This window comes from Colletotrichum chrysophilum, assembly GCF_026319265.1.
Source record: "Colletotrichum chrysophilum strain AFK26 chromosome Unknown scaffold_35, whole genome shotgun sequence".
Classification (NCBI taxonomy): domain Eukaryota; kingdom Fungi; phylum Ascomycota; class Sordariomycetes; order Glomerellales; family Glomerellaceae; genus Colletotrichum; species Colletotrichum chrysophilum.
Window position 1 is genome coordinate 1 of NW_026517322.1, and position 54,285 is coordinate 54,285.

Genomic DNA, 54,285 nt, shown 5'->3' on the forward strand with positions numbered 1-54,285 from the left:
CTAGGAAGAGGCGTGTACTACAGAGTATATAGCTAGAGCCTGCGGCCCTCCACGCCACATACCCTTCGGGAGGTCTGCCGCAAGGGCGGCCGCGCCCTTGCCGCCATGGCGTTAAATATTAAACAAACAAACAAACAAACATTGTGGTGCAGTTTCAGCGACCAGAGACACAGACCCCGTTGTTGAGGCTTCGAAACCAATGTTCTAGCGCAGCCAAGTGTTTGCGAGAACAAGCTAGCATTCCGTGATTAGTCCGCATATCTTTGTCTTGCTAAAGCTATATACGCGGTCCAAATGATTTCCCAGGCAAGCTTGCCGGTCAGAGCAACCTCGCTTTGAACAGAGATATGCGTAACATCAGGATACTCTGAAGCTCCATGCTCAACTTTTATTTAAATAGCAAGGGCAGTTTTAAGAATCAATCAAAAACATACCTGGGAGCCGAGCCGCAGCAAATTCAACGCCCCGTCCTATAGGTGGGGCTGTGCATCCAAGACAGTTAGAGTTGCTCAGCCTCCCACATACACTGATGGGTATGATGGGGCTGTGATGTGTCAATTGAGCCCTACTTTTCATCAGGACTAGCCACATCAAGGGCCTTGGAAGTTCCTCTTGTCATTGTATCTGGGGCCTCGTGATCCTTGCACCGGATAGCCCCTGTCCAGCTGTCTAGTGGTCCAAGCTGCACTACGGAGCTAAAACTCATGTCAACTCGTCTGTCTACCAAGCGCTCGTATCGTTTGGCCAATCAGGTGTCTAGACGATAACGAATACGGTGACCTCTACACAACTCCTATTGTCAACAAGCGGAATTCTCCGAATGGCATCCAGATGAGAGTTTGTGGGCTGATGTCAAACTTCGGTTATCTGATGCGGGCAAGTTCTCAATTGCTATTTAACTTGGAGTGTTTCCTGGTGATAATGCAGTTGCTGTTTCATACGCCATTCGTTTTGCAAATCATAACCCTCGTTCCATTCATCTAGTCATTCCATATGTTGCACTCAGTCGCTATTATTCTGCTATACGCCGCTACTGCGCGTGCCCAAGTCAAGATTCCGGAGGAAAATCCCATTGTACGAATCGACCTCAACGCCACCGCGGATCTGGAGCCCGACTCATCTGCAACTATCATCAACGTTGATGATGCTGTGGACGGAACTCTGGAGGCAACTGCTTGGTCTTTGATCGTAAGACACGACACGCCTCTAACATGTGGGCTTAGCTAACGCATCAATAAGTTCACTGCCGCCCCGGTTTCCCAGACTGCCATTCTCGGGATCCTTTCGCAATCATCACCAGCTAATCAGTACTTGCACACGCGAGAGTTTCCAACCCCTGAGACAAACTCTATCGTGGCAGTCAATGTCGATGTTCTTTACTCGTTTGGAGTGCTCGATCTATCTGAAGCAGACGTTCTTCTGGGTGTACCCGAGTTTGATGACCGTTACTGGAGCTATCTCATCTGGGACTTGTAAGTCTGCTGGGAAGGTTTGGTTTCCTGAATCGGGTGGTTGCTAACGGGTTCACTTCAGCTATGGAAACGCAATCGCAGAAATAAGCAATGTAAATGGAAACACCGCCGGAACTTATCGTCTCAAGCGCGACGCCGTAAGTGAAGTAGGCCTTGCGAATGGTAACCTTATCAATATTTCGACCGCATACGCCTCTGTCGCTATCCGCATTGGCATCAATTCCAACACGACGGAAGAATTAGACCGGCTCCATTCACTTCAAGATGCTTCCACGGTCGGAACGACTGATCTCTCGGCGGAGACCACTGTGCCGTCTTTTGCAAAACTCATCACACCTAACATCACCAATCCCCAGAGTGTGCTTCAGTTTGCCGCCAGCTTGTTGCCTTACAACCCTCCCCAGACTGTCTCAGACCGAGAACGTGTGAACACCATTCTCGCACAAGCAGGCATTGGAAACGGAACTTATACTGCCAACCCAGACGTCGATATTTTAAACGCTGCGTCCATCGCACGCTACTCCATCGAAGCGGACTTGGCCGACCCAGCGCACATCGTACAGTTGGGTAATAACTGGACAGTACCCATTCCCTCCTACCAAGGCAATTACGGAACACATTATGCTGCACAAGCTGCCTCTGGTATTGGGTATCTCCAGACCCAGAAGCTTGCACTCCTGCCTAATCACCCGATGCTTAGCGGAACCATTGATTTCTCTACTCAGTCCATGATTATCACCTTCTTTGGAAAGCCAGGCGTGACGAGTCCGGGCTTTTGGAACATTGGCTCTTACGATGCGTTGCTCAGACTTGTACCGAATGGCATCAGTCGGTACAGCATCGGATCCAAGACCTCGACTTTGCAGTACCTTGAAGGTGGTCAGGTATATGGGCCGACTGCGGCGGGCGGCCAAGATGAAACATTTCAAGTTCTCTTGCAGAGTGCGGACATTCCACCCCCGGCCAATTGGACTGGAAATTGGTTACCTGTTGCCAACAACGCATCTCTCACTGGTAAGACTTCATATCCCATCGATTATGATTCCTTGTTTGACCGTATTCTAGTCCGCATGTACTGGCCGGAAATTTCATTGACTGATGGATCTTACGTCTGGCCTGAGATTGAAAGCTTGAATCCTATCATGGCTTGACCCTCAGACCTTGTTCGAGATCTTACCTAATTTACGGGAAATGCCACATGAACATCACCTAGATGAAGCCCTAGGTTCACTGGGATCGACGTCAGCTGTGTTTCCTTTTTTTTCCTTTTTTTCGTTCCTTTACCCGCTGGAGTTGAGGCCTGCATGGGACTTGATTATTAAAATCAAGCCTGATGTCACTCCAAACACGTTTCGTCGCAAACGACATTTTCAATATCTCAACCTAGGGTAGACAAGCCGGCCGATATTTCCTGCCAAGAAGTCGTGGTGTCGTTGAGACATTGCCTGTTTTCTATGTAGTACAAATGGCCATGAGCCCAGACATTCGCAGTCTTGCTCCAGTACTCGAGGCGTGAAACTTGATATCCACAACCAGTGTCCAGCTATTTGGCCCAACACAACTAGCAACACATTCTGCGGAATTAGAGTAGTAATACACCCCCTCTTAGCAAATTCGCCCTTGATCAAGGCCCCAGCTATCATTGGGATATTGAATACAACACTACGTGACGGCTTGGCGTGTTCACCAAGGGCAGCTGAAGCAAGGGTACCGCAGGGTCCTCGACAATCATATTCAGATCTGACAATGGAACGCATCCGTAATGTTTCGACGCCAGAACGTCACATTGACCCAAAGTTCGGGGCAAGAAACAAAACGACGTGCGATGCGACGCTGGGTGTAATTTTAGTCTGTTGGTTTCAACTACCTGGAGGACTCCATTGCCAAGGATGGTCATGTCGGGGCATGGGTGCAATGTGGGCCGGGAAGCTCGCCGAAATGATGCAGCACGTGGGTGACTAGGTCTGCGATGGATCTCATTCAAACGAAACATCTCATTGGACCGTGAAAAGCCTCAAAATCGGTTCCTTCATAGTCATTCTGGGCCAAATACGTGTTTGGCAGTGTATTGGGACTTATACCATGAGACCAGGTGGTGTCCAAAATAGACGTGTGTTCGCAGTTGTCACAAAATCTACACATTGGCAAGATATCGAAACCTGGTTTCAAGACAATCATGATGTGGTATCATTCGTACCATACTCGGTACTTCTCATTCCATTCGCTAAAATCACTTCCGCTCGCTTATGCTAGATAACTTTTCCTGGGGTGACCTGCACAAACCCCAACCCATAGATTACATCATTATGTACGGTTATGCAGAATCCTCAAGAGGCTTCTGGTCGACGTGGTCTGCCTTGTCGTTGGGCTTCTCGCTCTCGAACTCCTGGGGCATCGCGACAGGGCGGTTCTTGGCGAAGCGAACGGTAGCGAAGACGGAAGGAGACTCGCGGAAGAGCAGGTCGATCTCCTCCAAGTTGCGGCCCATGGTCTCGGGGTACAGGAAGTAAACGGAGACGGGGATGCAAGCAGAGATGACAGCGTAAACGATGTAGTACTGGTAGCCGATGGTGTTGAGGGCGACAGGGGTAACCATGACGACGATGAAGTTCCTGAGACAACGCGTTAGTTGATGGATCTTTTGTGATCGATTTGAGTCGGGTGCAACTTACCAGAGCCAGTGGTTGGCGGTGGAGATGGATGACATGGCCATGCGGAGACGGATGGGAGCAACCTCAGTGCAGTACAGGAAGTTGGCACCCAAGAAACCGATAGGCACGAAAGTGTTGAACAGGTAGATGAAGCAGCCGGCGGCAATCTGAGCGGCGGTGTTGTCCTTGGGGAAAGAAGTGGTGATGGCCAGAGACATCATGCAGAGCGCCATACCAACACCGCTGAGAATGAAGACGACACGGCGACCGAAGCGATCGATGGTGAAGAAGGCAACGAAGGAAGACAGGAACTTCCAGGTGAGGGCACCACCGGCCAAAGCGCGCGAAGCCTCGCTCTTCATGCCAAGGTTCTGCTGGAACAGGATAGGCGCGTAGACGGAGACCAAGTTGGAGCCAGACATCTGCTGATAGAACTGGAGGAGGATGCAGAGACCGAAGCGGTAGAGGAGCTTATCATCACCCATCTTGAGCATGTCGGTAAGCTTGGCAGCGTTCTGGGTGGTCTCCTCGAGGGAGTGCTCAATGCCAGCAACCTCGGCCTGGACTTCGAGGGAGTCCTCCTCAAGTCCACGGAGGGCAGCGATGATGGTACGGGCCTCCGCGGACTTCTGCTTCATGACGAGCCAACGAGGCGACTCAGGCAGGAAGTAGATGCTGCCCATCAGGATCAGGGAGAACAGAATGGCAATGGCGATAGGGGCGCGCCAGGTAATGGGGCCAGTCTTGAACTCCCAGAAACCGAGGTTGATCCAGCTCTCCAGGACGTAGCCAACACAGGTGAAGAGACCAGTAAGGACGACATGGCGACCACGGTTCTTGGCGCCAGAAGTCTCAGACTGCCAGACAGGAACGATGGAGGACAGCTGACCGATAGCGAGACCAACGATAATACGGCCGACGATGAGCTGGGCGAGGGAGAAGGCGGAGCACTCGAGAACCTCGCCGATGAGAGAGCAGAGACCTGCAAAGAAGATGACGTTGCGGCGGCCAAACTTGTCGCCAGACCAAGAGCAGGACAGGGAGCCAATAAGAGCGCCAATAGTGAAGGTAGCGACAACGAAGCCCTGAAGGGTGGAGTTCTTGTTCTTGGTTGCGCCAGTGGTGTTAACGGTGTCGATCTCGGGGAACGTCTTGACCCAATCCTCGGTAGTGAGCAGACCACCAAGGCCGGCCTGGTTGTAACCGAAGAGGATGAAAGACGGGCACACAATCAGCGCGAGCTGAAGTATGGTCAGGCCATTGCCTGTGAGGCCGAAGAATGATGCGCCCATTGTCGACGGCTGGTGTTGTGTATGCACGGAGGTTGCCCGAACTCTAGTGAAAGGGAAAGGGAAGTACAGCCGGTGTATAGACGAGAGGGCAACAGACGGTCGTCGAGGGTTGGATAGAGAGCCGATGAACAGACCGCGTCGAGGGCGAGAGACGGGCGTCTCTCTTAAAGAATTTCAGCGAGAGCGAGCGCGTTCATCTCATACCGACCCTTGTGGGGTGAGTTGCGGAGACCCCGCGGGATTCTGGCCGCAAAGCCAGATTCATAATCCAAAGCAGCTTACTTCTCCGTGTGTAAGGGAACCCGCCCCAAGGGCTGGCCAGTGCCCGGTGTGGAGGGCCGAAAGATGGAGAAACGTTGAGGAGGAGAAGCCTGAGGTAGAAGGTCCGGAGGCTGGAGGGCTGGAAGGGGCTGCCAGAGGAGAGAGAGGCTCCTGGGAGCGGGCCAGTGTCGTCAATGCCGAACGCGCGCCGTTCCCAAGTGTTGTGTGTGACCGGGTGAGTCGGCCAGGGCTAAGGGCGGAAGTCGACCGAGAGAGGGCGGAGAGGGCCACACCCTTCCCGTCTGCGTAACGGCGATAGCTTCATCAGGTCTCCTTCGTGGAGACGCTCAGACGATTTGTCGTTCCACCCATTCGTCGCCTCGTTCGCAATTGCTCCTCCTGGGTTCCGCCCGCTTGCGTTTAATCCCTCTCGCCGTTACTCACAGCTGCGGAGTCGGCAATTGGGGCGGGCGGGATAAGGGGTCGCAGCCGCGGGCGGTCGGTGGCCAAACTACCTTACCTTTACCTACGGATAGATCCAATCGTACGAGCCTCAATGCAGGCTTTCATGTTTATTCGGATGCACTGGATGATTCGGTGAAGGAAACACAGTCGCAGTCGTCCCCACAGCGCGGCATACCGCGCTTCCGCATCAGATGAAATGTCGTTGAAAGCTGTCACTCAGCACAGAGACAACGCCATGGAATGCGGCGAAAAACAAGCACAGCCAAGACGGCAGGTAGCGGTCGCCAAGGCCCGAAGGTAGGCCAAGAGGCGCCCTAAGGTCCGATATCACTCATATCAGTGGATTGTCGAATTGTGCACGACCGGGCAGAGAACCCCCACGTCACGAACACATGGCTGACTCGCGAAGCACGCCAACGGGGATAACGGCGTAAGCCAAATGACGACTGCTATCCCGTCTGGAACAGCGACAATGACAGCGGCATAACGTATAAAAGAGATGGCACGTCCCCTTCCTTGGAAAACTCTGAGCAGTGACCTCATTCCGTTTGGGCGGTAGCCAAAAGCATTTAAGTCTCAGAGGCGCCCTCGTGTTCATCCGCCCAAAGGGACACCCCTGGTGGGTTGCAACAGGCGCGACGAAAGAGCCGATCGGCTTCGTTTTCAGGTTTGACCGTTCGCCCCTTTCGCGGCTGGCATTCCCCGATGTAGCTTGTGCCTTTAGCAAAGCGGCACTTGGGATTGGACTGGCCCTGCATGCGAGATTCGGGATTCCACCCGCCCCAGCCTGAGGACTTTGCAGCCTTCGGAGGATTACCGAGCCCACCCTGGCATACGGTGATGATCCATCCAAAGCAAAAATCTTCATGTTCACGCTGCCTCAACAAGGAGCAGCCAAGAATGAAAACCTTGAAACGCGGAATCCTTCTCATTCTTCTGAGAAATTCGACGTGACAATAAACGATGTGTCAATTTCCAACCAAGGTCCCACCTTGTGCTCAATGTTTCTAAGAGTTATGACCAAGACTTTTCGAGGGAGGCTTGGGGGAAAACCCGCAACGCGCCCAGAAACTTTCTTCAATCTTCGTGTGCCAACTTCGCGACTTCTTCAGCATCTACTCCAACTTTGCGCCCGTCTTCTCCTCACTCTCCGCAATCCCCAGCTTCTCGACGTCGCGATGCTTCTTCTCCACGGTCACAAACCCGCAATGCGCAAGAGCGCGGGGGATGGGTCCTGGTCTTGTAACGAAAAGGTCAGCGAATCATCGGATGGCGTGCGGTTCGGGATGGTTTTCTAGTGCAACTCACTTTCCGTCTAGTTTTCGTGCTGCCCACTTGTCCACGGCCAGGAACGCGAACAACATGGCGACATACACAGGCATCCCCGCGGGGTAATCGCCCTCCCACATGCAGAGCGGGTGAGAAATCACAGTCGAAGCCGTAAACCGAGCCCCGTACGTTCTGAAACCTTGGAAAACGGTCCCGTACTCGTTGAACCATCGCACCCAAACGAAAGCGTTCATCACTTTGATGCCAGCGCGATGCCAGTGCGCGGACCCATATGTGTACCCTGCGAAGGTAGCGATCGCCTGTTGGAACGCCATCGCCTTGAAAGCAGCCTTCAGAACGGGCACATTTCCTTCTCGGACGTAGCCAGACAGCTGCACGCCAGTGGCTGTGAACCCGAGACTGAATGCGAGGTCGAGCAGGGTTGGAACCGGAGAGTCTCCGAGAGCCAAGTAAAGGTAATAGTAACGGATCATGGCGAGAGTTCCACAGGTCAGGTGAGCGAGCAAGGGAATAAACGGATACTTCATATGCTTGACAATCTTTCTATTCGATGCCCGCCTCCAAGATGGCACGAGGTACCGTAGCCACCAGCTGGTCGTGAAGAGGATTTCTAGGAAGATGTGGTGCTCGGCGTACAGCTGTTGCATACTCTCCCAGTAGAAGTTGACCATGTCCATGGTGGGTCCAGCAAGTTCAATTCCTGGCAAGCTGGTGTTGTTGTTACGCATGCTGAAAGAGCTGAAAACGCCGGCAAATAGACTCGACGAATCTAATGCAATGTTTCAAAGAGACTAGGAAAGATTGTCTTTTGACAGCAGGGACCAGCCTGCACCATGGCGGCTTTATATTTCTTTCGTCCCAACCATTGAAATGCGGAGTGGCACGGCCATTTACCCCGGACACAGACAGTTTATTCGAAAATCTGCGCCCGTCGTTGGCTCGCATGACGTCTTGAAACGCGAAAGCCTTAGTGCTGATATTTGTCGCCGTGAGGATGTTATTGCTGACCGTTGGAGACTTTTGTGTGGCCAATGATCCAGACTAGAAAACGCCATGTACCTCATTTTCAGTCATCAACGCGCGGTTTTGCCTATCTACTCTGCACTTGGCTTGCTGTCTGGCACTTCGGCGAACTTGGCATAGGAACTTTGGACGAAAGCTATGCAGCCCACGCCCAATTCGGACAAAACAAGTACAAGTAGCCTGGCTTGGAAAAGCATGGACGGGAGGGCAGAACTTCTTGCCTGATAGTTGAGCGTCGCCCTCAGGGTCGGATAATCATTCCGCCAATTCTATCGACCGAGTGCTGTCGTGTTCATGTCGTTGATCCTGGACTTCCAGCCTATGCAGGAAGAATCTGTTGCGGTAGGTGGTTCAGGTTAACTTTCCTAATCGAGAAACCTTGCCAATCAGATGCAGCTGCATTGTAATTGGTGAGCTGTGTGTTTGATGTGCTGTCCGATTCTATCCGGTGAGCAGTCTGTATGATTTGCTCATTAACGCTTCGAAGGCAGATTCAGTCAATCATCCGCCGGCACGTAACGGTTGAGGCGGCATTGTCATGTTAGCGATAATTGTGACGGGTTCCCAATTTTGTGGCGAAGAGATGTTTCGGTGACTTGCCGACTCATCCCGTCCGTCCAGTTTCACACATTATGGGAAATCTCGATTGGTCCTTTCACGCGCAACTAGAATTGCTGGGTGTCATTTGCCTGGTGTAGATGAAAAGAATGCAGTTCGATGGTAGCATTACCTGGGACAAACTGCAGATCTGCTTTATCGGAGCTTGCATCAGCAAAGTGTTGCCCGAGGGATAGCCAAATTTGTGTGAATGCTTGCTCACTGCCCAGGGACTAGAGCCGACCAGGTTCGATCACCGTTATCCGGTCGAACTGGCTTTTTGCGTACAAAGGTTTGGCGATCCGACATTCGTCTTAGAGTACATCCACGGAAATGCAACAATGACATCGGTCGACACATGTACTGCCAAGCCCCGACGAGTTCTCCTGCGACAACTCTATCTGCTGCCAAGGCTCCTCAGCCACGCCTTTTACCTCGGTCAATAGGCCGATAAATAGTAAACCGTTCAAGCGCCAGCCTCATACCTTTCCGTTGTGACATAGGGTCAGATGTGGCTGTCCTAGGGGTGTTTCCTAGGCTGGGAGAGCCATTCGAGCGCGGATAGACTATCTCAAGTTCAATGAGAAGAGCTTACAAGACAGAGGCAACGATGGAAATGTCAGGTTGACGAATTATGAGTGATTGTTCATAAATAAAGAGAAGTAAAAATGTGGTATTGAATTAAACTGCTCGCAGAGTCAACGCTGGCTCGCTTGCTCGAATCAAAGTAATAAAACGACTGGCTACCACCCACCCCTCTAACCAACTCCATGTATCATGGTCCAACACATGAATATTTCCATTCTGCTCAATTAACAAGAAAGACCTCCCATCCCAAGCCACAAGTGATCAACTACCAAGCTGTCTTCGCAAAGACGCTGTCCGGCCATCTCCTAACGGCATACTTTCTTGTCTCGTCAATGAGTAGAATACCCAGACCAAAGGTCATCGGCAAGAACCAGTACTCGACCGGAACAATCGCCGTACCGAGAGTGCTTTGGAACTCAGGCACGTACAGCCAGAAGAATACCATAACCAGCGCAAACAAAACGGCAGGAAATAGGTACCAGTTCTGCGTGCGCTTGTTTCCGATGGGTGGGTGCTGGAACAACGACAAGCGTCTAGTTCTCACAGCGAGCAAGTTAAACCATTGCATGACAACCAAGTTGACGAAGTAGATCGAACTTGCGACGTTGAGCTTTTGCTGGTAGAAGTCTGGGTCAATGTTCGATGGCAGATTACCGAAAGAGAACCAGATGTCGGTGAACTTGATGCCGTTGCGCTCCAGGTACCAGTATGACATGGCAAAACTTGCCAATGTCTCGAGGACGCCAACCAGACCATACGCCTGGACTACAAGCTGCCAGTCGACAAGGCGATCCTTTCCAGGCACACGGGGCTTGCGAAGCAAGACGTCAGCCTCAGGCGCTTCGTAGGCCATTGCAATGGCGGCAGCAGCGTCGGTGAAAAGACAGATGATAATCATGAGGAAACTGCTGAGGATCTGAGGAATGCCAAAGAGAACGTTCGTCATGACAGGCCAGAATTCCGAGAAGGAACCCGCAGGCAGAAGGTACGCGACTGTCTTCTTGAGGTTGTCGAACATCATGCGACCGTAGCGAAGAGCCTCGACAACGCTGGAAAAGGAGTCGAGAAGAACCATGTCCGCAGCCTCAATAGCAATGTCGCTACCAGAGCCGAGTGCAATGCCAACATCAGCCGCGCGGAGGGACGGTGCGTCGTTGACACCGTCGCCGGTCATTCCGACAATCTGGTGGCGTGCTTGGAGCTCACGGACGATGCGAAGCTTCTGCTCAGGCGTTGTGCGAGCGAAGACGATCTCTTGGTATTGAGCGAGTTGGTCCCACTGGTCATCGTTGAGGGTCATCAGCTCGGGACCAGACAGTACGAGTGCTTGACGAGGCGAGGATTCGAGGTCGTCGATGTGCCCCTTGAGAGAAGGATCGACGGTGGTATTGCGCTGCAGAGCGGAAATGTCGTCGATTTGGGAGCGAGGGACGCTGATGATGTTACACTCGGCAGCGATGGCTTGGGCTGTAAGGGCAAAGTCTCCAGTAACCTGAACAACATTAGCATCGAAGCCGGCTCAGAAACACAAGGCGTAGCTTACCATGAAAATACGGATACCGGCACCTCGGAGAGTGTTCATGACTTCGGGGATCTCGGGACGGGGAGGATCGACGATGCCAACAATACCGACGAGCGTGAGACCTGCCTTGGCCTGGTTGTTGATCTCCATCTCATACGCGCTGTCGGAGGGGTTGCTTGGAAGAGCTGATCTGGAAATGGCCTTGCGAGCAAGAAGCAGGACTCTGCGGCCTTGGGCAGACCACTCATCCTTGATCTTTTCGATGGAGGCACGCGTCGCGGGATCGAGGGAAGTGGTGTATCCTGAAGGACTAACATAGTTGCTCAGTCTACTCATCAGGATCTCCGGGGCACCCTTGATTGTCAAAAGACTGAAACAGAAAGTCAGTACATCTTATTCGTCTGGCTCGGTTTTGCTGGGTCAACTTACACGTCACCAGGTTGAAAGACTGAGGCAGTGTCCGAGGGCAGAGCAAGGGATAATCCATCAGGATGAGAGAGACCAAGCGCGCGAATCATGTACTTGTTCTTGCTGTTGAAGGCAAGTTCGTACTTCGTAGACCAGCAACGCTTGAGCTCAGCCACCTGTCCCAGACTCTCGGAGAAGCGAAGAATAGCCTGGTCTGTAGCGTCACCATGAATGACCCGTTCGTGGAGAGGGAGGCGCATGGTGGCGGCATCGAACTGTCCGGCATTGCATAGACCGGCGATAGCACGGAGCTGGTCCAGAGCATTGTTATTAGGAGCTGAGTGCTTGTTGATCGCCAAAGTGTCCCGGGCTGACTGGGCCGTCATCTTGTTCGTTCCGATGGCGCATTCGGTAACAATCATTTTGTTCTATGACGGAGTCTATTAGCATACAGCTCATTTCAACGAAGCACCACCATAGTCTTACCTGAGTCAGGGTACCAGTTTTGTCGGAACAGATGATAGAGACCGAGCCAAGAGTCTCGACAGTCTTGAGAGACTTGCAGAGGATCTTGTTCTTGCGCATCATGTTGGCGCTGATGGTCATACTGGCGGTTAAAGCCACAGGTAAACCCTCAGGGATGAAAGCTACCGCAACAGACACGCAAGAGATGATCAAGTTGGGCACGTTGATCCAGTTGGGGTATACCCGCCTCAACCAAGCAGCCCTGCGCGATTTATTAGCGAAACGAAGTCAGCCATCGTCGTGCTGCAACTGTACTTACCAGACGATCAAGACCAAAACAATCATGAGGAACATGATGGAGCAGATGATGAGCACAAAGTGGAGGACTTCACGTTCCAGCGTGGTGAGTCCCTTCTTGGGCTCATTGGTCAGCTTCGCGATGCGGCCAAAGATGGTGTTATCACCCGTGGCCACGACCACACCAGTGCAGGTGCCCGAGACGCAGTGCGTGCCCTGGAGACCGATGCATCGCGTTTCGAGATAGTTGTTATCGGTAGAGTCGACTGCAGCGGGGAGAGGAACCGATTCACCTGTTTTCATTCTTTTCGTTAGCGAACTGCATAACCCGATTGTCAGCCCACAAAACAGCATTGAAGACGTACCAGTCAGGATAGCTCTGTCAAACTTGGCATCCGATGACACCTTGAGAAAGCGCACATCAGCAGGCAATTTGTTACCACTCTTGATGATCAGAATGTCTCCGGGCACAATCTGGTCAGCGAGAAGCTCGACCTGATTGCTGTCGCGGATGACCATGCAGTTGTCTGGAAGCATGGTCTTGATAGAGTTCATGACTCTCGATGAGGACCAGTCTTGCCACATGTTGAACGCAGCCTGGATGAAGAACACAGCCAGTAACACAATGGCCAACGCCAAGTTGGCAACGGCCGGTGGGCTACCCAGGGGCTTCCATGCGATGAATACCAAGATGGACGCCACCAGCAAGACGGTACCAAAGCCTTTGAAGAAGTATCCGAAGATTCTCTTCGTGTTATGGGAAGGGGGTGGCGAGGGCGCATTCTTGCCGTAGTGAGCCTGGCGACGTGTAATCTGATCCGGAGAGAGGCCATCGGTGAGGGAAGAAGACAGGCGACGAAGGATCTCTTCAACGGAGATAGTGTGCCATTCGAGTTCCGAAAGGTCTATAGAGAGACGCGATGGTTAGTTCTGCAACATTGCACAATCACTCAACAAAACTGTTCTGGGTGTTCAAACGAACCTGTTGCGACATTTTTGGCCTTCTTCACCGCCTCGGACTTGGACTTGTATTCCTCAATCTCAATAGACCTTTTCTGCAATCAGCACTAGGCCGATGAAGATGGTTGCGCGTTTGTTTGTTTGTTTTGTTTTGACTTGGAAAGGGATCAGTTAGATGGGGGAACCGCGCTTACACCGTGCGGTACTGGATGGGCAGCTCAGCAGCAACATCGATCGAATTACGTCTGGACCGGACAGAGTGTATCGACATGGAAGTGTTTGATCGAGCATGATGCAGAGTAGCAGGGTCAGGATTTGATCGATGGGCCTTCCTGCCGGCCTCCTCGTCTGCGTCCCAACGGATGCGTTCGCCGCCGCCCTGAACTGGGCTCTTGAGCTCAGTCTCGTTCATTGCTCTTGGTTGCGAATTTTCCTCGATACAAGACGGGGGTCTCTGGGGAGAATGCACAAGGCAACACTGGTTCTCGGGACGAGTTGAGAGAGGTGCGAGATCCAAAGGAGGAAGGAGAGGGAGGAGGAGGGAGAATGTGAGAAGTGAGAGCGAGCTTGAGAGCAGATCTGCACTGCAACGCCCTTACTTTCAACGCTGGCAGGGTCTTATATACACTTGGACGGTGTCAGGGCTGATGGCAGGAAGGGACCGTCTTAACAATATCTATCATGGGTCTTGGCAACATTCTGACTGCCCCGATATTTACGAGAGACACCAGCGCAAAAGCCAGACAGACTTTGGCGAGGAAAGGGCTGGGGGCCTTGGTTGCGCGTGGCGGAGATTGCGGCATCCGCACATCATCACATGGCATGAGCTGGGACGCTTTGCTTGACTTGGGATCGACTTACTTGGGATGGTAAGTAAGAGGTAATGGAAATCCCAAGCAAAGCAACTTGAACGAGATTTGGGAGGGGTGACCACGGGGCTACGGCGCGGCTATTTTTTACCTCGCTCTCAAAGGTTCTCTGACACCGGGAGACTGGATGGAAGAGGAATGGATGGATGGGGGTGCGCGAGATCAAACGGGCAACTCCAGCCCAGAGGGAGCCTGCTGCACCATAGCCCAAAGATTAAAAAGAGGATGCCGTGCCAAAAAGGATAAACGAGTTAAGAGATGACAACGACGTGCGAAGATGGATGGAGGTCGACTTGGGAGTTGTATCTACGGCGCCAAGGGGCGGTGAAATGGCACAGCGAGGACACAGCAAGTCCAACGTGTGCGCCGTACTGTGGGCGACAGAGCGAGCGCGGGATGCTTTATTCTGCCTCACATTTCCAAGGGGGGGAAGGGCAGAGCAGACAGAGTCAGTTGCTGCTGGCTCCTTGGTGCTAGCTAAGCCAGGCCGGGAGTAGAAAGCCGGCTTGCTGTTTTGAAATGAGAAGCAGCGTGTCACAGAAAACAACGTTGCTTGCGTGCGGCCGCAAGAAGGAGGCTCGGTTGGCGCTGCTGGAAGGGGCCAGAAAGGCAGTAATGCACAGTTGAATAAATCGCTCATAGACTGGCGCTGGCTGGTGATGCGAAATTACACAAAGTTGAAGTCGTTGGAGCTGGATATCCAAGTATCTCTTGGCGCAAAGGAGGCTCTCCTGTGACTTGCCAGTGACAACCAATCAAGGTTTTGGCGCATCCTGCCCCGTGCTTTTTTATTTTTGCTTTATTTCTTTTTGGCCTGCCCTTGCTGCCTCTTGGCTTCTCCTTGAGTCCTGGCTGTGGTGGCTCTTTGGTCGCCCACGCTTCTTCTGCCCTAAGCTATGCGGTAAGAAGCATGGGTGTGTGTACCCCAACTCGTCAACTGCCTAGGTAACGGACGGGTGGAGGTGGGTGTAGAGTCCACTTGGGGTTCGGGCCTTGGCCCTGTGTCTTGTTTTCTGCTACTGCTGCCGGTTGATGAAAGCGGATGACACAAGAGAGAGAGAGAGAGCGCGCGTGTGAGAGAGGACGGCGGGAGTGAGACTGAAAGCGTGTGTGAGGAAGAGAGATTCCGTAGCTCCCCTTACCCTCATCCACCTCTCTGTACGCCCTAGGGTCGTTCACCCCCCTCCCTCCGGTCCTTCACCTCCTAGCTGCCTCCCACTCTCCAGCCCTGCATCCATCCAGTCTGCATTCAAGGTCCTTTTCAAGCTTGCATTTCGATGGATCAAGCTCCTGCTGCTAGACGAGACGGGTCGAGAGAGAGAGAGAGATCTGGGTTGGGGGTCTCACGGTCTCACTGACCTCTTGCGTCCCTGCCGCCGCTGCATGTCACCGCCAGAGTCAAGGGCAGAAAAAAAAAGGCAAGAAAAAGACGACGGCTCTGGTTGGTCAGCACTGCCACAATTTTGTTTCTCTTCCCCAAATCCGTCATCCAACTCCAGCGGCGGCCAGTCCCTCGTTCCCAAGAGCTCTGTCATTCTCACTGAGATTTGGGCGCGTGCAAGTTACGATGCAGATGTGGAGAGAGGCAGGAGACACATCAAGCTGCCTGTGTCTCGGTTTGCTGCAATGAGTTAGCACCGTCATCCGGGATTTCCCACTTCGAAGTCTTGCTAAGGCTCACGAATTGCATCCCACAATCTGCTGGCTTGTTGGCTCCGCTGCTGACTCCCCCAGATGCCAATGGTTCATGGCATCCATCGCATGTCAAATCTCCTCGACATGTTATTGCCTATCGCAGAGAATCTGAATATTGCGGTCAGCAACTAACTAAGCTGTCCGATCCGTACCAGCCAACGCTCTTTTGTCCTATTCTCATTGTTCCCTAAATAAACAGCACCAGCTCCCGCCTCCTCTAATTCTCTTTGTGCTGTCGGCACCGAATATTCCCATCACCGCCTCTTCCCCAAGCAATCCAGACTCGCGCGGCCACCGCTCATTGAAGATTGCACCTCACCCGACTTAGATGGCAGACGTCCGGCGGACGATGGGCATGGATCGCAGTCTCGCAGCCCATCCCGCTTGCTCGGCTCTGCTAGCCCGTTCGCCGCTTCGAATCGGCGCCTGCTCCCGCTCACACCTCTTGCTTGCTTGCATCCTTCATCAGCCTGCTTGTTGCTCCTGTCCCCTCCCAAAATCCAGTCTAAGTGATTCAAGGCATCTTACCACGCCGTACTTGTGATTAACGCTCTTCAGCATGGCCGGTAACAAAACGTCAATGGCCCTCTCCCAATTGGCTCCCACTTATACGTACTCTCACTGCCACAATTCCCCTCATCTTCAAGCTGGATTCTATTGCCTCAACCTAGGCCATTTCAATGGAAAGAGCAGCAGCGCATGCAAGTGGAAGTGCAAAGTGCTGCATCAGCTCCAATCAATCCAAATCACCTCCGCCAGCCAGTCTCTCGGCCGGGGGAACGAACGAACGAACGAACCCACCTTGCCTGTCGGACATACAGCCCTGACGCATACCACCCGGTCGTCTCCCCGCCCAGGGCAGGGCGCCAGCAGCAACCACAGCCGGCAATTGAACGTCCCAGTCTCTCTTCTGCAGTGCCTCCTTCATGACAATGTGTGAGCCTTTTTCTGCACACACGCACTTTCCCACTCCCACTCTCTCCCACTCGCAAGCAAGCGTCGTTTGAAGTTGAACGACGTTCCGCCCAGAAAAACTAGTGCCGATCTCATCACGCGGTCACTGGGTGGTAGGCGGCCTCCTGGGCTCGCACCCCGGTTCCTGTTCGTTCGCTAGCCTACTCCACGATTGCCCTTGTTCCCCCAACGGCAGCAACAGCTTCAGGCCTCGGGGAGGGTCCTGCACTGCACCCTAAAGTCCCGCATGCCCAGACCGACAACACCTCTTGCGACGAAGGGGGAGGAGGGAGGAAGCTGCCGGATGGACCTGGACGTGGGTAGGGGTAGGTAGGGTTTTTTTTCCCTGACCCCATCTACAAAGTTCTCTATACACGATGAGATTGATTGACGAGCAGGAGAGGAGGAGGGAGATGGCAGACGAGGGACCAATGCTCGCGTGCAGTGCAGAGAGGGGACGGACCCGAGAGGATGAATGCTCCCCTCCCGCCCAGCCGGCCAGTCGCCTAATTCCCTGCTGACACCCTGCCTAGGGCCCTAGACGGACGTGGACAGAAGCTGCCCGTCCCGATACATGCCATACCCGCGCAGACAGGCACAGGCCCAGGTAGCTAGCTGGGCGGTATTGGCACTGCTATGCGCTGCAATGGAAGAGCAGCAGCGCAATGCGTTGCTGCTGACTCTGATTCTGACTCTCCCTTTCTTAGGTACCTTACCTCACCTTACCCCAAACACACGTCCTGGGCTGCGCGTCCGCTGTCGTGTGTAGTTTGCGTACCTAGTCTGCCAATGCTGGCGCAGCATCAGCCAGCCAACATCAATGTGCAGAACTGGAGCTTCCAGACCCGCGAGGAGAAGGTGCTGTCACGTCTGTCAGGAACGAGCTGCAGAAAGCAGAGCGGGAAAATGTACGAATACGTCTATGAGGGGCGTTGGTGCTGCTCCTCTTCCCAATTCAACACCGGCGTACGCCCGCACACACGCCGCGGGCCACGCACACCGTCACTCAATCCCTCACACACTCACTCGGTCACTCTGCTACTCTGCAAGACAAATACAGTATTCGTACAGTCAGTCCTGGTCGTCAGTACGTAGTCGCTAGCTGATCATTACTAAGGCAAAAAGTCAGTCAGTCGGTCCCCCATTTCCTTTGATGACTTTTCAAAGGTGCCGGGCACCGTAGGTCGGGGTCTGCCGACAAGATGGCTCCGCGCCACGGGGCCACACATCTCTAATTCTGGCCGTCGGTCAGTGCTTTTTCGTCGCTCTTTTTTTTCTCCCGCATGGGCAATTGGGCATGGCATCCATCGCCATCGCCGTGGCCTATGCAGTCAGTTCCAGATCAGCCAGAGCTGGGTTTGCCAGCAAAGAAATTCGAACAAGACCAGGCCGGACTGAGAACAGCACAAGACTTGAGTCGGTGCATCCCATCTCATCCCAATGCCACACACGCCAATCCGTCCTTCGTCTTTTCGTCGTCTCTTTCGCCTCTCGCTCTTTCGCCTGCTTTGCTTCTTACCTGCTGTTACGGCACCAACATCCGGTCATCCCATCTTGTTGCATCCCGTCCAGCGCCCAGTTTGGTTGACGAGAAAAGCACACAAAAACTCAAAATCCCCTCCTCTTTTTTTTCCTCCCCTGCCTCAAGTGGCGCATTGCACTTGCATATGGAGGGCGCTTGTTTATCCGATCCCCCAGAGGAAGAAGCGGCAACTGCAGCATCAGTCGAAGTCTCGTCTTCGTGCACCGACCGGTTTCCCATCCACTTCTCATACGCTTCCCCCCCGTCAGTCTGTCCTGACCTGATACCGAACTTGGTTCACTCCTCTCAATCTTTTTCCCGCTAGAATTTTCCATCACCGTTTGTTCGTTTCGTTTTCGTTGTTTCGTTGCTGCCGTCGTCTTGGCTCGACTCGAGCGCCGGTCTCCAACTGAATGACGTCGTTCCCCAAAGGGCCGACTCCGCTACTACTGCTGCTGCGCCTCAATCGACCCAAGACCCCTACAGCAAGCAGCTGCACCAGTCAGTCTACTGCGTCTGTCCTGCGTCGTTTCTGTGGTGCTTCCCAGTCCCAGTCCGGCCAGTAGTCAGTCCAGTCCAAGGTCCCAAGATCCAGTCGCTGCACCGCTTCTCCTCGCCGCCGCCGCCCTCCTCCTCCTCTTCCTGCCCCTCGGAGTAAATTTTCGCCCTCCGCACGCACGCTGCTTGGTGGTGGTGCTGCTGCTGCCCAGAGGTCCACGGGTTTCTTGGGTCGCAGTCGTGTCCGTCGTTCGCCCGTCGTTTGGGTTTTTGGGGTCGGGGCCCCCCTCTCTGTGCGACACTCTCTCTCACCTCCCGCCGGTGTCCGTCGACTAGAGTTTGCGTGCACTCTCACCACCTACCACCAAAAGAGCAGGCAATCAGCAACGCAACGAAACCCAATTCCTCCCGCACAATGGCCATCGGTTTGCTGAGTATTCCGAGGGAAATTCGGGACTTGATTCTCGACCAGGTCATATTCCTGCCCGACCGCGAGCCTCCGCAAAACCCCTCCGTCAGCCAGGGCCGGAAAAGGCGCGAGTACAAGGGTAAAGGTTTTTTTGATGGCCACGACATTTGGGTAGAGAAGCAGCAGCAACGCACACCACCCGCCGGCACGCCCAACACCGCTATCCTCCTCGTTAATCAACAATTGCACGATGAAGCCAAGTCCCTGCTTGCGTCAAAAGGAACCCATTACCGTTTGGACGTCATGTATGTCAAGGAATGTGGCTTGTGGCCGACTTGGCTTGCCGTGCCAAGAACGACCCGCCATGCCGACAGCGTAAACGTTCAGTTCCGCATTTTCGATCCGCCAAAGGATGTCGACCCCGACTGGAAGAACGAAGAGCAGTTCCGCGGCGGCGACGGCGGCCCGCCCTTTATCGTCTGGAATTTTTACGCCATGCTGTCTGGCTACCTGCGATACGGTCCGACCGCCTTTAGCAGTGTCGTCGCCGACCCGTCAAACTTCACCATCAAGAAGCTCGTGATAGACGTCGTCGCCCCACCCGCCAACGAGAAGCATGATCGCCTCGTACCGGGAGGCACACGTCGCGCCATCGACCTGTTTGAGGGCTTCACTCATATGGTCATGGACGCAGAGAAGCGCGAGAGGCGCGGGATCACTTGGCCCCGCCCGCCCGAGGGCAAAGAACACCTCATTCCGGCTGAGAAGCTGGCTTTCTTCATGTGCAGCCAGATTGGCGGCCTTCTCTCCATGTATCGTGACTGGGGCGAGTACGGCGCCGCCCTGTACGAGGGCATCGGCAGCATCCAGATCCGCGTCAACGGCGAGCTGCGCCGAGACTTCGATATGGACGAGATGCTTGCCAGGTTACCAATCCAGCCCATCACGGCGTGGAATGAAAAGGAACAACAAAAGAGACAGAGACGCTTCGACGAATGGAAGGCCCACGCAACTGCGATAAGACAAGGTTGGAAGAAAGCGTGATGGAGAGAAGAAAGTTGGGGCAATAATGACTTGATGAATTTTTGCTTTGGCCGTACTGGCCTCGGAGGGAGATGACATCCTCCCTCCATTGCATTGGGCGGCGATACCACCGGATAAAAGGGTCCTTTCTTGGGATGGTTTTCCTTTGGTGCATGGTACATGGGGACCAACGAGGTCGGATATGCGGACGGTCTCGGAGCGGGAGGGGTTCGGTACGGATACGGCGCCGGGGACTGAAAGCCGGGACTGCGGGACCGGGGTAATGATGCTCTTCCTATATTACCGAGATAGGCCTTCCACCGTGGCCCGGAGCCTGGCGATATCAGCGTGGCTTGCTTTGCAGCACCCGCCTACAACAATTTGCTTCCAAATACCACGAGATTGAGCATTTGCGACGACCTCTGTGAGCTGTGCTTCCCATGATGTCTTGGGGTGATTCGATCCCTCTGGGAGTTCCCATTTCTGAGTGGTGGTGTTGTAGACCTCCCCGTTGGTGCCATCCGGGTAGAGAATCAGGGCCGGTGCCTCGGCGACGATGCCGTCAGTGATGAGCTCCTGAACAGCCGACTCATAGCTCTTGACGAGAGACTCCAGCTTCCAGACCTTGGTGCAGTTGATGCCAATACCCCACGGGCGACATGCGGCGATCTCGGGGCTGAGCATGGCTGCCACAGCCTCCTTGATGGATGATCCGTCGGGCAGGCGCTCATCATCACCGGGGAACAGCGATGCGATCCAGAACGGGAGGGCAGAGTCGGTGGCCAGGACACCGGTCTTGTCCAGAGCTTGCCTGATGGCCTTGATCTCGTCGGCGCGGGGAATGGTCTCAATGGCAACGTAGCCGACCGGCGATGCGAAAGCGCCAGCGTTGTTGAAGAGGTGCAGGCGCTCAAGATGCCAGTCGCGCAACTTCTCAAGTGAGTCGTGATCCTCGTCATAGGCGCCGCTGTACTCTTGGCCAGGAATCATACATGCGCCGTAGGGACCAATACTGAGAGCGGTCTTGGCGCCGTTTGCGCGTCCCGCATCATGGGCGATGCGGACAGCGTCCTTGATAAAGTTGCCAATGGTGGCTCGGTCAATGCCATTGGGATGCTCGGGGGTGCGTGTATTGGCGAAACCATGGATGGACAGCTGGTAGGTGGCAGTGAGGATGATGTCTACGGGGACATCGCCAAAGTCCTTCTGACAAGCAAGCAGCGTATCCTGGCCGTCGACAAGCAGATGAGTAGACCAGAGAGGGGTGGTGGCCGAGTTAAACTTGAGGCCGTACTTGTCCTCGAGTGATGTGCCGAGCCCTCCGTCGAGGATAAGGACCCTGGATTCGGCCTCAGTCGCGTCGGCCATTTTTTTGCGATCCGCGTCGAAGTTTAAATAGAATGCGACTGACTGACTCTCTCTCTCTGTCTTGTCTAGGTACAGGTGTAAGTAACGTCGGAATCGGGCAAGGTAGGAAATAACAAATAAAATAACCTCGAAGAGACCCGGACTGATCTGGTCTGGTCTGGTCCGGGGAAGCAGCAGCAGAAGGGGTGTCGACGTCGTGTCTTGGGGCTTGGGGGATTTCTTGGGTCTTGGTCTTTCTTGAGAGGGACCTCGTCGGGGTCGGGGCTTGGAAGGGGGGGAGGCGGACGGGAAGCCTGGGCAGGGAGCGGGCTTGGAAGGGTTCCACCCTGGAGAAAAATTTGGGAAAGCATTACGACGACTCTGGCTGACTAACACGCTTTTTGGGCTGTTGCCAAGAACAACCGGCAGGAACTTCCGCGAAAGTGCAGCGATGCCTCCTTCCTGCCCTTCAGCTCTTGGCGCAGTCTGGTCTCGCATTCAAGCACACTGCAGTCACAGTCCAGTTGCGAATGGGGAAGGAGTACGTCACACAATACCTTCTGTAGGTATGGATGGATACCTTCCTCCCCAATGCCTCCCTTCCACCCTTTGTGCCTTCCTCGTAATATGTAGCCTCAACCATTAGGTCGTGTGGGAAGGTACTCCCATCTGTACCTACCACCTACCCAAAGATGCATCACGACTTCCATTGCTCTTTCTCTCTCATAAATGTCATTTACCTCACCTACTAGCAGCAGGCAGTAACGATGGGCCTTCTTTCAAATGCTTTGGAAGTACTGCTGCACCAACCAACGCACCTTCCTTCGGTCTCGGCATCCCTCGCAGGCGGCCTCTTCTTTTGCCAAGACCCGACCTGCGGCCATCCCATCAAAGGGGGGTGGAGGGGGCCTCAATTTCAATCACTTTCTCACACACAAAATGACACAGCTAACCTCATCAGAAAGCTTGCTTCAAATCAACCCCGTCGCCAGAAAAAAAAATATCACAATCAGGAAGCCCTCATGCTGTCTGTCCCTTTACCTACCTGCAAAATAAACTTCTGTCATCTCATGTTGGAGGGGCGGGAGAGGATTCTACCCCGCGTACTACGCAATACTAGCACAGGAAGCATTGCGCTACCGAGAAAGAGCTTTTCTCAGCTTTTCTTTAATACGGATATCAACTTCAAATTGATGCTTCTCCCTGTGTGTGATCCAGACGCGAGCTGGAGACACACTCTTACCAGTCACAACCTTGCCTCCAACGGCGGGGGATAAGCTTATTCATTGGATGTGCACGGCACGCGCGGCAGCTCCAGTCCCTCTAGAACAACACTAAATGCCCCTCTTCTGATGACGACGGGCACGGGGAATCGAGATCACTCCAGACTATGTGTCATGGCTTCATGCTATCGGTACATGTCGCGAATGACTCTTGCAAGCACAGCACCTCTCAAGCAGCCATCTCTGATAATCACATTCTTGTCGTGTTCCTCGTCATGACATCTGCTACCTTCCATTGCGAAACGTGGACACGGCACGGCGTCTTTCTCAACCAAATGGAGCGCATATCGCGCCAGCTTTCGGGAGTGCTTGCCGAATGGCCCACCTTCCCATCATTGCTAGACAAGTACCCGCGTATTTAGCTACCATGTTCCAACTCCACCAACTGAATTCCAGAGGATTCAATCCATCCCACATGAACCAACACGAACAATACTTTTCGCTGAGCCACAACTGTAGTAATCAACCCTTCTGGGGCGCTCGCGCTCCGCGGGCTCAGTTGCAGTCGCCTCAGCTTCCGACGCCGCGACGCGCCGAAAACAAGGGTCTCAGAGTCCGCCCGCCGCCCGCTGTGCGTGTCCAACGGGATCCGTACATGCACCGATGTAACATCGTTTAACTTTAACCGCCAGCGAAGCTGAAGAACCCCACCAAAATATTCGCGCTGGTCTTTGCTGGCTGGCGACGAATGATGAGCTTTTCGTCCACTTCTTGGCGGAACGTCATATTTCCGGCCTCGCTGGCTCCCGTCCCAGGACCCGCCGAAGAAGACATCTTCGGAGCCGGGCGGCGCACGGCGAAGCGTCCGGCGCCTCCGCCGAGCCGGGAGCTACTATAAAGTTTAGCGGAGCTTGTCAGCAGAAGGGCGCGCTGGGCGTCGGTGGGGCCATACTGGTTTCCCTCGGCGACGACTCACTGCCCCTGATGACGTTTTATCAAAAACAATTGTCTTCCAACGTTCAATCAATCCTGACTTTGCGTCGTCACGAGTGAAGCGTCAGCATTAGTTTTCAGAAGACGAACGAGCCATGTCGACAACCACAGCGACCGCAACAGCCTCCGCGTCAACGTCCGGCATCGAACTGACGCCTATCCCACCCCAAATCAACCAAAAATCACCCGGTGCAAGTGTCTCTCAAACGGACGATGATAGCAGCAATGATCCGGTTCTTCAAGCCTCGCGTCTTGCGGATTCCTCTGTGCCGGAAGGCGGCTACGGCTGGGTCGTGGTGACGGGCTGCTTCGTCATTGCGTGGTGGATCATTGGTACATCGTATTCCTGGGGTGTCATCCAAAGCGCTCTCGTCGACGATGGCCTCGCCACGCCCGCCGTGCTCTCTTTCGTCGGGTCGTTGGCAGCAGCCCTTATCTCGGCAATGGCCATCATCAACTCGCGCGTCATGCGTCGCTTCGGCCCTCGAAGGGTGGGTTTGCTGGGAATCGCACTGATTGGGCTGAGTGAGATTCTCAGCAGCTTTGCTGTCAAGAACGTCGGGGCGCTCTTTGCTACCAGTGGCTTTATGATGGGATTAGGTATGAGGTAAGGCTGCTTCCGGTCCCAACCAGACCATCGGTAATACTGACTCGTCTCCCAGCTTGTGTTTTTCGGTGAGTGGTACCCAGGTTGGTTATCAACCAAATCTGACATCAATAGATTGTCTCTACAATCCCCGCGCAATACTTCAGCCGAAAGCGTGGCCTGGCAAATGGCATCGTCTTCGCCGGTGGCGGCCTCGGCGGTGCTGTGAACAGCTTCGCCTTGGATGCACTCCTCAATCACCTCGGTCCGGCCTGGGCATACCGTGTTCTTGCTCTCGTCACCTTGGCTACCGGTCTTCCAGCTGCATGGATCATCAAGGAGCGGGTTCCAATCAGGAGCTCCGGATTCGTTGAGTGGTAGGTTTACAAAAGTCATTCTAAATGCTCTTACTAATACGGTTCCTAAGGCGCCTCTTCAAGTCCTTCACCTTTCTGGTCATCTTCCTTGCCGGAGCTGTGGGCACATTCCCTCTCTTCGTGCCACCATTCTTTCTGCCACTCTACTCGAAATCCATCGGCCTCTCATCCTCAACAGGAGCAGGCCTCGTTGCAGGCTTCAACTTCTCCTCGGCCATAGGCCGCATCTGTTGTGGCGTTCTTTGCGACCACTTCGGCGCCCTTAACGTGTTGTTTGCCTCACTGTTCTTGTCGGCCGTTAGCGTCCTCGCCATCTGGCCGGTTTCAACGACATTGGCGCCCATGATTTTGTTCGTCATTGTCAACGGCATCTCCAACGGTGGCTTCTTCTCGACCATGCCCACCGTCGTTGGTAATGTGTTCGGATCCGCCCGAGTATCGGTCGCGATGAGCATGATCGTGACCGGTTGGGCCGGCGGTTATCTCATGGTGAGTTTCTTCACATTCCGCAAATGAAGTTTTGCCTCAGCTTACCCAGTCGGACAGGGTGCGCCCATTGCTGGTTATCTACTCGAGGCGTATGGAGGTGAGGACAATGGACTACAAGCCTACCGTCCTGCCATGTTCTATGCCGGATCATTATCGCTTGCATCGGCCGGGCTGATTGCCATGGTGCGCTTCCGGATGAACAGAAAGATCTTGGCCAAGTTGTAATGGACTGAGATGAGTCGACAGAATCCCCCTCGCTCTTGCAATGTATCCATGAGGGACTGGTAAAAGTGAAAGACATGTATGATAAGATAGAATATGGCCTCCAGGGCGGTGGAACTGTGAGTCTGGAGACCGAAGACCGGCCGACGGTCTGTAGATCAAGGGAAGTTGCGTCGGTGTAACTGACGCCAATGAAGACTGACTAAAGTTCCCCCCATCTCAATTCACAAACTCCTACCTATGCTGGGCGTCAAGCTGTGAAAATGATTCAACTTTGATCGGCTTTCCCAAGTTTCCGTCTCACTGCAGCCCTACCCCCCACTCGATCCACCGTCGCATTGCATCCTCCGCGCCGCTGCTGCCTGGACGGCCCCACCTAGCGCTGCAGCTCCCCGATCAGCCCCGGACCCCCGCCGATAGCTGCGGAAGATGTCCCTGTTCAATGGATGGCCTTTTGAATGCAATTCAGCTTGGTCCATTGGTGCATGTCTGACTCACGCCGGCCTGATCCTCTCGATCTGCACGTGCCGACGCGGTGCATTCGCGCGCTCTCACTCAACTCGACACGGAGATTGCCATATCCGACGCGATCTCTCCCTAGCTGAACGCCTTTGACGCCATTGGGGTACATATTACCCCGCCGGTCTCCCTACCGTCCGACACAAATATCAACAATTCAACTGCTCGACTATCACGACCCTTCCATCATCCACAATCGATTGCTTAATCTCCTGAGCCTTTCTGTCCATCTTTGACGATAAGAACCGCAAACATGTCCATCGACCACGTCGGCCTGTACGTCCCCGCCAGCATCTACAAGGAGACTGTGCAATGGTACCTTACCGCTCTTGAGCCAATTGGCTTCAAGAAGTTCGTCGAGCCCAATGAGTACGCCTGCGGTCTCGGCATTCATTCTCCCGACTTCTGGATTGCGTCGCACAAGGCCGAAAAGGCCAATATCCCTCTTCACATCGGCTTCAAGGCAGAGAGTAAGTTTTCCACTCCGTAGTGTGTAGACTATGCGACTAATCTTCGATGGATACAGACCGCAAAGTTATCGACGAATTTCACAAGGCTGCGCTTGAAGCTGGCGGCAAAGATAATGGTGCTCCCGGTCTTCGTCCTCAATACCACCCGAACTACTACGGCGCTTTCGTGATCGATCCCGCAGGAAATAACGTTGAGGTTGTCTGCCACAAGCCGGAAGTCATTGACGAGTAAAGGGCAATTGATTCAAGATCTTAATGAAGAGCCATGACGAATAACGAAGCATGGGAACGACGAAAGGCGACCAATCTTGCGAAGAGAGATTCTTGTAACGCTTGTGGCAGAGAGCAAGGATGCAGACAAATCTGTTGTCTGTGGACCTGTCTCTTCAAGTGTCGTGAGATCACTACCGGATATTATCATTCAACGGTGCGAAGGTAGACGAATCTGGTAAATCTGAATGGTTTTCTGTCACGGAGCCAAATTAAGCTATCATTTCGGAGGCTGAAACTCGCAAAGTTGCATGCAAATACAGAGTTCGGTATTGTTGAGGACTTCAGAATAGCTCAGCCCACCCATGTGTTGATGACGTGAGAGTTCCGAGGGGTGAAGATGAGAAAGCATTCATCATACCGCGATCGGAACCCGTTTGCTTCGAAAGGTGTCATTGACTCCGGGGTTGTCTCAGGTGCAACTGTGATCCTGTACTCTCGCAAGACCGCTGCGAGAATCAGACGCATCTGGTAGATAGCCATGTTCCCACCCGGACAGCGTCGAGCGCCCACGCCAAAAGGTGCCGTAAGTCGTCGTCGCTCGGTGAGGTCCTCTTCCTCCAGCCAGCGTGTCGGGTCAAAGACGTCGTAATTAGGGAATAAGTCAGGTCTCTGTCGGCTCATTGACAGGGACTGGGTGGTAACAACTGTACCCTCAGGGATGTAGTAGCCGAGGATATCGATACCTCCCTTGGGAACAACTCGGCTTCCGGTCAGGGCTACAGGAGGTCGGAAGCGGAGGCCCTCGGTAACGCAGGCCCCGAGAAGCTTGAGGCTGTCAAGGTTGTCATTGTTGTGCTGGGTGTTGATCTCCTCGACTACGCTTTCTTGAAGGCTGGTGTTCTTTGCAAGCTCGTAGAAGATGAATGCCAGAGCGGACGAGGTGGTCTCGGTAGCAGCGAGGATCTGGCCTGCCATCTCGGCACTTATCTCGTCGTGAGACCAGTTGATTCCCTTCTCCTGCTTCTCCATGAGAAGCTGATACACAGTCGGAACTTCGTCGCGATCGACAGGATCAACCTTTTCGGCTTCCTTGCAAATTTGCGAGCCCAGTTCGAACAGCCTGTCGCTTGACTCGACGCGAAACTTTGGAAGAGCAATAGGAGTGAACTTCAGCCATTCGAAAAGCCAATTCGGCAGACACAAGCGCCAGACGACGAGAAAGTTGTATTCTCCGACAATATGAGGGAAGTCGCCTGGGTCGATCTTTGCTTGGGAACCGGCCATGACAACCTGGGAGTTGAGCAGAGTCGCAACACGGAGATGATATACAATGTCCTCGGACTTTTCGCCTTTCGACGTACCCAGATTGCGGACCATCCTGTTGACATTATCCTCAAAGATAGGATGCCAATACTTCATTGCCTTGGTTGTAGTAGCGACCATGACGGGCCGACGACGTTCGCGTGCGATGTTGTTCTGAGGGTACGTGACTGTCCACTCATGGCCTCCAATACGCAGAGCTCGGATGGCGCGGGGGGCAGTGTCGAGATCTTGTCTGGCGAAGACGGCTTGAAGAGATGGAGAATCATTGACGAGGACCATGTTGGGGCTGATGCGCACCACAGGACCATACTGCCTGAGGAGGTCGTCGGCGGTGAATGAAAGCTTGCCGTGCCATCGTTGCCAACGAATCCAGAGAGAGCTTGCTGCAGGAAACCAGGGGCCTGGAACTTTCTTAAGGGCGTGAAACTTGGAAGAGTACACCATCTTGCCAGCTTCCAGCAAGATGAAAAAGGCGAGGCATGCCAGCAAAGCATATAACGAGCCAAAGCTCGGCGAGATGATCAAAGTCTCAAGCATCTTGTTGAAACTAGTTGATAGGATGTTTGGCGAGCAAACGAGGGAATTTGAAAATGTTTCTCTTTCCTCTCTCCTCTATACAAATGCAGAGGGGGTTTTTGGGCTTTATGAAGTCTGGCCTCCTCCATCTTTGAGGCGACTATTACCGGGGTCAGAGCCAGACAGAAAGCAGCTAGAACGTATCAGATGTTGATTCTCGTAGAGTGCATTTTCCGAGATTGCAAGGTCCCCTCTTGCAGGGAGATGCTCGTTAGTTTCCCACCCCGCACGGGGTACCCCCGCCAATCCATCGTCCAGACTGCAATCTTTGGACGGATCCATGGATTCGCAGGCTGTCAGGAAAGCTTGTAGCGGAAACTGACAGAACTTTCCAAAGCGTCGGGTTGGAGGTAGTATTGTGCAGGCCACAGCGACGATGTCTGATCGTATTCTGACAAACAGACACCGAGGAGTATCACTGCGAGGCTCCTTGCCTCTCAGAAGGCGTCTTCAGTGTGGCTGCGTTTGTTATCGCCAGAGACGTGTGTGCCCACGAAGAAAGCTTAAATGCCATTGGAACTACCTTGCACCTAGCTCACATAGCGCGACAGCGACCCCACGAATTTCCATATTCTTACCAAACCCCGAGTGCTTTGCTTCCAAAGTCTTGAACCAATTTGAATAGAGTTTTCAGGGTGTTTGCAAGGCCTATCACGGCCATTCTTTTACACAATGCGCCGCGTAGGCTCGTTCGCGGATGTTTCGCGGAGCCTGTGAGTGGCTGGGGAGACTCGCTTCTGCAATACAACCTAAATAGGCAAGCGAGTTACGTCGCCAGCGAGTCAGAGTACTCAAAAGGACGCGCAACTCGATCGCTTGAATATACGCACTGTTTCCCAGTGTCACGGAAGGTAGAGTTCGAACCCGTAGAGATCAATATCTGCGTGATGATTGCAGCGGCAGGGTTTCAGGCATGGCAGGTCAGCTATTGATCTGTACGAGGAGAGTTGATGTAGCAGTTGACTCCGTGAAATGTTCATAATTCTGTCACGCCAGTTCACGGGGGCGAGCTTCTGAATAAACATGGATCTGCATGAGAATGTTTTACTCATATCCCGGCTGATAATCATAGAATTTGTTCTGTGGACCAATCGATGTCCAATACTAAGAACGCTCCCTTCTCGTCGTTTCTACTCAGGCCTTCTTCCAGGCTTTGTCAAGGATCTCCTTCACCTTCCATGCCTTGATCTCTGGGAAGAGCTCATTCAGAGTCTTCTTTCCGGACGGGGGAATATCAAAGGTGCCATTCTCAAACCACCATCCGAATGTTCCAGCGAGCGCCTGATACGCCTCCTTGGGAAAGAAGGGGTAAGCTGGGATCTGTCCAGGAAGCTCTGTCGTCTGGCCAGCCTTGAGCTTTTCGGCACTGTCGTAAGCGACGTTGAACTTTGTGCCTGTGTTTTGATCTGTCAGTGAACTCTGCAGCAATCCTTTACGATTGAAACACTTACCCTTGGCGTCTTCAGCAAGCTTCAGGAACTCATTCCAAGTTACCTTGTCTCCTACGATATAAAGATCGTTGTCCCACTTCTTCAAGTCCAGAGCAGCCGCCACAAATTTGGCGACGTCTCTCGTGTGAGTGAACGCCGAAGGAACATTTCCTGATCCGGGAATGGCTGCAGAGTCATTGGGAATATCGATAAAAAGAGTGAACGGTGTCATGTTCGACTTCTCTGCTTGAGGAGCCCAGTAATCGAGGAAGAAACCGTTATGAACGACAGCATACTCCAGGTCCTTCGTCTCGTTCTCCAAAAAGGCCCGAGCCTTGAGTTTGTTAGGGACTGATCCCAACTCTTTGGTTTGACTTTCTAAATGTTAGCAGCTGTCGTTGGTAACTATGAGGGGTTGAATCCAGACCTTTCGTTGTGGGGAATGCCCCAGCCGCTGGAAATTATTCTCTTAGTCGTTTTCGAAGCATCCGCGGCACGAATGAGCTCAATTTCCTGCGGCACTTGTCCCGGCGGAGGCATCATGTTGATTGCCGAGATGACGGTATGCACATTGTTGTCTTCGAGACTTTTAGTGGTGGCTTCGACATTTGCGTAATCAACAACGATTATGGAAGCTCCGACTTCCTTCTCCAAGTCGGGGTTGGCCTTGGCTTTTGTCAACATCTAATTCGCAACAAAGAGATTGAAACACTCAAAGATGTTTCTGCATGCTTACCTTTCTGGCCAGGATTTTAACTTCATGTTTACCAGCAGCAACAATGGCCTCGACGATAGTTCGTCCAACATTTCCTGTTCCACCGGCAACTGCGATAACAGCCATTTTGACGTTCTGGGATGAATTTCGAGAAATTGTGGATTGGCACAAAAGAGAATGAATCGACCGCTATTCTAGATGCTTTTTGCTGTGTTTAATCAACTGTGTTCATTCAGGCCTCGTCTGAGGGGTCTGTTGTCTAAATAGTCACACAGGTGCAGCTTCAAACTCAATGCAATTGATTCCGCTGGTCGGGCGGAGTCTTTTGCTTCAATGCCATCACCTAATCCGTAGTATTGAACGCGCTATCGCAATGCGACTGTCTTGGCAACTAACAACATGGTGAAAGTCCGCCAGCAATGCGTTCGGTAACAAAATGCTTCCGCCAATGCTCAAGCCGGCGGGCGGAGCAGACAGGGCAGGAAAGGAGCGCCATTCCACGTGGGATAGATTGATTTCGGGAAGTTCCTTCAGCGGCGCCGTTGCTAACTTACCTAAGGTGGTCATGACTCGGATCCAAATTGCTTCCGGTTCTTACGTGACCGGGCCAATCATGAAACTACTTCCTCTCAACGTCCCTCGAATGCTAACCTCCGTTAGGAGAGCCCTCGAATTTTGTCCAGTTCTGCTTCCGCCGACTTGTTGAGATTTCCAATTCGCGTAGCGGGCTTCCGGCATCTTTCCGCGTCCGAAAGCACAACGGACTCAGCACATCGCCGACGGGCCGGGAAAGTGGGTCCCTATCATCCGGCACATCGGACGCGTTCCCGTAACAGCTTTCGAAACTCGGAGAACGGCTTCAGGCAGTGGCGCTAGTAGTTTTCGGCCGTCATGGACACTGCATCTGTCCTGGAAAGCCGGGCACGAGACAAGGCTGCACGCATTGGACAGGTATGCGCCACTCTTTGTGATGACAGGCAGGCGTCTTATGTTATTTGTTCATATCGGCTGACCACCTGATATAAGGCCTGTCTAAGATGCCAGTCAAAGAAGATCAAGTGCGATGGAAAACAACCATCATGTACTCCATGCACAAATCGCAGTCATGATTGCCAGTATCAGCAGGTGCAAAGGCGGCGTGGCCCCGGCCGAAGGTACGTTGCAGCGTTGCTTCGGAGTTTCGAATTCGCCTACCTCGAGTAAGATGCTGACTGTGTTATTAGCAAAATGTACATCCAGGCTCTTGAGGAGCGTCTTTCCAAGATGGAAGCAGTCCTCAATCAAGCTGGATTGCCTCGGCCTGGCGCACCGCCCACCAGAGTATCGCCATCCGAGACTGATGCTGCCTCCGTCTCGGTGGCTCCCGCGCCACCTGGTTTCCCAAGCGCAACTGCGGCGCCTAGTCAAGCAGGCACATCGCGAGTAGATGCTTTGCAAACTTCCTTCAATCAAATGTCAACGGACCATGCGATGATTGACGGAACCGACCCAAATGATTCATCCGATCAACCTACGCCAAAACCAGCTGCAACTCAACATGTTCCCGACCCACCGAACCCGTTGGGACCAAAAATGCCAGTCTTCGCAGTCATTGCGAGCAGAATTAAGGAAGTTAACTCCGCGTCGTATTGCTCCACGTTCAACAGACAGGTTTTTACTCCACGTCTCGATCGAGAAGAGGCTATCACGATGCTGATGCCCCTTTATGACGACGTGATCAGCAACTACCCACTTCTCAACTTTCACTATTTTGTGAACCGATTTGAAACTGTTCCAAATTCAGAGGATTCGTTCAACAGTACTTCAGGCTGGGCGTATATGAACGCGGTCATTGCCGTTGGGACCCGGTGGAAGACGATCAATAGCGCGTTCCAGGAAGTATGCCAACTGGCATGGCCATTTTTGAAGAATGCTTTCTCAGTCCTCACGGAACTAATGGTCAAAGGCGACGATCTTCTGTCGGTTCAAGCCGTTGTGGCAATGGCTGTTTTTATGCAGGGGACGACGTGCTCAAGGACGGCAGCTCTACTTTCATCTGATGCGGTAAGATTATCGCAGAACATTGGACTTCATAGGCAGCCCTGCACCATGATGTCGATGTGTATGCAAGATGTGGAAGCACGCAGTCGAGTATTCTGGGCCGCATATATTCTTGACAAGGAAATGGGTCTCAATCACGGTCTGGACTCGATCCAGGATGATGATGACATTGAGACGGAATTACCGACAGGTTTGGGAGAGGGTGTAGACATTCTCAACTTGCGTGCCAAACTCGCCATGGTTGAATCCTCCATTAGACGGCGGCTTTACACTGCGAAAGGACTACGACTTAACGACGATGATGTGGTCAAGGCCATCATAGATCTTGATGCTCTGCTCGAAGAGTGGAGGTCCAGTCTGCCAGCAGATCTTCAGCCAACCTACGACTCCCCTAAATCCGGTCAAGACTTTGCTCCGGACGTTTTGAACTTACATCTGGCCTTTTACCGCTGCACACTTATGGTGCACTGGGCAGCGAGGCGACACAGCCAGTTCAAGACTGTGGCCGTTCTCTTGGGAACACCAGCAGGTTTCGAGATGCCCTACATTCAGCTTTCGTTCTCCCAGAAACGGTGCCGTACAGCTGCCCACGCGACCTTGGGCCTGTTCAGAACGATCTCAACACCGCAATACTCAGATCTCTGGTAGGACTCCGAATGTTACTCAAGGGGGACAAATCTCTGACATCAATCTCTTAGGCGAATCCTGTGCTATCCTCTTTGCGCAAGCATGACTCTTCTCACGGATGTACTGGAGAACCCTGGTTCCTCTCGCGCGCGCAGCGATCTCGGGGCCACAAGATCATTCGCTGGCTTCCTACAGAGATTTGAGAAGACAGAGGGGTGCGACTTGAAGCGCGTGCTGACCGCGTGTGCCATGCTGCAAAGGACAGTGCAATACGCAGTGGATGATGCTCAGAACACCATGCGTGCCCAAAATCTGGTGGGCGGCACTGGTGGCGGTATCTCATTGATACCGGGGTTTGCGTTGAGCGAAGACGCGCAGGTAAGACATCGCCCTGCAGTGAATACCGAGCACTATCTGATTCTGTTTCAGGCTTTACAGTCGCTACTCGGTGCAACAACCCACCCGATGTATCTGGTGCAAGGACTCATGGGAAATCTACCAAACCGAGACCAGAGTCTTACTGTAAGACTGGCTCACCTGCTCGGAACTCCCTTTGAAGGAGGCAAGCCAGGCAGCCCGCTTGGGTCTCAGCCGCTACAGCCGGAGACGTACGGCTTCGGCTTTGGGCAAGGGCAAGCTGGCAACGACCCGACAGCTAATTGGTCTTGAAATGAACGACATAATTGAAGGAATATTCGAAGGGCATCAAATGGGCTTAGGAGTCAACGTTATTCTGCCTCGGAAAATGGAGGCAATTTACAGGTTCGTCCGCGAGGGAGGCAGCCGCTCTTCGGCGCTGAGACATTCCTGCAGCATTAGCGCTGTTCCACGCAAGGGGATGAGTCGAACTGAGCTGTTCCAAATGAGGGCTGCCTGATGTCGAATAGGAAATGAGCCAAGCTGGAGTGAGCTTCATTTGGGTGTGCGGTGGATGTGTGCCACGCTCCTCTGCGGCAAAGTCGGCCTGGGCTACACAGACAGCCCAAGAAAATTGCGGGGTACCTCCGTACAAAAAAAGCAAGTGAACATAATGATATATAGACAAAATCTAATAGCAATCATGAACAAGATAAACAACAGTAGCAAAGCTAGGACGTTAGGTGTGAAGTCTAAAGCTTGGATCGACAGATCCAGTTGGGCATTTCGGTAGCGCTTGTTCCAGAGCTGTGTTACATTCCACCTCAGCCAAGTAAAGCCAAGATCTTCATATTAGCACCGATCTTCCCATGTCCTCACGCGAGCTATTCCGCCAAGTTCCGCGTTGCCGGTATCCGCCATTGCGCCCGGAGACAGGGGGTGGAAGTCTTTGCTTTACTGTTTCCGCCCCATCCCCATCGTCAATTAGTAGTCACTTGCAAGTCCAGTCCGGGACGAAGGATTTGGCTTGGGCAAGTATCACCGCCCTATCAGAGGCGAGATCCCAATCGCAAAGGCAATGTCTTCGCCCGGCTTAGCTGTCTTACGCCCAACTGCAGGGGAATAAGTCGGCTGGGCGCTCATGACCACCAAGTCGATGATGACCTTGTCGAAGGAGCGGGTTCGTGTAAGCGACGACACATGGCGAGATGTGGCCGTAAGCTCCAGATCTTTCTCTAAGACGATAGGGACGGCTCTTGGATCAATAAAGTTGAGCTGGTTCCGCCCGCGCGCCAGTCACCTGGATTGAATCCTGCGCAGCGCTCCTCCTTCGTTCTTTCCCCAATGGATTTATGCCAAGCCTAAGAAATTCCACAGATCTTAGGCGTCCTCTCATTATCATTCTTTTGTCCAACATCTGCTGCTAAGGGAATGGCGGTAGGGTTCACTCCTTGGGCTACAAAGCCGCGCTCGCCCGTGTACAGCAAGATCTACGCAGATGACCTTGAGGCACCTCCCTCTCCGGGGTTTCGGACGAGAAAGTCGTCGAGATGGCTTCATCGTTTGTCGCCAAAAGCCATGCTTGGGCTCGTAGCTTCTGTTTTCATATTCTCTTGTCTTGTGGTCACAGCTGTGAGTCAATGCTCCGGTTCTATCAACCTTAATCTTAGCTGACAACGCACGCAACAGAGTCATGAGAACATATCTGCCTCACAGCCTCCGTCGAACCACACTGGTGTAGCACCTATACCAGCCGTCCAAAAGGGTGGGCCCAGACGTCTCCGTGTTATAGTTCCAGCAGATGGGCCGGGGCCAGACCTCTGCAAGATGCTCATGTCGGCACTTGTGTCTGGATATCCTAGCCCTGTAATCGTCAACTGGGGAAGAGACTTTCACAAGTCGCCTGGGTGGTTTGGAGGCTCTCACTTGGGCAAGATCGACGGCACACTTGAGTTCCTCGATGCCATCACATCAGACCGGGCACCTAAGGACGAACGTCTTGGCCCAAATGACCTGATCCTCGTGGTCGACGCTTACGACCTTTGGTTTCAGCTGCCACCCTCCTTGCTCATCCGCAGGTACATGGCACAGAACTTCGCCGCAGAGGAGCGCATCCGCAAGGAGTGGGGCATCTCGGCTCCCTGGTTCTCGTCCAACAAGACGGAATTCGTCCCCAAGCAGTCAATCATCATCTCTACTCAGAAGAAGTGCTGGCCCAAGTCTGACCTTGGTTCCGATCCTCACTGTGATGAGCTACCGGAGTCGCCTGCGCGCGAAGATCTGTATGGCCCGCACACCGACGAGGATCCTGAGCAATTTCATGATGTTCGCCCGCGATACGTCAACAGTGGCAGCTTCATGGGTCCTGTTGGAGACATGCGTCGCTTGCTTCGTCGTGCTCAGGAGAAGGTTGAGGAGAAGCGCGCTGCAGGCATCAACATCTTTAGTGACCAAGGCATCTTTGCTGAGATGTTTGGCGAGCAAGAGATGTGGCGGGCTTCCAAACGGAGATACCACGCTTCCGGGAAGATCATCCAAGATGCCGAACTTGAGATTGAAGCCGATCATTTCGACTACGGTATCGGCCTTGACTACATCCAAGATCTATTCACTCCGACCGTCTTTGAAGAGGACGATGGCGAATACGTCATTTTGAGTAATACCACCGCACTTCAAAAAGCGGCTGAAGATCGAGTGATCATTCCTCCTCGAGTGTACGGCGTGCCCGAGGATATGCTGGGGATTCGCACGCCTTTGTCCGAGGCAGGAATAGACACTCAAGCGGACTGGGCAGACCTGCCTCTGTATACCGACTTTTGGAGCACTTCTGTCCCAGCCATTGTGCATCACAACGCACATCGCAATGGTCTCAAGGGTCAGAGGCTTTCTGGGTGGTGGAAAGAGACATGGTTCTTTCCGCATCTCCGGCGTCTACTGGAATTGCACTCTCAACCCAAGTCTCTAGAACCGCTCTTCAAGGTCTCCGGGCAGAACGGTGCTAAGGATCTCTCGTTCTGGGCCCCAGCATCGGATGCTACGAAGCGAAATACGCGCATCTTTGACAAAGAAAAGTTGAAGGATGAAGGGCTACCGGAATCCGATTGGGATGGCTTGTGCATCAAAGAAGGTCATGAAGATTGGTGGAGTGAGATCCTACAAGATGACGAAGGCCCTTTCCACGTCGGAGGTTCCTCGGCATCCGAATCATAGCGTCTTCGGAGATACAAGAGGTTGATGTCCTCAGACTTGGATCAAGGGTCTCTTTTGTGTGTTATAACATAGCTGCATTTCTACATATCTTGTACAATAAATACTCGACTGTCTTGTTGTGTGTCGACTCAATTTGTTATGCTGAGAACTTCGTCGCAAAAAATAGCACATTTTCTTCCACTTACAAACCATGAGTGTCGCTGACGTCATCCGTACTTATCCCTTGGCCTTGTCAGTGTTTTATTGCCGCCGAGTGTGCCAAAAACCTGCCTTCATCCAAAGACACATCCTCGCTATAACACTGCAATTGGTTGGGTCAGGTTAGCTGGTCTGACAGGTCGTCGCTTTTGTTTTGTTCCTTTCCGTCGTCGAATGAAGAAGTAATGCGGATTACTTCTAGGAGCATGAAAACTGTGAAACACCCTTCGGGAGACGTCTAAAAGACGATGAACCCCTCCGGTTTCTACTTTTCTTATTCAGTGCATTGATGCACATACTCATCTGTCGGGAAACATGTTGTAGCAAGATTTGCTTCACAATTTTGGTTTTTCTTATACTTATCGAAGTTACAATCAGGCATAAGATACATCAATCCCCGATTCCCTACGGCCTGACGGAAACATTTATCCCCAAGCCACAGGCGACGCTGGACCCGGTTCACGCATTTTACTTCTCTCTTATCGTCGCCTTATAGCTGTTTATCCGGGCCATGTTTGCCGGATTGCGTGGCATCCCCGATTGAGGACCACGGTGGATGATCGACGGCGGTGCATCGGCGATGGATTGCCCAGATCCTGGGCGGTATTCAACCAAGTCTTAACTGACAACACAGACTTGAGCTAGCCCGAGGGTGTCAGTAAGAAGAGAGGATCGTTTCATTCGAGAATGTAGCACCTGTCCTCATGTTCTTCTTTATACATAGACTTTGGCCATTAGGGCGGATACTTCTAGCTAGCCGGGCGGGGTGTTTTGAGGTACCTATTATTCCGTTTTTGTAGCTTTGGTATGTCACTATTTCAATCTCTAACCTTTTTAATCTTGTCCTTCTTCTTATTATTACTGTCTCTGTTGCCGTTCTGGGTCGATTGTGGAAATACACGCACACGTGCCTGGGTTCTATGTTCCTACGCACCTAAACGCCATTGTTCAGACAGCACATAGCACAGATTGTGAACCCTTCGCAGCCAGTTGATGTAATCCTGCGCTAAATATAAGTTCATACAAACATAGTATCGTAGTGTACCATGGGTCAACAATCCACTTGTGAGGGTTATGCGCAGTCACTTTATCCGCCGTGGCAAACGGCATTGGCCTAGAGCGTTGGGCACAACAGCAGCTACCCAGCAGAACTACAAGGGCTACATCACCAAGCCCTGAAAGCATTGATAACTCCTGCTCCAGATTTCGGTCCTGCGAGTTTATGTGTACGCGTGCCTCAGTACGCCAATGATTGCAGCGGTCTGAGCCCCGTGGCCCTTGTGCCTTGTGGTAGTACGGATGCAATGCATGATGACATCCTCAAGAGCCTTGCGTTCCAATAGAACGTTATCTTTCGAGGGTTTGCCTTGGAGATGCCGGACGTGTTAACTCGAACGATACGAGCATCGGAAGTCTTGGCTGCATGTGTGTGTTTTCCCCTGGCGCCAACCACCCCTACCCCGTTTTGAGGTTGGCATGCGTAGCTTTAATGCTCCAGTTGAATGGCAGCTGTCGCTGTGGAATACAGTTTGGTTTCAGGCACGAGAAGCCCTTCTGTTATATTCAAGTTGAGGGACGCTTTGCGCACTACCAGCTTCGAGCGACAGAAGAGCAATCAGAATTGCAATTCTTTCCTCTCGTTGAATCTCCGTATCAATAAAGCAGACAAGTTGACATTCAAACTTGCCGTTCCCTTCGCACAGCCTTGCGTCAATCTGATGATCTCAAAAGGAGCCAGCATACCAAACGAAACCCATCACGAGACCCTATCTGTGGATAACAAGGCTCTCATCCCAGAGGGGTTCGAATCCTCTTCCGAATCAGGTCGATTAAACCCACTTAACCTCGTGCAGCTCTTGGCCTTTTCCCATCCAGCAAAAGCGGTGGTGGGGGGCAGGAAGGGGATCGACAGGGAACACGAGGTGCTGGTATGCTATTTTGAGGCCATCTAGGCAGCAGCATTTAAGGCACTACCTTTCCCGCCGGAAGGATTCGACTGCCGGAACGGGCAACCAAAACGCCCTCGAACCACCAAAGAAGCAGCGGGCTGTACAGCATCGTCGAGCATTCCAACTGCCTCGTTCGCGAAACTTGATTGGTTGGCAGGGGAGTTCGTGAGTAGTGCCTTAACAACGATGCAGCGACACGCGTTCACCTACCCCATGTTTCACCGTGGGAACAACAACTCTGGATCAGACGTGATTGGAGGGACGGAGATGCCGTTCGGTTGGTTGTTGAGATAACAAGCCTCGCGACTCAAGAGTCTATTTGAATGCTCTGTTTCCCGCGTTGTCGAAGCCTCTTCAGACCATCAACAATCGCTACTCGCCCTCGACATCACATTCGTTTACACACACCCAAACAAACTCTAGTTGGAAGCACCCATGCACAAGACCGGTGCGTTCTCAATCTCCCTGTATATTCCATCTTCACACTAACACCATTTTCGTAGACATCATGGCCGACACCCAGAACCCCGAGGACCAAACCGGCATCCGGTCTCCCTTGCCTCTCTACCAACCCATCCGCACTCCCCCCTCGACAATCACCCACCATACCGGCGGCTGCAACGGCACCCACTGCCAGACGACCTATGTCCAGCCCTGCCACCACGGAGAGTCCGTCGGCGAAGGCTCCCGGTCTAACATGGTACCTCTGCCCATGTTGGGCCGATTCCCGGCTCTCGTCGAATGTCCCGGCTGCAAGGGCGTCGCTCCCACCACCACCGAGCACACCATTGGAAAGGGAACTCAGTAAGTATCTTTTTCTCTAGCTGTCTCTACAGCTGATAACATCATGTTGGCTAACATATAACCAGCTGGATGGCCGTCATGTTCTTCTGCACCACCGGCGTTGGCGTGTTCATCCCCTACTCCATGAAGCCCTTCAAGAACGTCCGCCACAACTGCATGCGCTGCGGACGTGTCCTCGCTACCAACCGATTCGGCGGCGGAACCAAGGCTCACTTGATGTAAATGATGCAATGACATTAGCTTTTGACCTCACCCTCATCAGATTGACTACGGGAAATATACGCGGCAACAATACGACCTAGTGCCTCTGGCAGGCATGTCGAGTTCTGGATACAGGACTCATAATCTCTTTTGTTTAGAAACGAATCAAACGGCAGATATATTAGTACTCTAAAAGCAAGCTTGCACCAACTTCAAGATCTAGCGATTGTGCTTTGCTTGCTGATGCTACAGCTCCTGGCTTTGGCTAAGCGTCTCTATGTGTAAGAGGTGTGGCATGGGCGGACTAGTAAAGTGTGCACATCAAATATGTCTTCACTGATGCCATGAAACCGACGAAGACATTACGGGCAAGACAAAGGCACATGCAAAGGCGGCAGCAGAAGATGAGGTCAAAGAGAAACAACAGAACGCTTCAATTTTAAAAGACTTTAGAGACCCTGTGGCTCATAATACTCCTTAAACCTATCAGATTGGTCCCATTCAACGGTCCAGATAAGCTCCCAACAGTCAATAAGCAGTCGAGGAAACCTTACGCCCCAAAACGAAAGATACCCATCCGGCAATGGGCCAACCGCCTTTTTCAACGAATCCGACATGTCCTCGTAATGGTTCTTCTTGTTGCGCAGGGCGCGCAACAGATCAAGCATCTTCGAACCCGTGTATTTACGTTGTTTGCCCAGAGAGTCGACAAACTCACGCGGTAACTGGCGGAGGAAATCACCCTTAGTGATTTCTGGCGCATATTCCTCCATCTTCTGCAACGGTCCGCTCGGGGGGTCTCTGGGCTCCTTCTCAAAAGAGTCGGATACATCGCAGAGAAATGCAAGACGTTTCTTGGCGGGCCAGAAGAAGGGATGAGCCAAGACTTCGCGGGCCGTTGGGCGTTCTTTGGGCTCCGCATTCAACATCCAGCCTATGAGATGCTTGGCTTCGGGAGCAACATCACCGAGCGAATCCAACGGCGAGAGGTTGAAGTTGCCCTTGCGAATATTGACCTCTCTCATGTAACGGTCGCCGCAGTCAAAGGGATGCAGACCGTTAGTCAGGACGTAGAAGAAAACCAAGCCCAAGCTGAAGATGTCGATGGAGCGGGTGGCGCGGCGTCCAGAAACCATGTCGGAGCCGACGAGAATCGAACCGGAGCCACTATTGATGCTGTCAACCATGGCGGTGTGGTTCGCATCGTCATCCAGCAACAATTCCGGGGCTCGCCAACCAGAGGTACCAGCAGCGCGACCGGTGGTTGCGCCAAACGACGACTGCCCACCTTCCAACTTCTTGCACAGACCAAAGTCGGAAACCAGAAGGCGGGGCTTGCCGTGCTTGTCGACGTTGACCAAAATGTTCTGGGGCTTCAGGTCGCGGTGAACGATGCGAAGCTGGTGCAAGTGGTTGATTCCGTTTGTGATTTGGTACAAAACACCGGGAATGTCGGCCTTGCCAGCTTGTGCCAGCTTTCCAAAGTGATGGGGCTTCTCGACGACATCAGCGAGGGATGCAGCGCATCGCTCAAGGGCAATGTACAAGAAACCGTCTCTGACTTGCTGAGCGTAGTAACGAATGACATTGGGATGGTCGTCACTTTCCCTCAGCAGCCTGGTTTCCTGGGAGGCGATATCGTAGAACTGAATCAACATGCGCTTCACAGCAACCTCACGTCCGTCAAACTTGCCAGCGAAGACAAGAGTACCGTTGCTGCCAGTGCCAAGCTGATTGTCGGTGTCGACCTCGATATTTCCCATACGAATGATCGGGCCGGAAACCGCTTGCATGTCGTTGGTGACTGTGACAACATCGGGCTCCAATTGGGTCACCTGGCCTCCCAGCTTCTTGGCCTTGTTGACGGCGTCTTCCACAGACTGTGGTGGGTCATCATCGCGGGACTGTGATGCTTCTTCCCGCTTTTTGCCCTTGCGGTGCTTAGTGCCACCGCGTCGACCGCGGTGAGCCGGCTTCTTCTTCTTGACTTCAGGGGTTCCAGGCTCGGGCGGTGTCAACGATTGGTCGCTGGGGGCGACGGCTGGCTTGGGGGTCGACGCCCCCGACCTGTCAGGTTGTGGGGGTGGTGCCTCACGGGCCGCGGCGGGTGCCTCGGCCTCGGCCTTGTCAATAGGGGCCTCTTCAGCCTTGGGTTCAGGGGCAGGCTCCTCGATCTTGGGTATGTTCTCCGCAGTCGCGGGCGGTACGACCTGGTCATGAACCGTGGGCTCTGGCGTCACGGTGTCACCGTTGTCCTCGGTGTCTGTCGTCTCCTCCCACTTGTACCATTTCGTTGTCTTGGCCTTGTACCAGCGACGCAAGTCCTTCTGGTAGAGGAACAAAAGAGAGGCGACGAGAAGGATGAAGATGGGGTTGGAGAAGAAGTCGATGAAGCTGTTGGACACCTGCTGCGGGATTTGCTTGACCTTGTTCACGATCGTCGTTTCAACAGGTTCATACTCTTCGTCTGGCTGAGGCGTTGGCACAGGCAGCGCCGAGTCGTTCTCGGGGTCCACGTCGATGACATCCTGCCGACCGGGCAGACTGGGGGTTTGGTAGATCTTGCCTTTGTGGACGGCATCCATGTTGTGGGTTCCAATCATGGCCCTGATTCGCTGGGTCTCGTTCATCTTCTCCCATGGGTGGCCGAGCTGGAGCCAGTCGGGCTCCGAAGTCTTGGCTGTGGGAGCCAGCACCATGAGAGGATATGAACGGCCTGAAAGGGCATACCAGTTTCCTGTTTCGGTCTGGTTTACAAAAATTCGCTGGTTTCTGACGCGAGCGATGGACTCGTCTTTAGCCGGTGGAACGGGCTGTGGGAGGACGATCAGGTCGGGGTTGCTCTCGGGAAGAACTCCCCACGGCCGACAGACATCAAAGACCTTGACCACCGGGGCGGGGAATTTCTCGCTGCAGAACAATCCCTCCTCGGGTCGGTCATGTTCAAAATTGTCTCGGCTGTAGTCGAGACCGTAAACTCGGCCATCGTGTCTGGTGGTATGATAACGATTGTCGATAGACTGATGGTATTGATTCAATAGGTCCCAGTCGTTTGTGTTGGGGGTCCAGTCGAAGTACTTGAGAGACGCAATCTGACGGCCGTCTTTCCGAGCGATGCCGACCTCGTACTCGGTGCGGCCGAGCGTGATTGTGCCTGTGGAGCTACACTCCTCGTTGTTTTGGTCGTACAACGCGTTAGGTCGCAGGCAGCTCTCGGCCTCGTTAACGTGCGAGCCGCCCGATCCGAACCACTTGAGTACTCTACCGGTGGCGGCGTCGAGGGTTATCATTGTCGTCTTCTTTGTGCCGGTGTAGACGATGGGCGGGTTGTCGAGGGCAGATGCGCCCTCGTCGACCATCTGCTTCATGGTCAAGCCGGTGGACAACAGCCTGGGCTCGCTGGCACCGGGGACCCAGTAGTAAATATCTCCGTCGCGGTTTGGCTCAATGGCCCAGACGTAGTGGTCGATGAAGTTGTAGTCGTCGTCGAGTTCGGACGCGTTGAGGCGGAAGTGTTTTGTTTCGACCATGGACTGGTCGACCTCGAGGTGCCAACGCTCGCGGGCAGTGAAGCGGTCGCTGGCATAGAGGTGTCCATCGACGGTCGCCAAGAGGACAAAGTCTTCTACTTCCCAGTCCTTCAGACTCCGCGCATGGTGCTGCGTAGAGATCCCGTTGGCCCCGGCAACACGGGACACAATGGGTCGATGTCCAGAAGGAGATGGTGCTCTCACGGACTGAGCCGGAGCCAAAGTTGCGACGGCGCTCGCATCGTTAGGAATGATTATAGATTCGGGGGTGTTCCGACGGTTGTTGAGTTGTTCTTTGGAAGACGTGACGGTCTTCTTGCGTCGTTGAGACACGGCAGCATTGTCGGCCTCAAGAGTGGCAGCCCAGTTGCGGGCTGCTTCGGGGTTTATGTCGTGTATGCCCTCATGTTGACTGCTCCCGGGGGCAGGCTGTTGGACTCTCGGGAGGGCGTCGATGGGCTGTTGTTGGGCATCGGCGAGGGGGATGCAGGAGATGACGAGGACTGCTAGAGCAAGCAGGTAGGTCCGCTGGTTGGCGCCGCGCCTCCCTTCACGAGGCGGGCGTCGCAGCATGGTCGATTTGTCGTGATGCGGGAGGGATTTACATCAACGCTTCCCAGTCGTTGTCGAGATGCAGGCGAGACATAGGAGCAGTGGTATAGGCGGTGGGAGCGGTGGCTATGGTCGTCGTGGAGGTGACGCTGGCGATGATGGTTCGAGGGCAGCGGAGGCCGTGGACCATGTGAAGGTGGGTTGGTTGGGCTAGCGAACTAAATCGGGCCCAGGCACAGGTACGGCGAATACAGACAGCAGACGCAGATGGGCCGCTGTGGGGTGGGATATGTATTCGGATGGATCAAAAGGTGATGCTGGCGATGAAAGAAATGCACCTTGAAGTGTCGGGGAGGGGAGGTTGAAGGTTGCAGAAGAGAGTGCGGGAGGGCGGGAAGGACCTGAGTCTGAGTCTGGGTGGAAGTGGTGGTTTCCTCGGAAAGAGGGAGGGTTTGAATGCTACTTGCTGGGTTACTGCCTCTTCTTTTTTTTTTGCGCCGGGCCTTGTCAGCTCTGTGGTTTTTTCGCCTTTTTTTGGCTGAAGCACAAGCCGCCCACAGTCAGTTCACTGTTCAACAGTCAGTCAGCCAGCCCCAAGCTGGATGGTAGGTAGGTAGGTACCTAGGTAAGGTACCTACCTACCTCAGCACGCACTGAGTGAGCAGAGCAGGTGAGGTGCCACAGGGTGGTTGCTGTCGACCGGGTGGTTTCTTGGTTGTTGTGGGCAAGTAGCTTTTGGCGGTGAAAAAGGCGGAAAGATACCTTGGTGGCACCCCAATAAGCGACTGGACTGGACTGGACGGCACGGCTGGGCTGGGTCTGCAGCTGGGCAGTTGCTGCTGCTGCCGCTGCTGGAGGCGTGGCTTTGCTCTGGCGTGTGGTGTGCCGTGTGGTGGAAGGCAAGGGAAGCAGTTAGCACTGGCGGGACTCGTACCACACCACGGTCCACGGCTGCACGGGCTGACGGGGATCAGGTCTGGAAGGGGGGGCCGAAGGGAACTGTGGGCACCTCAGGGGAAGAGGAAACACACTGGAAGGCGCAGGGGCCTGACCGTACAGTACGTAAACTGCTAGTTACGGTGCATTCACGTACAGTTCTTTTTACGGAGCGACACCGTCTAGCCCCACCATTCCCGTCAAGCGAACCCCACCCGCTGTCGGCCAGCCAGCCAGTCAGAGCGAGGCGTTGCTCCCCCAGTTTCGAAAGGGAGGAGACACTAGGTACCTACGGCCACAGGCACAGGACACCCACCGGACAGCCCATCGCATTCTGGGACGCCCCTTGGGATCCTCAAACTGTGGCAAACTAAAAATCGCGGGGTTTTTTTGCCCATCACCCTCCCTCCAGCTGCTGATGCTGCTGCTGCTGCTGACGACTGACCCCAAAAACCAAAAAAGTCCACCACTTGAACACTGGAGATGGGGTGATGTGCGGATATGGAGACGTCAAGCATGATATCGGTCATCATGCACACACATTCAACGACATCAACAGACTCGACAACACCTCGCGACCAAACAGTCACACACATGAAGAAAGGTCGACAAGTTCAAAATTTCCAGATTCAGGGTCTTGTTAGGGCTCCGGCTCCCGAACCCTGAAAGCCAGCCCCCCCTACCTATCCTTCTCTGGGCTTGGCTGGAATGTCCCAGACCACTGGCTGAGCAGAGACTCCGAGTTACCTAGCGGCCGGTGTCGCAAGGTCCAGTGTTCCAGAGCCAGAGAATGTTCAACGCGTTCGACTCTCTCTCTCTCCCTCTCTCTCAGAGGTGCTATCCGCTACTTTGTCGGTCAAGAATGATCCACCCGACGGCAAACATGATCCATCCTGGAACTCAGTCCCAACTGGCCTCCCCGACCCCGAGACTGGCAGTCTGAGTTCAACCTGTATCTGTCTGGGTTGAGGGAGCAAGTGGGTTCTTCATCCACACGCGTGTGGACGCTAGCCCGGCAAATCGGAGGCCATCCACAACCTGGGCAGCTGCATCATCTTCTGTCTGCTCTCCAGCATCTACAGAGTACTCGGCTCGGCATCCTCGATCCTGCAGCGGATCTTTGGCCAACTCTGTCAGTGCCAACGCCCATCCCGACTATCCCTCGCCCTCGTCAACCGCATCGCTGATCGAGCCGCGATTGCGTCAATTGCGTGAGATGATCAGACACAGTGGCCTCAGCTAGGAAGATGACGGACTCTGTCGCCTAGTCCCTAGTCCCTAGATTGGTCGTCATGTCGGCTGTTCCTGCAGCTCGTTCGTCACTGGTCCGCGACATTAGCCTAACCCGCAGCCGCCAGGTTGAACTCGACGGACGGGATCAAGATGGAGGGGGGGAGCGGCAGCGGGAAGCCGCCTATCATACTGTGTCATCCGCCTTAGTCATCTACCCCGAGCTCGATTTCGAGTTCACCAGCTCTCGCCACCCCCTGATACCTGTTTGCCTGTACGGGCTATGTATCCGTACATCACCTCACATCACATTCACGTCCCCAGCCTTTCCTCGGCTTCCATCTCCAAAGACACTCAGACTCAGACCCAGACTCGCCTCACGAGTACGGATACAGCGCCTCACTCAGGCACGCAAACACGCAAGACACGGCATCACAACTGGACCCCGGCCAAACCAAACCTTTCTTCTAGCGTTTGATCTCAAGCAAGGTACCGTTCAACGGGTGCAAGCACAACATTCGATCCACTGTCCGAGTCTCCCAATCTTCCCTTTCTTCTGGAACCTGACAAGTGACAAGACGAGACATCCCAGACATGACGCATTGCCTTCTCCCTACTTCCAAGTGGTGCAATGCTACCACAACTCTTCTTGGCTTCTTCCCGTCATCCTCTTTCACGCATTCGGACGGTGACGGATATTCATTCCCTCCCTCTCGTCCGCTCGTCTGATATCCCTTACATCCCACCCTGTCGCGCAACCTTTTTTTGGGACTTTATCAACAACAACAGCAAAGCCAGCCATGTTGCGGTAGCCATAGTGTACTTCGGACCGCTCCCCCCTCAGATTGACTGCGAGATCGTCGCACGATGCCCAAACTCTCCTGTCCCCGTCAACAAAAGTCTGTGTGTTCCGCAAGCCGCCTCCCACCCGGAACCTTCCAGCAAACTTTCCCACGCCTGTTCGTCTGCGCCCGCGGCCACACGCAAACCACAGACGACGCAGACGCGGTGCAAGTGCAAACCCTCTCGCGCGTGACTCGGTAGACTTTGGCTCCTGCAGCCTCCAATGTATCATGCAGATGCACCAGTCGACGACATGTCTGGCGCCTCATTTAATCAGAATATCTGCTCTCGCTCGCCGCCATCTCGTAACGCTCTTGCCTGTGGCTTGACGGTTTGCATCATCACCCACAAAGAGGTAATGTGAGCTTGTACGACCACTTCGAGTTGAAGCACGCAATGGGGTACGCGGCATTCACCAGCCCACTTCAATCAACCCTCGTCTGCCGTTCTCCGCCGCTGGGCCCGAGAGCGAGGTCGCCGGAACAACCTGGTCCACCAAAAGCCAGCGGGGCAACAGTGTGTGATTGATTCACCACCTCCCTCACCAGAAAAGACTGTGATCCATCTCAGGTTCAGGGCCATCTTCCGACCCGGCCTCCCAAACCCCCCCCCCCATGTCGCCAGGACCGGGATCGATACGACGTTATTTCAGACCTCTCTCGTCGCGGTGCCCGCAGCCCGCGCGCACGTGAAGTGATTTCCGCCGAGCAAGTCCCCGTAGCTCCGGCCCGCTCGAATATCAAAAATTCATTGCGCGATGGGTCCCCGTTGAAAGGTATCTTGCTCGCAATAAATGAGAGCTTTCCGGTTACAGAGAATGCCCCCCGAATGCCGCAGCGCGCCATCGTGGAAACATTGATACTGAGAAAGCTCCAACGGCGGCGGTTTTGCTCCGCCCTTGAACATTACGGCTGATGGCTTGCATGCAGCCAGCCATGCATGCTTCAACCTCCAGCAAGCGCCACAGACATTGTTAGAGCATATTGCTCTTGTTCGTCACAAGCTTCGATTCACAATTGCCGCCCCCTTGATCGGCAACCATATCCGTTCGGATGAGCTTTTGAGGGCTGAATCGCTTAATTGCGGTTGAAATGTTCAAGTGCAAGTCACCGGGTGCACCAAAAAGACTCGGACCGTGTCAGGGTAGATGATTTTTATGTTCTTCTATCTCTAAAGGTGAAATGTCTATCGGGCGTGCCAAGAGAAAAGTTCTCGGCCCCCATCAAGTCTAACTAAATATTACTGATTAGATCCGCCCGCCTATGTACAGAGCAAGTATTGTGCCCCTGGCGTAGCCGGCAATGTCAATATAGACAGTTGAACGATCGTCTTTTTGTACAAAGGAAAACTCCAAGCAACCCTCTCAACACTCGATCAGACCCCTCGTCGCCAGATGCGTTTTGCACTTAGCAAGTCTTGCCAATGTTGACAGAGTTGGCAAAGAGGCAGTAGGTGTCGGCGTGGTTGTAGTTCTGCGCGGCAGTGAGTCCGCGGATGCCGGTGTAGCCGTAGACGCCCCAGTCAAGAGTGCCCTTGATGAAGGTCAGGTGAGTCATCTCGTGAAGAGTAGTGGTAGACTGGCGAGGCTGTTAGTGACATTGCTTAGAGAGAGTGTGTGTTAGAGAGGCACATACCTGATCCTGAGCGTGGCAGGTGGAAGTGAGCGAGGGCAGAGCGCTGAAGTACAACGGGCAGTTGACCATGTAGTTCTGCGAGGGGAGGGTGTAGGCCAGGACGCCGGTCCTGCACGAGTTGTAGACGTCGGTGCAGTAAAGCTTGGAGACCGGGTTGGCAACGGCAAGCGCAGTGCCCTGGTTAGCCGCGAGGCGCGTGCCGCACTCGTTGGAGACCTTGCTGAAGGCGATGCTGATGTTGCGTCTGGTGGCTGCGTCGGTGGTCTTGAAGAACTCCATCGTCTTCTTGTCGTCGAGCATCACGGCGCGGGCGGCGTCCTTGGCGAGGTTGGTGCAGTGGATGAGGGCGTTGGTGACGGCGGTGTTCTGCGCGGCGGTGCAGCCGGCCTGGACGGCGACGCGCTTGGCCTCGGCGTGGAAGTCGCGGCGGGTGATGGCGGCCTGAGTGCCGTTGACGTCCTTGATGTGGAGGGTGTTGGACTTGAAGGGCACCCAGCTGGTGAGGTTGGTGGAGTCGCCCGTTGTGCATCGCATGCCGCCCTTGGCGGTGACGTTGAAGTCACCGCCCGAGCTCAGATCGTGCAACTCGGCGATGTCGATAGTGCGGTCGACAGTTTGCTGGGGCTCAATAACCATGTAGGACTCGTTGGTGATCATGCTGGGAGGCGCGATGCGGAGGCGGACACCCTCGAAAGGAACTCGCTCGCCTGTTTATGTCTTAGTCTCAAATCATGTATAGCATGAGAGAGGAAACTCACCGTTGGTGGAGACGACCACCTTTTCAACCGGGGCGTCGTCCAGGATACTTCCGGGGACAAAGCACCTCAAAGTCTCATTGCCAGTGTTGGTGATACTCAGTTGGGCGGTGGTGGTATCGGGCTCGTGGGCAAGGGTGGTCGTGATGTTGTTTTGGTTGTCGACAGAGCCGGCGGCGACCAGAGCACCGAAGAGGGCAAGAGCGGCGAAGGACTTCATCTTGACTGTTGAAATCGGCGGTTGTTGAGGCGTCGAGAGTCGAAGAGTTGAGAGTGTTGTTGGAGTTGAGTGTGATGATCCAAAAAAGAAGTTGTCGAGAGGCTGGAATGCATCTTGTTCTTATATCGAATTGATCCAACGCATCTTCGCACTTCAGATACTACAGCTGAGCGTGAGGAACTGCCGCTCAATGCGGACGACAAAGATGGAGCACATCGGGACTCAAGCCACCAGAAACTGGTCAAGGGACTCAGTCTGGAGGCTCAAGTGAGTGCTCAAGCGGCTAGACAGAGAAGGCGTCGGAAAAAGGCGCTCTGGCCAGCCCGGCAGCCGGAGACGAGTACGTGGAGACGGAAGGCGTCTGCCATGGGCGAGCTAGAACTTGACATGGGGTGTAAACTGAGATCTACAGGGGACTGGAAGGAAGATCCCGTTGGTGGTGTGTAGTGTACTTGGGAAGTAGGGAAGAGAGCGACGCAAACCGTCGTAGAGGATACCGTAAACGATGCAACAGGGTCCAAAAGTCGGCAAAGGCGCCCACCAGCTCTGGCTTCCAAGCCAAAAGACTACGGTTCCAGCGGAAGGGAAAGACAGCACAGGTAAGCCACAAACAACAGATGCGGATGCTTCATTGAGAAGGCGAACGCCTCTCAGAAAAGCCACTAGACCCAGATTCTGCTTGGCCTCTGTCTTCAGCGGCCGTCGCAGACAATGCGCTTGGAGAGCGATGATCATGTCAACAGACATTGTTGTCCCTGAAGATCACAGGCATTCGTACCTGGCTGGTGGGTGCGGTCCATGAGAGAGCCACGAGCTTCAGAAACTGCCGTCCTCCGCAAGAGAGGAAGATCTGCAGAGCCAGTTGCTCCGCCGAACAGCCGCCGTAGGCCCCGTCGGGGGTCCCTCAAGGACCCACTCTGACCGCATGCGGTATCCGAACATACAGGCCATAAAGAAACGGGCCCCAGAGGCGCGGGGCCTGGTAGCCCCTTCCGCTACGCCAATACCACCAAGCCCTGCCGCGAAGTCTCAAGAACAAGGGCTGTCTATGAGACAGGCGTAGGGGTGAGTTTGTTCTGGGCGGGCGCGAGACATGGTTCTGTACACGGCGACAATGAACGGCCACGCATTATTGAAACATGTCGCCTGGAACGGAGCACTCGAACAGTCCTTTCTCTCGGGGTTCCAGGATACCGGTTTTCGGGAGTGACGACTTTCGTCTGCAATTTGGTCTAGCCGCCTCACTGGCTTGGCAAACTCATACGATATTTTTTATCGGTACCAGTTGGTAAGACACGGAACGTGTCTCGGTCCTTCTCCGATGAGGCCCGGGAGGAGACCGGAGCCATGTGGGTCAGGTCCGGCGCCGAGGCTCCGGGCCAGAAATCCACCAGTCACGATCGCGGACGGCCACTACCTTAGTCGACCTTCCTCTTTGGTGCACGCGCCGCGCTGGTGTTTATGCAGGACCAGCGGGCCATCGAAGCACCTTGGATGGTGGCTGCATTCTAGCGCCGTATCGGGTCTGCAGCCCGGGCCGTCTGCTCAATTCCAACTTCTTCAATCAGCATACAGCAAGCAGCCTGACGGCATTGGATGCATGTACGCTCGTCCGACGCTGCAGAGTGCGGGGTTTCCCGTCGACACGCAATCCGAGTCAAGCGGCGGCAGAGCAGCAGATGCCGAAGTTGTTTGATATCCAACTTGTGATCGTTTCCCACGCGCCAACGTAGCGCACATCGGTCGACATCTCCAACTCCGTACGTACGACGCGCCACTTACAACTCCATCAAATCACAAACATCGTCTCGTTTCCCAAACATCCCAGCAGTTTGGATCGAACCCGTCGCAATCGTGGGCTAGCATCGCGTGGCTCAGTCCGCGCAGCATTCCACAACCACGGCCGCCTGCTTCTTCCAGGTTAGTGCGCCCGGCCTGCTTCGCCGGTTCGTCTCTGCCCACCACGTTGGATGCCCTCACGGCAAACCGACATTTCCCAGCCGTACAAAGACCGCATCCAATCGCTTGACGTCATCCGGCATCTTCCATTGCGCTTGCCGTCTTGGACAGCCGTTCCGTCTAGCACCTTCTGCCTGGCTGTGTTCCTCCTACCTGCCAATATCTGCAGGCGCGGTCTACCGCATTATCGTGAACCACCCAACCCCTCCGCCGGAAAACACAATTCTCACCCTCTCAACTTCAACACTCTTCCACTCATCACAGACCAAGCTCAATGAGCATCATCTCATCAGCACGATCCTTCTTCCGCCCCGTAGTCTTCATTCTGATCGTTCTCTTCCTCGTCCTCACCTACAACCACGGATCCTCCCGAGACACACAATCCAACATGTCCGAGGAAACCAAGAACAACGCGCTATCCAAGCTCAGCATCCGCATCCGTCAATCCTCAACCTCCCCTCCCACGGTCACCTTCTCTGTCACCAACGACCACACCGCACCCCTCACGATCCTGCGCTGGGCCACGCCCCTCGACCCCCTCGCCCTCCAGCTCGGAGTCCTCTCCGTCACACCGGACGGCGCAGACGCCCCGCTCGAAATCGACACCATCGCGCTGAAGCGGGTCATGCCACCCCGCGACGAGGACATGGTCACCCTCCAACCGGGCGACACCACGGAGAACGAAGTCATCCTGCGCGAAACCGTGCTGCCGTTTGACAGGCTCGGCAAGACGCCGCGGGTGGCGGCTAAGGGGACGTGGCAGACTGTGTGGCCCACGACGGCGGATAAACTTAGCAAGGATACTCTCATGAAGCTACAGTTCGGTGATGGCGTTCTCTCGGGCGAGTTTGAGACGGAAGCTATTGGGGTTACCGTTGCGTAATTAGACAACTTTTTACTGAATCAATATGGCATACTACCTATGACACCTACATATCCCAGCAACCCGGTATGCACGGCTGTGTAACCACACTCACGAGATGTTCCTGAAGATCCCCCTTTCGACACAGACGTTCGTTGCATGTGTGGTTTGCGTCAAAAACGTGTTTTCGGCGTGGTTGACCCAAAGCAGAAAATGACGTAGGCTTCGGTCTGGACGAGTCTCTTTGGACAAGGCAGAGACATTCGGGGGCTCATTCACTGAGACGTCTTTGACTGAGAACTCTTGACAAGGCCCAGTCTAACCCGTCCAAGACGGACTCGCACCCCTCTTTGTTGACGCACCCCATAATGTCCCCCGGCACAACGATCCACGTAATCATCAACCAAGATTGTATTCAACAGCTCTAGTGTATTGTTCTCGAGATCTGGAGGCCGAGAGCCGAAGCCGAGTCCAACCTCGTTCTGCTCGGCAGGTAGGCTAACCCACGACCTTGACAGAGCTAAACCAAATCATGGCATAACACGCGCCTCAAGATCCGTGAGCCGAGCCATAACTACCGACAATCTGGGACCAACCCAAGCGCCCGGAAGCACACCATCTTTCCGGACAGAAGGCACCACGGGCACACACTAGACGGCCCTTAGCACCGGGGCCCAAAGACCTGGGTCCCTCGACGTGCGTCGCAACTTGCCACCACGCCGACGGCACGCTTTCACTCTTTCTCTCGAAACTTGCACAAAACTAGGATCGCCCAGATACACGTGGAGCCCCTTCGTCCCTCCAAAGGCGAGCCGGTCGAGGGTCCGGTCATCTCGCGTGGACTACCTTAGTTGCGCATGAGATTTCCAGTGGGACTGGCAGACGAAACTCCTGCATGCGGAAGTCGATATCCCATGGTTCTTTGCAACAAACCGCATGGCATTCTTTCAAGTCCTCCGAGAACCTGACTCTCTCGTTCAAAGACCCATATGGAACGTCGGCATCTCAACCGTAGCTTGCTTCCTTCGCAAAGAAAGCGCATCCTTCAGAAAACTCACCAACACCTCAAATACCATGCGTTCTTTACAATTGGTACTTCCGCATTCATCGATATTCTCAGGAAGTTGCCGCGCGATGCCCATGTGCTACTAGGCCTCCAGATCGTTACGACTTGACGAACGACTTGACGACTCTGCTCCTCTCGGGCCTTTTCGCAACTGCCGTGATGGAAAAGCCCTCCGACCAACGGGCCACGTCCGCCGCTAGAGGTGATATCACATTGCTATTCAAACCTTGGCCTGCCGTCCGGAGACCACTCCGCTTAGCCCGGCAACCCTCTCGCGAGACCCATGGCCTAGAAAATTCTTCTCTCTGCACTGAGACTGGTCTACTTCGTTATTGAAATCACACGACACACTGCAATGTTTTCGATGTTGTCTCTGTCGAACGAAGGATGTTTGTCTCGGGTAGCCAGAGATCTAGGCAAAACCTTACAGGCCTCCTAGACTTCTGTTCCAAATACTGGCATACGGCCGCGGTAGTCGACGACATGGATGCGAGTGTCGACGCGCGTTGTGGGCTACTTCGGCCGGAAGACCCTATCGACTTCGATGGTCAGGAGTTTGAATCCTTCT

At 53.8% G+C, this 54,285-nt stretch overlaps 17 protein-coding genes across 17 annotated transcripts; 9 read left to right on the forward strand and 8 right to left on the reverse strand.

Annotated features, from left to right (window-relative positions):
- Positions 1-993: 993 nt before the first annotated feature.
- Positions 994-2,623, forward strand: COL26b_005237 (uncharacterized protein; the record flags this gene model as incomplete). Its single annotated transcript, XM_053178090.1, has 6 exons — positions 994-1,188; positions 1,309-1,472; positions 1,534-1,618; positions 1,829-2,356; positions 2,414-2,486; positions 2,538-2,623. 6 exons carry the CDS (start codon positions 994-996, stop codon positions 2,621-2,623), a joined length of 1,131 nt encoding a protein of 376 aa, XP_053037865.1.
- Positions 2,624-3,786: 1,163 nt separating this feature from the next.
- On the reverse strand, positions 3,787-5,415 carry COL26b_005238 (uncharacterized protein; the record flags this gene model as incomplete). Its single annotated transcript, XM_053178091.1, has 2 exons — positions 3,787-4,084; positions 4,145-5,415. 2 exons carry the CDS (start codon positions 5,413-5,415, stop codon positions 3,787-3,789), a joined length of 1,569 nt encoding a protein of 522 aa, XP_053037866.1.
- A 1,841-nt stretch (positions 5,416-7,256) lies between these two features.
- Positions 7,257-8,108, reverse strand: COL26b_005239 (uncharacterized protein; the record flags this gene model as incomplete). Its single annotated transcript, XM_053178092.1, has 2 exons — positions 7,257-7,380; positions 7,450-8,108. The coding sequence occupies 2 exons, from the start codon at positions 8,106-8,108 to the stop codon at positions 7,257-7,259; spliced, it is 783 nt and encodes a 260-aa protein (XP_053037867.1).
- Positions 8,109-9,904: 1,796 nt separating this feature from the next.
- On the reverse strand, positions 9,905-13,703 carry COL26b_005240 (uncharacterized protein; the record flags this gene model as incomplete). Its single annotated transcript, XM_053178093.1, has 8 exons — positions 9,905-11,131; positions 11,183-11,531; positions 11,591-11,997; positions 12,056-12,296; positions 12,354-12,624; positions 12,697-13,236; positions 13,314-13,381; positions 13,486-13,703. The coding sequence occupies 8 exons, from the start codon at positions 13,701-13,703 to the stop codon at positions 9,905-9,907; spliced, it is 3,321 nt and encodes a 1,106-aa protein (XP_053037868.1).
- A 5,541-nt stretch (positions 13,704-19,244) lies between these two features.
- On the forward strand, positions 19,245-20,282 carry COL26b_005241 (uncharacterized protein; the record flags this gene model as incomplete). The annotated part of the gene is made up of 1 exon (XM_053178094.1): positions 19,245-20,282. One exon carries the CDS (start codon positions 19,245-19,247, stop codon positions 20,280-20,282), a length of 1,038 nt encoding a protein of 345 aa, XP_053037869.1.
- Positions 20,283-20,561: 279 nt separating this feature from the next.
- Positions 20,562-21,629, reverse strand: COL26b_005242 (uncharacterized protein; the record flags this gene model as incomplete). Its single annotated transcript, XM_053178095.1, has 1 exon — positions 20,562-21,629. The coding sequence occupies one exon, from the start codon at positions 21,627-21,629 to the stop codon at positions 20,562-20,564; it is 1,068 nt and encodes a 355-aa protein (XP_053037870.1).
- A 2,290-nt stretch (positions 21,630-23,919) lies between these two features.
- COL26b_005243 (uncharacterized protein) lies at positions 23,920-25,501 on the forward strand (the record flags this gene model as incomplete). The annotated part of the gene is made up of 4 exons (XM_053178096.1): positions 23,920-24,431; positions 24,578-24,787; positions 24,838-25,276; positions 25,334-25,501. The coding sequence occupies 4 exons, from the start codon at positions 23,920-23,922 to the stop codon at positions 25,499-25,501; spliced, it is 1,329 nt and encodes a 442-aa protein (XP_053037871.1).
- Positions 25,502-26,270: 769 nt separating this feature from the next.
- COL26b_005244 (uncharacterized protein) lies at positions 26,271-26,719 on the forward strand (the record flags this gene model as incomplete). Its single annotated transcript, XM_053178097.1, has 2 exons — positions 26,271-26,487; positions 26,544-26,719. 2 exons carry the CDS (start codon positions 26,271-26,273, stop codon positions 26,717-26,719), a joined length of 393 nt encoding a protein of 130 aa, XP_053037872.1.
- Positions 26,720-27,051: 332 nt separating this feature from the next.
- COL26b_005245 (uncharacterized protein) lies at positions 27,052-28,560 on the reverse strand (the record flags this gene model as incomplete). The annotated part of the gene is made up of 1 exon (XM_053178098.1): positions 27,052-28,560. One exon carries the CDS (start codon positions 28,558-28,560, stop codon positions 27,052-27,054), a length of 1,509 nt encoding a protein of 502 aa, XP_053037873.1.
- A 1,173-nt stretch (positions 28,561-29,733) lies between these two features.
- On the reverse strand, positions 29,734-30,870 carry COL26b_005246 (uncharacterized protein; the record flags this gene model as incomplete). The annotated part of the gene is made up of 4 exons (XM_053178099.1): positions 29,734-29,993; positions 30,051-30,403; positions 30,457-30,713; positions 30,766-30,870. 4 exons carry the CDS (start codon positions 30,868-30,870, stop codon positions 29,734-29,736), a joined length of 975 nt encoding a protein of 324 aa, XP_053037874.1.
- A 1,962-nt stretch (positions 30,871-32,832) lies between these two features.
- On the forward strand, positions 32,833-33,432 carry COL26b_005247 (uncharacterized protein; the record flags this gene model as incomplete). The annotated part of the gene is made up of 1 exon (XM_053178100.1): positions 32,833-33,432. One exon carries the CDS (start codon positions 32,833-32,835, stop codon positions 33,430-33,432), a length of 600 nt encoding a protein of 199 aa, XP_053037875.1.
- An 81-nt stretch (positions 33,433-33,513) lies between these two features.
- Positions 33,514-34,080, forward strand: COL26b_005248 (uncharacterized protein; the record flags this gene model as incomplete). Its single annotated transcript, XM_053178101.1, has 1 exon — positions 33,514-34,080. One exon carries the CDS (start codon positions 33,514-33,516, stop codon positions 34,078-34,080), a length of 567 nt encoding a protein of 188 aa, XP_053037876.1.
- Positions 34,081-35,595: 1,515 nt separating this feature from the next.
- COL26b_005249 (uncharacterized protein) lies at positions 35,596-36,978 on the forward strand (the record flags this gene model as incomplete). Its single annotated transcript, XM_053178102.1, has 1 exon — positions 35,596-36,978. The coding sequence occupies one exon, from the start codon at positions 35,596-35,598 to the stop codon at positions 36,976-36,978; it is 1,383 nt and encodes a 460-aa protein (XP_053037877.1).
- Positions 36,979-39,633: 2,655 nt separating this feature from the next.
- COL26b_005250 (uncharacterized protein) lies at positions 39,634-40,151 on the forward strand (the record flags this gene model as incomplete). Its single annotated transcript, XM_053178103.1, has 2 exons — positions 39,634-39,929; positions 39,995-40,151. The coding sequence occupies 2 exons, from the start codon at positions 39,634-39,636 to the stop codon at positions 40,149-40,151; spliced, it is 453 nt and encodes a 150-aa protein (XP_053037878.1).
- Positions 40,152-40,579: 428 nt separating this feature from the next.
- COL26b_005251 (uncharacterized protein) lies at positions 40,580-44,233 on the reverse strand (the record flags this gene model as incomplete). The annotated part of the gene is made up of 1 exon (XM_053178104.1): positions 40,580-44,233. One exon carries the CDS (start codon positions 44,231-44,233, stop codon positions 40,580-40,582), a length of 3,654 nt encoding a protein of 1,217 aa, XP_053037879.1.
- Positions 44,234-48,627: 4,394 nt separating this feature from the next.
- Positions 48,628-49,830, reverse strand: COL26b_005252 (uncharacterized protein; the record flags this gene model as incomplete). Its single annotated transcript, XM_053178105.1, has 3 exons — positions 48,628-48,798; positions 48,856-49,562; positions 49,614-49,830. 3 exons carry the CDS (start codon positions 49,828-49,830, stop codon positions 48,628-48,630), a joined length of 1,095 nt encoding a protein of 364 aa, XP_053037880.1.
- Positions 49,831-52,177: 2,347 nt separating this feature from the next.
- COL26b_005253 (uncharacterized protein) lies at positions 52,178-52,672 on the forward strand (the record flags this gene model as incomplete). The annotated part of the gene is made up of 1 exon (XM_053178106.1): positions 52,178-52,672. One exon carries the CDS (start codon positions 52,178-52,180, stop codon positions 52,670-52,672), a length of 495 nt encoding a protein of 164 aa, XP_053037881.1.
- Between the last annotated feature and the right edge of the window lie 1,613 nt (positions 52,673-54,285).